The 72,089-nt window shown below is 34.7% G+C and overlaps 2 protein-coding genes, 1 long non-coding RNA gene and 2 pseudogenes across 3 annotated transcripts; 1 reads left to right on the forward strand and 4 right to left on the reverse strand.

Moving 5' to 3' along the window:
• The first annotated feature begins 16,493 nt into the window (after positions 1 to 16,493).
• LOC120115896 lies at positions 16,494 to 22,109 on the forward strand (annotated as a pseudogene).
• A 702-nt stretch (positions 22,110 to 22,811) lies between these two features.
• On the reverse strand, positions 22,812 to 23,686 carry LOC120116039 (aspartate carbamoyltransferase, chloroplastic-like). The gene is made up of 2 exons (XM_039136615.1): positions 23,273 to 23,686; positions 22,812 to 23,157 (listed from the first exon to the last, which is right to left on the reverse strand). The coding sequence occupies exons 1-2, from the start codon at positions 23,420 to 23,422 to the stop codon at positions 22,813 to 22,815; spliced, it is 495 nt and encodes a 164-aa protein (XP_038992546.1). The 5' UTR covers positions 23,423 to 23,686; the 3' UTR covers position 22,812.
• A 1,866-nt stretch (positions 23,687 to 25,552) lies between these two features.
• Positions 25,553 to 28,062, reverse strand: LOC120116029 (annotated as a pseudogene).
• Positions 28,063 to 29,257: 1,195 nt separating this feature from the next.
• LOC120116048 lies at positions 29,258 to 30,136 on the reverse strand. The gene is made up of 2 exons (XR_005515524.1): positions 29,988 to 30,136; positions 29,258 to 29,706 (listed from the first exon to the last, which is right to left on the reverse strand). It is a non-coding gene; the product is annotated as an uncharacterized LOC120116048 (long non-coding RNA).
• Positions 30,137 to 34,277: 4,141 nt separating this feature from the next.
• On the reverse strand, positions 34,278 to 37,084 carry LOC120116020 (GDP-L-galactose phosphorylase 2-like). The gene is made up of 7 exons (XM_039136600.1): positions 36,828 to 37,084; positions 36,616 to 36,737; positions 36,445 to 36,504; positions 36,042 to 36,284; positions 35,414 to 35,599; positions 35,079 to 35,327; positions 34,278 to 35,000 (listed from the first exon to the last, which is right to left on the reverse strand). The coding sequence occupies exons 1-7, from the start codon at positions 36,949 to 36,951 to the stop codon at positions 34,647 to 34,649; spliced, it is 1,338 nt and encodes a 445-aa protein (XP_038992531.1). The 5' UTR covers positions 36,952 to 37,084; the 3' UTR covers positions 34,278 to 34,646.
• Between the last annotated feature and the right edge of the window lie 35,005 nt (positions 37,085 to 72,089).

Here is a 72,089-nt window from a genome sequence, read left to right on the forward strand (position 1 = left end):
GAAATCAAACTCGACAGGTATTCGTTGACAGATAGCTTTTCTCGACTTAAGTTGTGCTATCGGAAAACCTTGATTGCAACCGGACAATAGTGATTGATGTGTCATCGAGTTGGATGAAATCGACCTTGATAATTTTGGCAGATAGCTCTTCTTGCCTTGAGCTATGCTACAAATGATGTGTCTTTAAGCTAAGCGTAACTGAACTTGAAGATTAGTGTTTCAAGAGAAACATTTTCAAAGTTTTTTTTGTGTGTTTAAAGAGAAACAATTTCAAAGGTTTTTTTGAGTTTCAAGAGAAACTGTCCCAAGATTTTTTTTTTGTTTCAAGAGAAACAATTTTAAATATTGGTGCTTCAAGAGAAACTATCTCGAGAGAGACTAAATTTGTTTAAAGGAAGACAGATTCAAAGATTTGTTTCAAGAAAAATTGTCTCAAGAGAGACAAAATTTGTTTTAAAAGAAACTGTCTCAAGGGAGACGAAATTTGTTTTAAGGAAAACAGATTCAAAGATTTTGTTTCAAATGAAACTGTCTCAAGAGAGACAAAATTTATTTTAAGAGAAAATGTATCAAGAGAGACAAAATTTGTTTTAAGAGAAACTGTCTCAAGGGAGACGAAATTTGTTTTAAGGAAAACAGATTCAAAGATTTTGTTTCAAGGGAAACTGTCTTAAGAGAGACAAAATTTATTTTAAGAGAAAATGTCTCAAGAGAGACAAAATTTGTTTTAAGAGAAACTGTCTCAAGAGAGATAAAACTTTGCTTCAAGGAAAACAAATTCAAAGTTTATGTTTCAAGGGAAACTGTCTCAAGAGGGACAAAAATGTTAAGAGAAAATGTCTCAAGAGAGAAAAAATTTGTTTTAAGAGAAACTGTCTCAAGAGAGACAAAACTTTGTTTCAAGGAAAACAAATTCAAAGATTTTGTTTCATGGGAAACTATCTCAAGAGAGACAAAACTTTGTTTCAAGGAAAACAATTTCAAAGTTTTTGTTTCAAGGGAAACTGCCTCAAGAGAGACAAAAATTTTAAGAGAAAATGTATTAAGAGAGAAAAAATTTGTTTTAAAAGAAACTGTCTCAAGGGAGACAAAATTTGTTTCAAGGAAAACAGATTCAAATATTTTGTTTAAAGGGGAACTATCTCAAGAGAGATAAAATTTGTTTTAAGAGAAACTGTCTTAAGAGAGACAAAACTTTGTTTTGAGTAAATTAGTCTTGTGCGAGACGACCCCTTGTTTCGAGAGAAACAATCTCAAAGGTGATCAATAATCTGCTTGTTCATGCATGTTAAAGAAATCCTTTTAGAGGCTTTAATTGTTGACTTAAGGAAGTCAAATCTGTGTATGGCATGTTTGTTGTGACACTAAATTACTTCATCGGGCACGATATCCTTTTTCTTGAAGTTGAAATCGTGGATGACTCATTCGCTGTGAAATTGAGCTTTTAATTGGATGTCCTTCGTTGTGAAGTTAAAATCCACACTTGTAAATTGCATCTCTTTCGAGTTCAATATATTTCGCTGGGAAGTTGAAATTGACTCTAGCATGAATCTGCAAAATTATGCACATATTCGATGCTATGGATGCAATGCTCTTATGTATGCCTAAAATGTATATGCGAAACATGTTTAGGGTTTAGAGAGAAATCTCAATCTCTGGTTGTCAGTCTCGATGACTCTTGACCCTGGAATCTTGAATTTCTGATTCTTGATCTTGGATTCTTAAATATGCTTAAAGCATAATGTTGATATTGAAGAGAATAATTGCGTGAGCAGTCTTCATTCTCTCAGTTTGTCTTCATTTCCACCACGGTGTATTCTTGTAAACCTCAACCTAAGACAATTTATTTTCCTTGCTCCACCAAATTTTGCCCAAAATTTTGGCTTCTCCTGCCCCAGTTTCAATCTTGAGCTTCGGAGAGATATTCGTTGATTTCTAAGACATGCTTCCAGAGAACTCATCTTGTTTGAAAATGCTTTTTTTCTTTGAATTTTCAAAATTTTGAAAAATATCAAAAGGAGTTTTGAAAAATATTGTCTCCTTCTAGGTTTCACAATTGAAGCAAATCATAAAATCGGAGTTCATTGGATATCAAAAGAATCAAATGCTCTTTTAATCTTTGATAGCTGTAAACCTTTGACAAATATCAAGATCGAAAAGTTTGATTAGAGATGGGTTATTAAGGTTTGTTTCATCGATTAGGTCATCGTGAAGATCATGGCATACCCCTCTTCTTGATTTGTCATTTTGATCGGAGGCGAACAAAATGACACAACTAGCATAATCAATGGCTAGACCTTTCAGAATATTTCTGTTTCAGTTCTCTGAAATCTTCCATTTGTTCAAGTTTTGTAAGCTCCTCTAAAGGTAGTGCAGAAATATCGGTCTAAAAATGAGATTCTTGAGTGCTCGTGTGTATTTGACTATAATAGGTGTTCCTTAACTCCTTTAGTCTATTTTTACCGAAACTCCTTATTTAAATTTGCCATTAAATGGCTAGCTGGATCCATAAAGCCGGGGTGTTTTACCAATTGCTCTAAAGGGACAGCTCAATATGTAAATACCTTTATCATGTTAGTTGAATCTTATCCATAAAGCGGGGTTTAACCAATTGCCTTAGAGGGATAGCTCAAGTTTTATTGTATAGTATATCACCTTTATCAGGCTAGCTTAATATTATTCATAAGCCGAGGCGTTTAACCAATTGCTCTAGAGGGACAACTCAAGTTTTATTGTATATAATAATATTATAATGTGGGTATACGGGTCCAATTTCTTAAGTTTGTTAAGAAGAACCTTTTATAGTCTAGGTGTTCCTGAAGATCAGAAAATCTCATCGTTAGAGTTCAATTCCTAAGCAACTGACCTAAACTAGATTCACCTACTTGACCATTCCATCTGAGAAGATCATGATCATCACTGAACATCGTAAACAAAAGTATAAACTAATTACTTTTGCAACATCATGTGCTAGTTGCCCCATTCTGTTCGCTCCTAACACATATCTGAATACCAACCATTGATGGAATTTTCATGAGAAGAGAAAACTAGCTCGGTCCCTATAAGAAAAGAGCATGTAGTCTGATGTATCTTTTAAATTAGGACCAAGGGGTCTTTTGTTTTGCAGGGTTCCATCTTGTCATTTGTCAAAGATTTATAACTTTAATTATTAAAAAAAATTTAATTAAGGTGATATTCAAGGAATTCAAGATTAAAATTTGCTCATTTCCTCAGAAGGAAGCATTTTATTTAAAAATATTTAATGTCAAGTGGCTTTTGAACATAAGAAGTAAAAAGAAAAACAATTTCAATCAAGATGAGAACACAACAAAACTCTTGATGGGTGCCCCAATCAACTCTATCAGAATGCCCTATTATACATTGAAAGTCAATGTCCCTGAATCGATCAGATCTTGGACCTTACGTTTCATTGCCCCACAATTCTCAGTGGTGTGTCCTGAGCTCCCAATATGATAGCTACATATGGCGTTAATGTCATGGCCTTCAGGATATGGGGCCTCTCTTGGTTTGGATTGAACTGGAGTCACAAGATTCTTCTCAACTAGCGTTGGGAGAAACTCCTCATATGTCATTAGGATTGGACTGATGCGAGTCTGTTTATGGAAAACATTATGAGGTCTAATCCCCATATTAGTCAGGTAAGATTCGCTTTCATTCATTGGTTCTCTATGTGTTTGTTTAGAAGTACCGGATGGTACAGCTGCAGTGGCTGAGATCGTAACACTTTTGTTAGCGTTGTAGGTGTTAACATTGTTGATCTCTCGCTCTTTGTTCTTAATGGGAGGCTTCTCGCTGGAGTCTCTTCCCTCAATTTTTCCTTGTTTCATAGCTAGCTCGATCATCTCACCAGCCATAACTAGGTCTGATAAACTCCCCGATGTGATTGCCATCAGGTGCCCAAAATAAGGTGTCTTTAGAGTTTGTACAAACAGCTTCATGGTTTCTTTTTCATCCAAAGGTGGATGAACTTGCACAGCCAAATCCCTCCATCGTGGTGCGTATTGTCAGAAACTTTCATTGTGTTTTTTCTCCAGGCTTTGTAGCATAACTCGGTCTGGTCTCATATTGTTAATATGTTTGTATTGCTCCAAGAAAGACTTGGCTAAGTCTTTCTATGTCTTAATATGAGTTCGAATGAGCTGGTTGTACCACCGGATAGCTGAACTAGACATGCTCTCCTGGAAGCAGTGGATCAGGAGTTGGTCATTTTCCCAATATCCTGTCATCTTTCGACAAAACATAGTGATGTGGGCTGAGGGGCAGCTGTTCCCATCAAACTTTTCGAACTCAATGATCTTAAACTTTAGTGGAAGCACCAAATCTGGAACCAGGCTCTGCTCCATTGCGTCCACTCCATAATAATTATGGTCCCCTTGGACCATCTTCATCTGATCTTCTAACATCTGATTTTCTCTTCCATCTTCTTTGTCTTATATTCCTCGTCAAAATCTGGGATATGATAGTTTTTCGGATAATTGTCAATGTTGGTCACGGAAGCTTGTATATCTGTACCAGATATGGCTTTCCCCTTGATAGCAGATAAGTCCCCTTGTAATCCGGGTAAGATCCTAGGTGAGACAACCACTTGTGGGGTTGGTGGTATAGTGACTCTTTCAGATGAACCTACCCCCGGTATACTAGCTTGTTGGAGACCCTATAACTTGGCCATAATTTGATCGACCAAGGACTCCTGATTCTTCTTGATGGACTCTAGGGTACTCTGGCTATTCTGATTTATCTTGTCTTCCAACTCCCTCTAGAGCTTCAATATGTTCTCCTCGATCTGAGCAATTCTGGCTTCCATCTTCTTTTCGGTTTGAATGAGGATGACACGTGTCCAAAGCTTGTGGAGGTATGTCCAGTGTTTGTACCCTTCCATTATGAAAATCTCTTATTAGTTCATGTGAATGCAATGAAAAAAAAAGAAAATTATGTGAAATATGCAATAATGCATGATGCATGAAATGTTCGAGGCATTGATCCAAAAAATGTGTCTGTTATTAAAAATAATCCTTATTGGAGACAAAAGTGCTTCATCTTTTAAGAGATAAAAATATCCTGACAGCTTCAGACATGTTGACTAGTCTTCTGCCTTCGTCTGCCACCGGTTAAATAACCTGTTGAACCGCTCTGGATTCTTTGGATGAACCGTGCAAATGTTGAGTTGCTTTTTGTACTGGCCCAAGAAGTCTCGAATGACTGCATTTATGGCATTTATCTTCCGTTGAACCTTTCCCGACGAATACGTCATTGAATCCCTCAATTGATAGAAACTATGTGAAGTTTGTTCGTCTGTTTCTTGAATTCGTCAGCAATGATCTCCAATTTTAGCTATCATTTTGCCATTGTTGTCTTTGAAGGGACTCCCAAGATCATAACCTTCATCTTGCCCCAATCTCTGTCAGTCAGTTCTTCAAATATATACCTTCATTGTGCTTGATGTAGACCCGGTTCATTCTGAGTCCTTTATAATGCAACAAAGTGATATTGTGGGTACCATGTCTTCTAGATTGAATATGACACATAGTCGCCTTGTAGATTATCCTCTGTATTTTTATCTCTTGTATTACAACCCCTTTGTCAATTAATGCAGATTATTCATGTTTAACAAACACGTTTTTTATGGATCAACACCTCTTTTAAATGATGCAAGTGATGAAAATAAAATAAAAGAGAACAAAAATGAAAAAGGTTAGTGAGGTGAAAATAATCAAAAACAATCATGAAAATAAAAGTCCTACCCCACATGATATCTACTCAAACATGCTTAGTATTCCTATCCGTACATGATTTCTATCCCGTATGCTAAAAAAATCCTAACCGCATATTTTTCTAGTTCGCATGCTTTGAACGAAAAATAAAGCAGGAAACAAAGTAGCCTAAGGTTTGGAATGAGGTTTTGGGGTGGGCTCTAATTCCCTGTACTCTCCCAATTTAGGTTCTAAATAGGGTACTTGAGTTCTCCTTGTCGGTACCCCTTGGGCTTGTCAGACCCTTAGTCCTAAGCCCATTACAAGCTTATGTGGACTAAGTTAAACTGGAGAGGACATATTCCCTTATGTTTGTGCAGTGAATAAATTCACACGAAGACATAAGATATATGAATCCCGAAGGCTACTTGCTAGGCCTGTGCGGTGAATAAATTCACACGAAGGCGTCACTTTCACCCCCACTTAAATAGGGTTTGAAGCTCGGGTATAGAGCTAGAGATGACAATTTTGAAAAATCTGAAATCATTAAAAAAACGTCAATACAACTATTTACTTGAAAAATAATCAAAGGTGAATAATTAGAATCGAATAAATAAATTAAAATTAAAATTTATAACTTTCGCTAAAAAAGACAACCGAAAATTAATTTCGGTCTGACTCACTTACCTGTCCCCAGCGGAGTCACCAAGATGTCGGAACCGTCTTTCGGTTGGGCCCGGAATTGGGCTTCGACTTGAATTAATTGGGTTGGAGTAGCCACCGATCATTTTAAAGAGATATTTAGGTAGATCGGACACCATCTTACCTGATCTGCGTTTAACCAAAAACGTGTCGGGTTCGGGAGTCGGTTACGGTCAAGGAAGGATTAGCACCCTTGAACCGCCCTTTCGGTACCAATTAATTTGTCGGTTGTCTTAGTTACGAAAATTAAAAAATTTGAATTAAAATTTAAAACCCCGATTCAAATTACTTACCTTTGATCAGTTGGAGTTACTACTGGAAAATCAAAAAATAAATAAATAAAATATCGAGTAAAATTAATTAAGTAAAAAATTGAAAAGGATATTAAATTTTAAAGGGAAAATTGTTGAAAAACAGACAAAATAAAAGGAGAAAATACCAAAATAAAAAATAAAAAAATAATAAATTTATAAAATAATGGAAATGACAATACCAATAAAAAAATATAAAAAAATGTTAAGTTGTGAAGGAAAAAAATGTTAGGAAAATAAAATAAGAAAAAAAAGTAAATAAATAAATAGATAAAGGGACCAAAATAAATTGAATTGGACTTTGTGGACCGAAATTGATAATAAAGACCAAACTGCAAAAAATAATTTGAGGGTTAATTTGAAAAGCATAAATAGTGACTAAATTGAATGAATTGAGAATCCAAGGTGAAATCACAACGATGACCAGATTGTAATGCGACTCAAAACACCAGGGATTACGGAGAGAATTTAAGAATCCCCTATTTACAAACCGGTCCTTGGTATATAAATACCCAAACATTCCCAATTCTCTTCATTCTCAAATTCCATCAAAAAAGCCTTCCTCATAACGAGAGAACTCTATCTAGTCCTCTCCCCTCACCGAAGCTGTCCGCCCGGTGGCTTCCCGTCGTGTTACCGCCGGGAAAACCTATCCCTAGCAAAATACTCCCCTCAACCCCAAAACAAGGAACCGAGGCCCGTTTCCCTAAAAGTGCCCCAATCGGCGTGGATCTGAGAGTAAAGGTTCGACCTTTACCGTTGTTTTCGACGGTGACCCTTTGTTTCCCGACGAGCTTCGACTTGGTTTTGGTTTGTATCTTGATCGATTACTGTTTGTTTGGTTTTGTGTTGCTCTTTGTTGTTGACGTGGTTTCGATGATGGTCTCTGTTCACTCTGTTGGTTCTGTTGATGGTTGTTATGGCACTGTGATGATGGTTTGGTTTACTGTTCTCGTGTGTACTGTGTTGATGATGTATTTTGGGCTTTCGGTTTACTGTTCTCATGGGTTATTTTCGTTGATGGTTCTCCCTCGATGGTTTCTCCGTTGATCCCTGTCTTCCGGTTTGGTGGGGGTATTTATACTCACCGCCGTTGGTCTATTTCCATTATTTTCAGTCTGTTATTCATTCAATCGGCTAAAACGGGATGGGTCAGTCCTGATTTAGCCGGCACTCGATGCTCGTGACCGGTACTCGGCCGGATTCTTCGCAAGGTTGCTCGATGACTGCTGACTGTTTCTGTGGTCGTTGGATCGGGTGGCCAGATCCAATCATCCCCATGCATGCGGCTGCTTTGACTGAAATGTGTAAACCCTAATATTTTAGACTTCAATTATGGGTTAGGTCAGGCTCGATATGAACCCCAAATAGACCTAAAATAAATAAATAAATAATAAATGAAATAAAATAAATAAATAAATAAATGAAAAACATTTTTAAAACTATACAATATATGCTTTAAAAAATAATTTTCAAAACCATATAATATATATTTTAAAAAAATAATTTTCAAAACTATATAATATATATATTTTTAAAAACTAATTTTCAAAATTAAATAATATATATATTTTAAAAACTAATTTTCAAAACTATATGTTTTTAAAAACTAATTTTCAAAACTATATAATATATATGTTTTTCAAAAATTTTTTAAAAACTATATATATATATTTTCAAAATATTTTCAAAACAATAATATATATTTTCAAAAACTATATATTATATATTTTCAAAATATTTAAAAAACCCATATATTATATAATTTTCAAAATGATTCCAAACTATATATATATATATATAACTAATCGAAAATTGGTATCTACACCCAACGAACCCCATTTTTATATCCTACCCAACAAACCCATTTTTCTTTTCCCCTAAAAAAAGTCTCGAGCAACTACGTAATCGAATCGACTTCTTTGAAAGAAGATATTAAGTTGGTCTTCGAGGGTTTAGTATGCCTCCACGACATAGTATTATAGTTCACGACTGTGTCTCCACGACATGAGAGTTTCGTCTCTGAACTTAAGTACGTATAAGATAGAGAGAGGAGATGTCTCTAAGAAAATGAAACATATCCATTACACATCACTCTTTGAGATTCATGATAAAAGAGAATGTTGAAAATCATGTCAATGACCTGTAAAAACAAGTGAAATTCATTGCATGTGGGGATCAGAAGGTGCCATTAACTAAACAGGATATTTGAAATGGACTGTCGAACAGAATCTTCATGGAGAAATAGTAGGTTGTGCAGTGGAACATCTTGTGACTGCAATAGGAAGGTTGCTCTCCGACTACAACTCGTCGAATGCAAAGGTCTGGTTAGTGGCCACTGCAAGTTATACATAAGTAGGTGTCAAACTAACAATAATTCGAGTTGGAGGTTAATAAGTTGATTGAATATAATAATCTTTGAGATTCTATGTTCATATTTTATCATACGTTGACCAGATATATAGGTTAACATATAGTTCAGACTATGGTCAATTCTTTAGCAGAAAAAGATGAATTTCGAACTTATAAATAGTCAATGATTATTTTATAACTTTAAATAGTTGGAGTCTCAAAAAACAATATCCTATTGTCAGAACCATTTTATAACTTTTAATAATTAAGAGATTAAACAAAACAATGCTTTATAACCCTATTCTCAGTTGTATAAGATTATCGTTAAAAAACTCATATAACATTATTTATTATAACTAAAATTATTATTAATTATATAACTTTTTAAATAAAATAAAATATCATTTTAAATTAAAACCATCGCAATTAGAACTTAAGATTCCCCGCCGCCGGAGAGCTACCGAAAGATGGGACAGCTCACGGTGATCCATGGGATTTGTTGATTCACTTCCCCGTACAATGACCGGACTTTGATTTGCTAAATTCATATTAAAAGTAAGGTAAATTATACTAATGGTCATTAAAGTTTGAGTTTTTTATTTTAGCCACTAAACTTTTAAAAATTATAAATTAATCACTTATATTATCAATTTGTAATAAAGAAGATCCGCTGCAGTTTCATAAAAATAATTCAAAAAAATCATTTTCATAAATTCTAATTCACGAACCCCAACTAACAAAACCTATCATTTTTTTCTTATTAAATTATCAAACCTCTTTAACTTCCATCCTATAATTTTGATTGTAATGACTTAGAATTGTTTAACTGTTTCATACAGCATTCTTATCTTTATGGATGTCAAAATCATAATGTTTGGAAGCGCTTAACTGTTTCATCGTATCCTTTATGAGTCTCACTTCGTCTTCTCCAATCTCATCAGAAAGCTATTTTTCTGTCTTTTTCAAACAACTAAAGAAAATTTTTGCAAAGACAAAATGATGGAGCAGACACTACCTTTTAAATTGTATAAAGCACACCTGCAGTTGCAATCCACCTCCATTTCATTTCCGATCTCTCTCTCTCTCTTCTCAACCTCATCTTCAAGAGTAGTTGTATATGTACGAATAAAGAAGGAAGAAGCCGACTCTGGTTGTTTGGTGTGGTCCTTCAAATGGTGAGAAAAAAAAGATAGCTTATTGGGAAATGAATGGCTTGACTTCTGTAGTGGATTTGGAAACAATCACTGTGGAGGGGGAGAAGAAGATGGTTAACTATCATACCTGACAAAAACAGTACTAGATCAGTTAACGTGCCACATCATTTCTACGTCACCTCATTAATGATTGTTAATTTTGAATGATTATTTCGTTATAAATCAATGATGATAGTGATCAATTTGTAAATTTTAAAAAATTACCAAAACTTTAGTTACAAGTGTAATTACCCTTAAAAAGGTATTTGTAACACTTATAGCTTGTATATGTGAACCAATACGAGTTACAGATATCACATCAGAAATTCAAAAAATTTCTTTAGGTGAACTGAGTAAACTTTTGTTTTATTCAAACATCTCAAGTTTCATAACTTGAACAATTATTATAAAATAATTATTCAGAGAAAAATCGTAATATAATATTGTTGGTTACCAATTCAAAACCAGTTTCAAGCAGTGATAGACAGTTATGTTATGTTTCATAAAATAAATACGATTGTCAACCACGCTTGATTTAAAACCCAAATTAATTTTATTTAAACAAAGTTTAATATCGTAATATTTATTATACTATTAATTATATTTAATGCTAACTATATTAAGAAATTGTAAACATTTCATTCTCGTATACATGCCAACTATAACTTTTACATGCCAACTATAACTTTTAGAACACAGTAGTAAGTCATCATTGTTACCTATAAGTATTTCTTTGGTGATTGATGCCAAGCTTAGCTCCTTACTCATTTTCTTCCTTTTTCCTACGTGTGAAAATCATCACACACTAAGTATACACTTAGTGAGGCAAACATATAAATATTCAAAGACTATTCAATGGAATGTGATCACTTTACTTGTATTCCCACTATGTTACCATAAATTAACATGATATAACCGGATATAAAGTTTTTTACCAATATATTTGTCATTTATCTCATAAGCTCGTAATCTTATTTATCTGTTTATCATTTATTAACCAATAAACCATAGCCCAAACGTAAATCTATGAAGACCATGGGTATTCTAGTCAAATATGCACCGAAGTGCTAATACATATAAGGCCATACCACCATAATACACATAAGGTCGTACCCACCATATGCACTTAGTGCCCTTACACACTATAGTGCTACACTAAATGTCCTTACACATTAGTGCTAATCCGATTATGTAGCTACAGACTCTATGGCATGCCAATTACACCCTGTCCTTCAATGACTTATTTGGGCATGCAATCTATTTATTTGATCCATCCATGGAAAAGTATATTATCATAATTTAACGTTGGACAGTTCATACCCGAAATATCATTCATGTTAAATATAAATATGTTCATGCTAAACATCATATATAATGATAAGTGATCAATGTATTTTATATTCAACTTTTGACATATTTAGAATATGTCAAATATATGATATATGACATAAATATCATGTCAATATAAATAAAGTAGACTTATCGCAAATCCTACCCATGATGTATAAACATCCATGTATAATGTTATGTATGCATTGCACTCACTTTGACATTATATACAAGACAAAATATAAGCCTCACTAAGCTTTAACTTTATCCTTTGCTTCTAATTCGGTTAAATCCAAAAATTTGTCATAATTTCATATTCTGGCAGTTTGCACTACCTTTAAAGAAATATTTTGTATTAATATACACCTTTAAAAATTATTATGTTTATACAAATGGAAACTAGACTCAAATACAAGTTTATCCATATAAGGAACTCCTCCTATTTCAATTTGTACAATTTATGGTAAATTTTCAAAGTTGACCGACAAAATCTGTTTTGAGTAGAATCTGCTGCCCCATTTTCTGACCTATCATCGGTTAAAAATTCATATATTTTTTTATATACATCGAAATCAGTTTCCATTTGTTCTAAACAAGACTAGACTGGTATAATAATCCAACGATATAAAAATCATCCTCTAATAATTGTTTTAGAATTTATGACAATTTTCAAACTTATTGTCAAGAACATAAATTCTAAGCAGATTTCACCAATTTGTATTTTCAACTTGTTCACTAATTCTATTAGCTCACCAAATGCACATATATGCATGCATCACAAATCACATAACATTTTAGGAGTCACTCCTTACCATAATAACTCCGTCACTGGCTCATCATAAGCCAATGCTTTTTTGATAACATAAGTACAAATTAAATTTGCACTCACCTGATTTCCTTAGCTTGCAACATTCCTTGGAATTTCCTATTTCATCCTTAAGCTTCTCCTTAGCTTTAATAATATTTAATCTTGATTTCAAGCACTCAATCTCTAGATGAACATCATTACCAAACATATACAAATTCAAACCAAATGTTAAATTTTACTAACATAGACATACTTTGGAAAATAAATTCCTAACAAATTTTCCGATGCTTATTCGATACAATTTCTATGTCACAACATAAGTGTTGATCTTAATACTTCTAATTGAATACTCAAATTCCTTTTTATCCCAACTTCACATAACATTTTTACTTAAGCTCTCAACCTTTCCATATTTGTGATTTAAACCTCAACTTTTACAAGCTTTCCAAATTAATCCCAATTTCACATCCTAACTTCAATTTCAACACTCAAACGTTAATTCCCAGCATAGTGCATCAACTATTTAACAATTACACAATAATCCATAACTTTTCTAAAATTATCAATTAGGCCCCCAACTTTCATAAAATTATAGAATAGTCCCTGAATTTTTCTATGGCTTGTAGAATACTTCCTACATCATTTCCAACCCTACATATTTTTTTCATAATTTTTCATCCTCTATAGTCAAGGTCGAATGCTTTGTATGTTCAAGATTAGGGTTTTCATGATTTTACTCGATTTTGATTAGATTCAAGCATGAAATCAACTTCGATTCAACCTTATAAAATCTCTGCAATTAAAACCCTAACTTAATTTCATCAAAACATATCTTTCTCCCAAGATCAGGGTTAGGCTGAAACTTCATATGTTCATATGATCATGTACAAGTGATTTTAATCATCAATCATGCTTGGAAATTATTCTACAACCTCAATAACATCAAAATCCTTCATCAATTTCATAAACCCTAATGTAAACATAAACCCTAGAATTTGGGATATTTGAACTCAAACCAAATTAGCAAACAATAATGGTACCAAATGATAGCGTTTTTAGAATAAAACAAATTTCTATTCCACGACATGATCCAAAATCCAAAGAAAATTGCTTAAAAATGAAAAATAAAAATTCTCTTACCTTGTTCATGGGGAGCACGGAATGTTGGCTGAAAATGACTAAGTTTTTATGAAATTCTAATGAATTTCATATTAATTTAACATTTATTTAAGCTTAAATGAATAAATTATTCATTTAATGAGAAATGTTTATTTTCCCATTCATGAAACTTGATATTTATAATAATACCAAGCCACATAACCTTATCATCTTTCCAAAGTCAAAGATGAACAAAATATTTTACCCTTTTCCAATTTTACCAAGCAAATTTCCAAAAATTGCAATCTTGCCACTTTGATCCAACGGTCCAAATTAAACATGGAAATAAATCTTCAAATCTAATGATCCATATTATTTTCCATCATTTTAAAATGTGGAAATAATATTTCTAAGCTTAATTTATCATCCTGCAAATTTTCGCAAATTTTCTATTCGATTCGATATATCGAATTTTTACCGGACTTTAACAATTTCTAGTTTTTAACACAATTTACAGTTCAAGAATCTGATTTCAATAAAACCCCACTCTCAAGATTAACCTTTTGAAATAAAAATTCTTTTTGAGAAAATTACCAATTAGATCCATGAACTTCCCAATTTTCTACTTTGGGCACCAAACTTTTAAAATTTACATTTTAGTCACTAACCTAAATTTTGGGTATTACAATATTACCTAGTCTTCAATTTTATTTGATTAGAAAATTTTAATAGAATAATTTTAATATTAAATAGACAAAACTATCCTTGGTCTGTCAATGGTAATAAGGGTTACCGGAATGTAATATTACCTAACACATTACTGAAAATGTTGCATTGTTGTGTTTGGTTCGTTTAGCAGGAATGTAAGATTAGATTGTTTGATTAAAGGAATAAAAGATTATTGGAATGTATATTTTACCAAATTGTCCTTATTATATATTTATTTTTAACAAGTTGAATTCTACTATAATTTTACTATAATTAATTTATATTTTCTTTATAAATTTTAAATTCATAAAATTTATATAATTTTTTTACAAAATTGAAAAGATAAAAATGTTTAATGAAAGGGTAAAATTTTATTTTAACCCCTGAACTTCATATAAAATTCTAATTATGAATTTTTTTGTAAATCTAAAATAGTTTAAGGATAAATTTACAATTTAACTTCGTAGAATTTTTTTATTTAACAAAGAAGAAGAATATTTTAAAAAAATTAAAGACATTTTAGTCTAAAACGCTAAAAATTTAATAATACCAAGAAGATCACATTCCCGATAATAAACCTAAAAAATATCACTCTTGAAAATAATTTATTACCGGGTTGAGGATCTTTACAATCGTAGGAATCATATTCCATTCCCTGTAATCTCACATAGGCCTGTAAACGAACCGAACACACACGAACGAAGGTATGTTCATGTTCGTTCATTAATAAATAAACGAACATAAACGAACACGAACATAAACGAACAAATTTTTTTTATTCATGTTCGTTTATTAAGGAATATAACTTGTTCATGTTCGTTCATTTAATAAATAAACGAACATAAACGAACACGAACTTAAACGAACGAACATAAATGAACACGAACATAAATCAACATAAACATTGGAGACCCTACATTCTATTATTCTTTCATGAAAAATAGTCGACAATGCAAATCAACCAAATCTACAATGATAAATAGCGTAAGAGCTGATTAGCAGTAATGAAATGTTTGAAAATATCAAATATTTCGATCGATCTTTTAAAGATATTAAATGATTCACACGACTTTAATTTAACGATATAACATTTATCTTAGTGGTTCATGATTACATATGAACAATCATTTTCCACTACGTTATTCTAATAAATTCGTCGGCTAAAAGTTTGTGACATCAATGTCAGACTTTAGTGAGGTTTATTAATAATGATCCTTTCCGTTGACAGAGTAGAAAATTTAACAGCATGAAGATTTCGAACGGTACAAATTGGACTACAAGGCAATAACATAGATCCAAAATCCCTTCGATGCTACATATCATAACTGATATTATTGCTAAACCACCATTCAAAATTTTAATATATCTAAAGTCTATTCCACAACTAAAGGTCACACAAGAACTATGAAAACAAAAGTTCATTGTCAAAGTGTATTTTCTACTTATTAATGGGTTCTTCCTGGAAAACCCATTACTTCCACTATTACACTCTTTTGCAGAAATTGTATAGAAACCTTTTTTTTATTTATGGCAAATTTTATTTATTTTTCTCTTTACTGATGCTCATTTACTTCCGATTGTTACCTTTATCTTCTCATCTATTTTAGAAAGAATTATGATGTTTTTTGAGTTTAGATGTGAAGATACACACAATAACTTTACATATCAACTATTAAGCCAAATAAAACAGAAAAAGAGATGAAAACATACCTATAAAACTTCAGACTGCACTATAATAACTTGTTTTGAAGCTTTCAGCGATCGTCTCCACCTCTAGTGAACACTATGATTTGGGGAAAAAATGGGAAAATGAATATAGGTGCGAGGTGTCTCACAGGTTAACATATTGAATTTAATCTCCAAAAAAATTAGATTAATTATGGAATTGATCATCAGAATATTAGATTAATTAATATTTTTAAGATACTTACAAATTGGTCACCAAAATTGATTTAAGAAGATTGAGTTAAACATAAATGAATGAACATAAACGAACATAATCGAACGAACATAAACGAACATAACCGAACATAACCGAGCGTTCACGAACGAGACCTATGTTCATGTTCGTTCATTTAATTAAACGAACATAAAAATCTTGTTCATGTTCGTTCATTTAATAAATAAACATAAATAAACGAACTTCCCACCGCACAATTCATGAACGGTTCGTTGAACGTGAACCGTACAGGCCTAATCTCACCTAACCTATCCAAACGCCCGCCTAAAGACCGAGAGTGTACGCTGCCAAAACCCTCAGCAGTCTTCTGTGCAGGGTTTTCGTTGTTGCTTCTTTTTCTCTCTCCGTCACCGGCGTGCTAAAATATGAAGTCCAACGGCGGCGATGCGTCACGAATCCGTCGCGAAATTGAAGCTCTGAAGGACCAAAAAGCTCGGATAGAGCAAAGATTTTAAACCTCGAAACTCAGCTTCAGAAGCTTCATTACCACCTCAGCAGCAGCCAAACGAAAGCGTCTGCGATGGGTGTTGTTCTTCACTGTCCGCCGCTGATGCCATTCTGGCTCACGGATTGACGGCGGATTGTATTTACCGTTACAGCCGCCATCTTTTGCTCCCTTCTTTTGGAGTCCAAGGTAAAACCGAAAAAAGGAAATGTTTTCGTTTCTTGGATTTTACGTGATTAAATTGAATTAAAAGCTTTTATTCTCCCTTTAAATGCCAATAAATTTAAGAATTCAAATGATAAATTTCTTGAAATGAATTTTTAATGCTAGCTTTAGTGGAAATGCTTATTTGAAAGAATTATCTTCTTTTGTGACGTGCAATTGGAATAATTTTTTTAAATCTTTTAGTAATTTAGTTACTTGGTATGGTTTATAGCGCAATCGAATCTCTTGAAGTCTTCATATTGGTTGTTGGAGCTGGAGGCTTGGGTCATCGGCTCTTATATCTTGCAGCTTGTGGTGTTGGTAAGCATAATATGCAGCATTTTCAAGCCATTCCAATTTCATTTAGTTCTTCTGACATCGTGATTGAAAGGGTTTGTAATCTTTTAGTTGTGTTCGATTTGTAGGTCGATGGGAATCGTTGATCATGATGTTGTGGAGCTTAATAATATGCATAGACAGGTATAACTATAAGTTATAGATTCATGATATTGTTTATGTTCAACGGTATGTTGTTCCTATTCAAATTATATATGCTTGTTCTAATCATGTTTACTCAAGATCAGATACATGCTGCAGGTTTTTGTCATTTGATTTCCTATATCCTTAACTTTTATATTTCTCTTCTTTCATCGTATCAGTCCTCACAGATTCTCTCTATGATCTTGAATTTTTACTAATTTTCTTTTACATAATTATCGATCTGCTGTTGTGCTGCAGGTTATTCACACTGAAGCATATATCAATCAGCCTAAAGTGAAGTCTGCTGCTGCTGCTTGTCGTTCGTATGTATCATTTATGGGATCCATCTCTGTTACAATAGCCTCAATATTACATTTTAGTATTGGATAAAACTTGCTGATTGTAATCTGTGTCATGATTTCTTTTGTGGTTTGCTTTGCTTTTTACTCAACAGCTAATATACATGTGAAAAGAGGAAGAAAATCTTGAAAAATATTAAACACACTCATACTAGATACATATCTGTACCCGACCCTCATCCTCGAATTCATGTAACATAGAATTCCAATTTATGCTAAGAAACCAAACTCTGATATACCGTATAGATAATGAACTTAGAAGCCAAAAAAGAAGAAAAGAGTGAAGACAAACCATATCTTAGATCACAATTACAGAATAAGAATTGTTGGTTATTCTTCATCAAAGATGTTCCATTTTACGATCCTTTCGAGAAAGAATTATCAATTGAGTTTGTGACTACCTGAGGATTCAAAGGAAATGAGCAATGAAGTTACCTGGGTTGGATGTTGACCCGGACCATCACCGGCATTGATGGACAGGAATGCTTGCGTAGCTGCTGCTTGTTTAGCGCACCACTTTTAAAGTGCCACATTACGATTATATTGGAGTACCCTTCAACAGTCCTTATAGTATCTGCAAAACAAGTACATGGTTACAAGAAGCACCATAATCAAACAACTTCAAAGAACATCAACCAAAAGGTAAAGAGAGTTTGCCTTCTAGAGTCTCCCCTTGGCTGCTGAAGAAAATTCTCTAGCATTCTCAGTTGTTAGAACTTCACCACCAAGTCGCTTCAGGGAGACTCGAATGAAAGCCTGTTCTAGTTGAGGGCTCATAAAAATGGGTGGCCATTAGGTAGCCCTTGAATTTGACTCCCAGGTGAGTTCTTTCAATATTCTCCATCTCTATGCAACTTAAAATATAGCATTTAGAGTTTCTCTATCAAATTGTTGAGCTTCAATGCATCATTGAGTTGAACTTCTTTCCGGTCGTATATGCAGGCCCTTCTCGAATTCCACAACACAACATCGCATCCGAACATTTCTTTTCAGTTCCTGGAATTATTGGCTGTCTTCAAGCTCTAGAAGCCATTAAAATAGCAAGTGATGTTGGTGAACCACTTTCTGGGCGGATGCTTCTTTTTGATGCATTGTCAGCTCGAATTCGTATTGTACGGTCCCTTATCCACCCATTATTTACTCTTTGGTGCAAATTTGCACTTTAAAATAAAATACTATTGAATTTCAAACGTAGTGAGAGAAACCCCTGCTTCTCTCTTGGTTCAAGGTGATTTTGTTTTCATCCATCATTTCATCTTTACCATCGCCGTCCGCCGACGTTAATCATCGCTGTTCGTCGACAGTTGCCTGCCGTCCGCCGCCACACTCCGTCATCTGTTCGCCGCCGTTTTTCCTCAGGAAGATCGTCTCCTCACTCTGATTCCATTTTCGAGATTAGATTTACGAGAAAGTCATTCAATCGGCGCAGATTTAAACGCCGTTTTTCATCGACTTACGCCGCCGTCCGTTGCCAGTACACCTATACCACTGGGCTCGCTATACACTCGCGAACAAATCCCATCTTCCTAGCGTCCAAACTCGTTGCAATTCTCTGTGAATTAGTCTTTGACCGGTTAGACAAAAACAGAACAAGTCATGATTCTGCCAAGTTGTTCTCCCGATCTAAACCATATCTGAGGTTTTGGTTGAAGGACAACTACGTTGTTTCATCTTTCCTCAGGCTCAAGATCTACCTGTTGGACTCTTTTCATCACCTCCACCTTTCTCTTCTTCGCCGACAGTCACAACATTCACCACTGTCGGGCGCTCGTCCAGGAAAGTTCGTCAAGTCACTGTGATTTTAACTTCAACAGTCATTCATCACATGTCGGGTGCTGGAATCCACCATTTTCTCCAGCATAGACCTCCGGTCCAAGCTCCTCCGTCCTCTGCAGCCGCGCCTTCTCCGCCATCTCACCCTTCTCATCATGACGAGGTTCGTATTATCTTCATTACGGGTCTGCCTGAAGATGTCAAAGAGAGAGTTCCAGAATTTACTGAGATGGCTTCCAGGTTTTGAAGCTTCGCAAGTGAGCTACAAGGGAGAAAAACCTAAGAGTTTTGCTCTTCTCAAATGCAAAATTTGCAGTTGCTGCCAAGGATGCCCTTCAGGAAATGGTTTTTGATGCTAAGTTGAAGTCCATTTTGCACATTGAGATGGCAAGAAAGAATCTTGTTGTTAAAAGAGGAATAGTTACAGATTCTGATGCATTTGACAAGTATGGATGTTATCCTGTTCCTCCAGTATTGCCAATGCCAAATCCAGCTTCTGTAGCATCTCCTAGTATTCATGTGCATGTTAAAACTGGGTGTTGCGATGAAAAGTCTGCAGTAGATGGTGTCCACGATGGAACCAAGGAGTCCACCACAAAGGGGTGCAGTAATGACAAGTATGGATGCTACACGTTATTTATTGAAAATTTACCAGAGAAGATCCATTGGAAGAGGTTTGGATCTTTATTTTGCACCCAAGGTCGGGTACTTGATGCTTTTATTTCAAATAAAAGAAATTCAAAAGGAGTTCGCTTTGGTTTCATTCGCTTCGCAACAATCGAAGAAGCAAGGAGAGCGATCTCAAAAATGAATGGTACTCATATTGACGACAACAAAATTGGTGTTTCTTTCGCTAAATTCAAACCTCGATATTCCTATTGGAGAAAGTCCTCGACAGTTGTTCACCGCAAGTTCGGGATGAAAGGTGATTCGAGGAAGAATCATTGTGAAGTTGAAGGCGTTATGGATGAAGAAAAACTTCACGTGTTGAGCAATTGTCTAGTGGGGTGGTGCAAGGACTTTATCAAAATCGGTCATCTCGCTAGACAAATGCATGCGAAGGGCCTCACTGGCTTTTCCTTAATGAGAGCTGCTAGAAATGTGGTATTAATGATTTTCGAAGACTTTGCTTCATTGAGAAGTGTGAAGAACGATAAATCAGAGACTCGCAAAGTGGTTCTCCAGAGTCGAAGCTTGGTCAGAGAGTTTGGTAATGGATTGTCGTCGAGTATGGTTAGTTTGCGAGGGTGTTCCTTTTCACGCATGGAATTAGGATACTTTCAAGAACATTGCCGATAAGTGGGGACATTTACTAGCAATCGACGAAAACTGTCAGTCACCATCATCCTTTGATCGAGCAAAAATTCAAGTCTTCACAAAGGCTGATGCGAGAATTGATGTGACGTTGAAATTGAAGGTTGGTGACAACTCCTTCAAGATCATGGTGCATGAGATAGAGCCTTCATTCAAACCAAACTCTTGGGCTCCTGAAGAAGACGAATCTAATTAGATCTCGTCTCTCCAATTGTGGCTTTGATTTAGTTTAAATGGTTGCAGGTGTTGCTTTGCTTTTGTATTATGTTCTTTTGCGTTGTTTTTAATCCTATTGCTGGAGGTGTAATTAGAAACAAGGTGATTCAACTATGGCTTTGGATGAGGATATATGAGTTTAAGGTGTTTGTTGTAATGGTGTATATCACCATAGGGGATATTCCGTGTTGTTTTTTGTATTGGGTATTATTATTAATAAACTATGAGGTATTATTTTCTTCCTTCCAATGTTCGTTAACATACTTAGTATGTGAACGAATACGAAGAGAGTTTTTAATGAGACCTCCAACTTCTATCAAAAAATAAAATTAAATACTATTACCGGATATATGCTACTTTCTAATAGTAAGTTTCTTATCTCTTAGGTCAAAATAAGATGCAGGTCGTCGCAATGCAAGTTTGTGGAGAAAATACGACATTTAACCAACAGCGTTTCAAAGATTTTGATTATGAGAAGTTCACTCAATCGCCATTGTCAACGGTAAGTTTCCTTATCTGCCGGCCATATTCTTAATCACATATTTTGTCGGTGTTCAGAAAACGTAAATCACTATGTAGGTTGCATTTTACTTGTAATTTATTTTCGGATGTAGCTTGATCATAATCGATTCAATTGGAAAATGAACTTTTGAGTGAGATGAATACACCATGCCCCAACAAATTAATGTTATCCAAATTAACCATGGACTTGAATATGTTTGCCACTTGCTGCATGCAGTCTCCACAAAAGCTGAAACTACTCGCCCCGGATTCTAGAATAACCAGTAAGGAGTACAAAGAGAGGGTCGTAAGTGGGGAACTGCACGTTTTAGTGGACGTGCGACCGGAACACCACTATAAGATAGTTTCTCTTCCCAATTCATTGAACATTCCATTGACGAGCTTAGAGGCTCGGTTACCTGAGATTTCTTCTGCACTTAAAGAGCAAGAGGAGGGCAGTGGATCGGGAGCCAACCTGTATGTAATATGCAGAAGAGGTAATGATTCTCAAAGGGCTGTCGAATGCCTCCGAAACATGGGATTCGATTTAGCAAAGGATATTGTCGGGGGACTCGAGTCATGGGCCACTGATGTTGATCCCAATTTTCCTATGTATTAAGTGGGAAAGGTGTTTGTGTTAACACGATTGCTTCTTTGTTACTGTTTTAATAATTTCAATCCTTTACTGGTTTTGGAAGCTCGGCTGCAATGTCATAATATCATATTTATTATATCTTGACTGAACCTTTTTACCTGCAAATAAATATTGTTTCGGGTACGAGCACGACGTATGCCTGAGTGTTTGAACGTTCATTGTCAAATAATTGAATTTTTTAAATAAATATTATCTTCTATTCATCTCAGACTAATAAAAAATAGAATTGTTTCACTTTATTCTCATAGCAAAATTTTTAAATGAACTTACTGTTTATATTAGTAAATATGGAGTAATATATAATATATAATAAATTTCAAATATCCCACTAAAAATAACATAAAATATCAAAAGCTACATAGAGCAAACTAGTAACAGCTACATATTTATAGCATGTAAAATACATATATAAAAAGAAATTTTAACATGTGCAAAAAGAATTGCATATTAATATTGTAATAAGAAAAAATAATACAAACATGATACAAAAAAAATAATATAAACACAATACTACTACTGTGGGCTTTACTAACAAGTCCTTATTAAATATCATATTATGAAAAGATTATATAGACTGGACTTACAAGCCAAGTAGGTGAATCCAAACAAACGGGAGAACACATGGAAATAAACAATGGTTTTTGTGCTTTTCTGTTTCATTTCTCAAATGTTGTCAAGATAAAAGCTCTACCCCTACCATCCAACAAGCAACAATTTTAAAAGAGCCATCCTAATATAAAGACCATTATTTGCTTGTCTAAAATAGGCAGCCCTCGGATCGGCATCAACCTCAACGGTGATCTCATCAAGCCTTGGAAGAGAATGCATAACCACACCTTGCTTCTGCATCACCTTCAACACATCCTTGTCAACTATATACTTGCCACGAGCTTCTTCATAAAGATCGATTCTTTCTCCAAACCGTTCTCGCTGGATACGTGTTTGATACACCATGTCGCACTTAGAGGCCACTTCCATTAAATCAGTACTTTCTTCCCACTCGACACCCCTTGATGTCAAATAATCTTTAATGTCATCCTGCAAAAGTCGAAACAAGATGCAGGAACAAACTAATATGGGTTAAAAATCTGTATATATGTTTAGTGTAAACACGCCATGAAGATCTTGCAAGTGCAATTTGTTATATACGAACCTTTGTTTTAACAATGTCGGGGGAGAAGAAGTAAATTATAACATCTTGGTACTTTGAGAGCACGTAGCAAGAGAACGAACTGTTCTCCCGTTGGCGAGATATCCGACAAGCCCGACTCTGATACCATCCAGTTTTCCTATCTCTAGACATCTAACCTAAACAACATCAAAAGAGAAACAAACTTTTTTACTCAACAGCTCTAATATACATATGAAAAGAGGAAGAAAATCTTGAAAAATATTAAACACACTCATACTAGATACATATCTGTACCCGACCCTCATCCTCGAATTCATGTAACATAGAATTCCAATTGTTTATGCTAAGAAACCAAACTCTGATATACCGTATAGATAATGAACTTAGAAGCCAAAAAAGAAGAAAAGAGTGAAGACAAACCATATCTTAGATCACAATTACAGAATAAGAATTGTTGGTTATTCTTCATCAAAGATGTTTCCATTTTACGATCCTTTCGAGAAAGATATTATCAATTGAGTTTGTGACTGGAGTACCCTTCAACAGTCCTTATAGTATCTGCAAAACAAGCTACATTGGTTACAAGAAGCACCATAATCAAACAACTTCAAAGAACATCAACCAAACCTTCAGAGTCGAGACTCTAGGAGACTCGAATGAAAGCCTGTTCTAGTTGAGGGCTCATAAAAATGGGTGGCCATTAGGTAGCCCTTGAGAATTTGACTCCAGGTGAGTTCTTTTCAATATTCTCCATCTCTTATGCAACTTAAAATATAGCATTTAGAGTTTCTCTATCAAATTGTTGAGCTTCAATTGCATCATCGAGTTGAAACTTCTTTCCGGTCGTTTATGCAGGCACCTTCTCGAATTCCACAACACAACATCGCATCCGATTCTTTGAAAGCCTTTCACTTCGTCCCCATTTCAACGAGTTCTCATCAGTTAATAAAGCCAGACGATGACATGGCTTTAACAGGTAGTCTATTAAGGAGATTCGAAGTAATATATTTGAACTCTTTATTCAAATTTATCGCCTTTATATCAAAAGACTCCATTTTCAACGAGGACATGGAAAATAATGTTGAAGAGGCCATTGTAATTGAAGAAAAAAAGAAACTTCAAAGTCTCTGAAACAATATACAAACCAATGGTTAAACTTGTCATATAGCTTCACATGAATTCTTATGGGAAAAAGAGAGACTTTATAAATTAAAGATTCAAAATGATGAGTTATGCCAGTGAAGGTTCACTGTTATGCACTAAAAGAACCCACAATTTTCATTATGCTGAATCAAGCCAAATACCTATATATAAATATTACCATTAAACTCCACTACTTTTTAAGCCTAGTAACATAAACCATGAATTTCAAATTGTAAGCTTATTAGAATCACAACTTTTTCTCAAGCAATCATCTATCACCGCATCAAAACAAATATCCCAGTCTTTCAAATTCAACAAACAACCCAACAAGCACGAACCAAGTGACCTCCATGGTTAAGTGACTTGTTATCATTCCTTGAGGTTTCAGGTTCGAAGGTATGTCAGGGGTATGGGCATTCATTGTCAAATGGTTGTTACTATTTGAACATATACCTCCTTGTATTCACTCGTGATTTATATAAAAAAAAAAAACAAACAAACAACCCAACAAAACATAACAAAAGAACTAAAATAATGTACTACTGACTGTCAGTATAATGTTCAATTCAATACTTCCATCATTTTTATACCTTCAACCAAACAAGTAGAAAGTGGCCAATAACATGAAACGAGTATAAAACTGATAAAGAGGCTAACAAAAGACGCCTGGGAATATTTTCCAGAGAAGAGAAAGAAAACAATGTTGGATGCTGGGGAAAAAAGTAAATATAATTAGTGAAGGGAAGATAAAGATAGGGGTTCACTTATTCTTTGCATTTTGAAGATATCATAAGTAGGGAATGTAGTAGCAGAAGGAAAAGTATGGATTCTTTTGGAAAGCGTGAAAATCAAGGGAATTTTGGCGGAAAATATGTATTCTTTGCAAAACATAAGGTCAGACGATCCAGCGGTTGGATTTAAATCCATCATCACATTATTTTTTTGTTCATCACAATATCCTAATTGTTTTTTAAGAAAAAGAAATTATCAGCAAGTTTGAGAGAGAAAATATCAAAATCCTTGTAGGTCTATTTTGATAGTGAAATTTATACATAATTGATTGATCATATTGTTTTTTTTTTATAAAAGTTGGAGGTCTCATTAAAAACTCCCTTCGTATTCTTCCACATACTAAGAAGTATGTTGACGAACATTGGAAGGAAGAAAAGAGTTCCTCATAATATATTAAATAGGACACCCAGTACATGTGAAAACACCGAATACCCTCATACGGGGATATACACCATTATAAAAAAACCAAATCACCTAAAAATCTCTCATCCTCAACCACAAAGCCCCAAAAACAATAACCCTATTTCTATAATACACCTCCAGCAAAAGGAAAAAAAAACGCAAAAGAACATAACAAAACATAAAACCAACACTTACAACCATTAAAACTAAATGAACTGCCTCTGGATAAAACTCCACTAAAAGAACAGTTACGATCCAAATGAAGAAACAAGTTCTAATGAATTATCGACATCTTCAGGGACCCAAAAATTTGGCTTGAAGGAAGGCTCGATTTCATGCACCATGATTTTGAAGAAATTAGCACCGACCTTCAACTCCAACGACTCATCAATTCTCACTAGAGCCTTTGTGACGATTTGAATTTTTGCCCGATCAAAAGACGATGGAAATTGACAACTGTCGTCGATTGCTAATAATTTGCCCCACTTAGCTGCAATGTTTTTGAAAGTATCCCAATTCTAAGCGTGAAAAAGGACCCCCTCGCCAAGCTTCAACTCTGGAAAACCACTTTGCAAGAGTCTCTGATTTATCATTCTTCGCACTTCTCAACGAAGCAGAATCTTCAAAAATCATTAGAACTACATTTCCAGCAGCTCTCATTAATGTGAAACCAGCGAGTCCTTTGGCTAGCAAGATTACTGATTTTGATAAAGTTCTTGCACCACCCCACTAGACAGTTACTCAACGCTTGAACTTTATCTTCGTCCACAACACCTTCAACTTCACAGTGATTATTCATCGAAACAACTTCCATCCCAGACTTATGGTGAACAACTGTCGAGGACTTTCTCCAATAAGACTGTCGAGGGTTATATTTAGCCAAAGAGAGACTAATTTTGCTGTCGTTAATAAGAGAACCATTCATCTTTGATATCGCTTTCCTTGCTTCTTCAATTGTTGCAAAGTTAATGAACCCAAAACGAACCCCTTTCGAATTTCTTTTGTTAGGAATGAAGACATCAATTACATGACCGTGAGTGCAAAATAAAGATCCAAACCTCTTCCAATGGATCTTCTCTAGTAAGTTTTCAATGAATAACGTGTAGCATCCACTTCTGTACCCATTACTGCTTTTGTATGGCCTTCCTTCCAACAATTATTAAAATCGATTCTCCCAATTCTTGCTACTTCACCAGACTTGTTATCACAACACCCCTTTGCGGTGAACTCCTTGGTTCCAGCGTGGACAACATCTGAGGCAGGTTGAGCTGCTGATGCCTCTACTAAAGATAACTTCCCAATCCCATAATTCCCTCCTTGTGAAGGAGGCAAACCATCATGCCTAGATTCATTATCCGCCATTTTGCTCGCAAAAAAAGTCTCCTTATTCACCGAAAAAACCTCCAATCGAGATCTCATATACTTGTCCTCACTCGACCTCCCATTCTACCACCGTGATATTTTCCCGATCTAAAAGCACTTGTCAATTGCTTCTGATTACCGCTAGAACCACCATTAACAGTTCCCTTCACAACAGGTGGATCCTTCCATACACGACCCTCGACGAGAGCTTGCATACGATCACGAAAAATACTCACAGCAATAGTGTTATTCTTAGTAACGATATCGGTTTCTTTAGGAACACCATATTGTGCCAAAAAAGCGTTGAGCTTCTCGTTGCTACCTGATTCCATTTTCTTGACTTGAATGTCTAACCACGAATCCATGGTAACAGATTGAACGAACGAGATATGTACACCTAAGCCTTGGTGTTTGCAGTAACACTCTGAGCACATGAAAACACCGTAGGTTACTGAAGCCCACTGTGGATTTTTTTTACAATCTACACAAATTTTGTTACCCGGTTGTGATTGTAGAAACCGTATTCGACTCTTAGCTGCCATCCTTGAATCAGAGTTCTCAGACGAAGTCATTAACCGAAGTCTTGCCTCTTCTTTTGCTAATCCCAAAGGTGAATATGCATAGTATATCCCCGGGAACCTACCTCGGATCCGAGACGATCCAACAGCTACCGAAGGAGATCGGAACATTCTAAGCCGAAATGATCTCAGTGGTTTTTGTGCAGCTGGATGCCTTTTTTCACGAATCCAAGTTCAGATTTGTATCACCAATGTCAGTGCGAGTCCACCAAGTGTGTTTGTGGCTCAACTACCACCGGTGACGACGGATGATTCGGTGGGTGTCGACGTAGATCTACTGTGATGTAGGCTATCCCTCATGAAACGAAGCCTAAAACCTTGTTGCTAGCGTCGAGGCGAGCACACCTTGAAGTTTCGGTGGTCAACGGCCAACGGAGGTGGCGGCCAACGTCTGACGGCGTTGATGACAGTGGTGCGGCCACCGAAACTTCCAGCTCAGAGAGAAGGGAGAGGGAATCGAGGTAGAAAAAGAGAATACACCTCACTAGCTTTTCTGACTTTTCTCACTCTTCCAAAGTTCTTTTGCAATTGATCATATTTTTGAAAGTGATGATACATGATATCAAACAATTTTAATAGTAGTCATATTGAAAGAAGTGGCTGAGGGAGTCTAGTCGTTTTAGGGGGGCAAGACGGCGACGACAATGGGGCAGTGGACAAGGGTCATAGTTGCAAATGGTTAGGTTGGGGCATTTTGAAACGTGCTATAGAAGTATAGGCTATCCGAAGATCTAATCCCACTTAAATATATGTTTTTCGAATTCGAATGTGATATTAGTGTGTCAGATACCAATGAAGTGTTGTAGCAACATAAACATCGATGGTTAATGCGGAGACAACATAAACATGTAGGCTTGCTCCTACAGCCTTGCATTCAATTTTGCATATCCAAAGCCTAAACACTATATCTGTGGCTTGTTAAGGGTTCATTACTATCATCAGCCAGACAGGAAAATAATGAGGATGAGCCCGTGGTTGCCATTTATGGTTGCCACCTTTGGATCAGCTTTTTTCCATCGATATTACCAAACCAGCTTTCAACATATATAGATCAAACCATTTGGTAAACAGCTCATTTCAAGATGCACAAAATCGATAAGAACATAGACATATATGAGAAAAAAAGGCAATTCACTGTCACTTTCAGTTGGGGGTCTTACAGTAACTATCAAAAACTCATTGAAAGGAAGGTCTTACCTTTATTTGGTTTTAGATAATGGTTTTACCGAAACGGAAAGGATGCAGTAACTCCGCTGCTTCAATGAACCTGAAAAAACCTACAAGATATACAAACTAGAAAAGTTGGCTAGTTTCAACTTACAACAAAAAACCAGATCACATTCTTCGACAAAGTTCAACTCAAGACATTAACGAATTTATAAGCCATCCAAAAATATAATTCGGCACACATAAGAAAGTACACATCAACAGATAACCACAAAATCAAGATCAAAGGAACAACTACCAGCTTCAAGTTAATCATTCAAAGTTCAAAGTACACTACACAATACAAAAGATCCAACAACACGACGTCCAAATTTAAGTACTGTCTCATCAAAAGCATGTAATAAGGTGAAGAATAAGCTAATCAATCATGGGTCTCGATTGCACCATATTAGTAGTTATCCTCAACCAGACATGATCGTCGAAAAACCAATTCCCATGAACATACAAGTGGATAATATTCAACCTTCAATTTCCAATCAATGTATCAAATGCTAAGTATGTATCATAGGAAAGAAGGAACGAAAACCCGAGAAATGAAGCTATATTAAAGCAGCAACGCATCAAACAAATGATGGTCAAACCACAATCGAAACACTATTGTATCAAAAAGGGGAAGTTCTAAAGATTAAACGAGCTTCAATTATCGAACAAAGCTCAAGTTATTCGATAGCAAAGGTGCCTAATTCGATGACAAATACCCAACATTGCGTTACCAACAAGCATAATTCATTTATCATTTTTCTCCGAGTGCTCCGTGTCATCCTGCTTCTCCAGCCCATAGCGGCGGTTGAACTTAGCAATCTGTCCTTCAGTTGCAGCTAATTGACGTTTCGCCCTCAGATGATAAACTTTACCGACACTATGTATTTTTGTCATCATGAAGTTAATAAATCGACCACTTGGGGTCACATAAGATATCCACTGCATCTGAGGGTGCAATCCCTTCTTCATCTTTAATAAAACAACAAGCCATAAACAAGGTTATTACAGGGTAACTATGAAATCCAACAAAGTAATGCAAACACATAATATAAATGTCCAAATAAAAAAAATAGACTCAAGAACTCAAAATCAAAACAAAACTCATTTTTTTAACCCAAATTGGGGGATCTGGGTAAATAAAAATAAATGGAATAGACGAGAATTTTAAACGAGTTTCAAGAAGAACAGAAGCAAAAGAATACATATTAGAATTAAAAGAAATTTAACATAAAAAAGAGAAAGAACCGTACCTGGCGGTGGAATCACCTGCGAAAGAGTGAAATCTGCAGTGGCAGGGACTGAAAAGCAGAAAGACTGCGGCAGAGCAAAGAGGGAGTGACGGCGATCGACAAAGGAGAGAGCAAAGGGAGTTTTTGGTGGTGAAATGAGAATTTGCCCAAAGAAGAAAATATTTTTTGGGCTGGCTCAAATAAATTTCGATTTTATTTTATCATATAAGCCCATGGAGAATTCATTTTAAAAATCATGTTTGTATTAAAAGTTCATGGCTAAACCATTTGAGTGCACTGTGAAATCATCTCTCTTTTATCGAGTGGATTCATACCAATGCTATGGCCTCTGATACTTCTGATTATCAAAGATTGCTACTTTATGTATCTTTTTATAGAACATTTGTCTCCAAAGAAATTCAACTGTCTTCAACCAGACAACTGAGGGCCGAAGCTCTTCATATGGCCACATACTTCTTTGCCACTTTGAAAATAAGGCCACTCCAACTTGTAGTTCAATAGCTTCCAACACAAGGAAAAGACCACGGCGGGTCTTATGGCGGATTTCTCCAATATGTATGAGAAGCCATCAGCCTCAAACAAAGTTCACTTGATGAGGCGATTATTCAATTTGCGGATGGCGGAAGGGGTATCAGTAGCTCAACACCTGAATGAACTCAACACAATCACAACCCAGTTGAGTTCCGTGGAAATTGAATTTGATGATGAAGTTCGAGCTTTAATTCTCTTATCATCTCTACCAGACAGTTGGAATGCTACTGTTACAGCAGTTAGCAGCTCGTCGGGAAACAACAAATTAAAATTCGACGATGTTCGGGATCTGGTATTGAGCGAAGAAATTCGACGGAGAGAATCGGGTGAAGCATCAACCTCATTAGCCTTGCACACGGAGTCTAGAGGGAGAACTTCAAAAAGAAATTCAAATCGTGGCAGATCGAAATCCAGAACGGGAAAATCAAGAACGGGAAATAAAGATTTTACCTGTTATAATTGTGGCAAGAAGGGTCACTTTAAAAGAGATTGTCGAGCACTAAAGAAGAACCATGCACACTAGAACTAAGACGCTCCTCCAGAATTCCTAAACCAGCCCAACGTTATTCGCCTTCTTTGCACTACTTGTTGCTGACTGACAATGGTGAACCGGAGTGCTATGATGAAGCAATGCATGTGGAGGATTCAGTCAAGTGAGAGTCTTCCATGAAAGATAAGATGGACTCGCTTATGTCAAATCAGACGTGAGAATTAGCTGAATTAACACCAGGCAAGAAAGCGCTCCATAACAAGTGGATTTACAGGATCAAAGAAGAGTACGATGGGAGCAAACACTACAAAGCAAGATTGGTTGTCAAAGGTTTTCAGCAAAAAGAAGGTATTGACTAAAATGAAATTTTCTCTCCAGTCGTGAAGCTATCTACAATTAGACTGGTGTTGAAAATTGTAGCTGCAGAGAATCTACATCTTGAGCAGTTAGATGTGAAAACAGCTTTCCTTCATGGTGATTTGGAGGAAGAAATCTATATGAGGTAGCCAGAAGACTTTATAGAGGCATGTAAGAAAAACCTGGTATACAGGTTGAAGAAGAGCTTGTATGGTTTAAAACAAGCTCCTAGACAGTGGTACAAGAAGTTCGATAGTTTCATGAGTAGCAGTGGTTTTACCAGATGCCAAGAACATCATTGTTGCTACATCAAGAAGTTCGACAACAGCTTCATTATTTTATTGTTGTACGTTGATGACATGCTCGTTGCAGGTTCAGACATACAAAAGATTATAAACTTGAAGTAAAAATTGTCGAAGCAATTTGCAATGAAAGATATGGGCGCTGCAAAGCAGATTCTTGGGAGGAGGATCAAGAGAGACACAAAGTCAGGGACTTTGATGTTATCACAGGCTGAGTACATCAACAAAGTACTCTCCATGTTCAACATGCAAGATGCTAAACCAGTAAGTACACCTTTAGGTGTTCATTTTAGACTCTCCAAAGAACAGTCACCAAAGACGGAGGAAGAACGTGCACACATGGTGAAGGTGTTGTATGCCTCAACAATTGGAAGTCTAATGTATGTCATGGTTTGTACTAGACCAGATATTGCTCATGTAGTGAGAGCTGTTAGCAGGTACATGAATAATCCAGGCAAGGTACACTGAGAAGCTGTTAAATGGATCACTAGATATCTACGGGGTACTACAAACAAATCACTTTGTTTCAAAGGTGGAGATACGATACTGACAGGCTATGTAGATGCTGACTTAGCGGGAAATATCGACATCAGAAGAAGAACTACATGGTATGTCTATACTCTAGGAGGAACTGCAGTGAGTTGGGTTTCTCAACTACAGAATATAGTTTCTCTCTCCACAACTGAAGCAGAATATGTCGATGTTACGGAAGCCAGCAAGGAGATGGTTTGGCTTTAAAGTTTCTTAGAATAGTTAGGCAAGAAACAAGAAAACAATGTCTTGTATTGCGACAGTCAAAGTGCTATCCATCTAGCAAAGAACCCGTCTTTTCATTCTAGGATGAAGCACATACAATTTCGATATCATTTTATCCGGTCTCTTCTGGAATATGGGATTTTGAAACTGGAAAAGATTAGTGGAGCTCAAAATCCGGTAGACATGTTGACAAAGACGGTGACCACGGACAAACTGAAGTTGTGTTCAGCTTCAGTTGGCATGCTAGAATAACAAGACTAGAAAGGTTGTTGCATCGATCGAACCTTCAAGTGGGAGATTGTTGAAAGTATTGTTAAAATGGTTTTCAAGTTTGGCAACCAACTTTGAAAAAATGGTTTTCAAAGTTTGGTAAATGATTCTTTGAAAAATAGTTTTTCAAAGTTTGGTAGATGTTTGTTAAAAAATGATAATGGGATAATCACAATTAATCCCTAGGCTTTAAGGTATTTACAAGATTAAGTCCTTAAGCTTCAACTTTAAATACCCTAGCTCATTTAGCTTCAAAACTATCCCAAATCATTTCTTTTTCTCAATACTAGAGAGTTTTCTTGTGAGTAGTGAATGTTTTGTAAACACCTATAAATTTTCTCTCTTAGTGAAAGATCTGCAGTAGTCGAGACGTAAGCATAATTGGCTGAACTCCGTTATCAATTTTAGGTATTATTTTTCTGCTTTTATTTCTCATTCTCACTAATATGGTTATAGGGAAATTACTCGTTTTCAATTTATTTCCCAAAAATATGGTCCCTCAACATTTAGTTCGTTTGCAATATGGTCCCTGACGTAACTGTTGGGGGACCATATTGCAAACAAACTAAATTTTGGGAGACTGTATTATAAGTTTTAAAAGTTGGGGGACTTAAATGAAATCTTTTAAAAAGTTTAGTGACTATTACTATACTTTACCATTTTAATAATTAATAATTTATTATTTTATAGTTTGTGATATTTTAATTTTTTATTCATTTTCTAAAATTTTTAATAGCATTTTGTTTTAATAAATTTTAATTTTTAATACTTAAATAATTTCTTTTGTTCTTAAATAAAAATAAATCACAAATTTTATAAAATATCAATTAAATATTTAAATATTCTTAAAAAATAATTAAATTCCTCTATCAAATCAGCTATGACAACACCGTAATAAATAAACTCATTATTTTATCTGAAAGGTTGATTGCAAGAACGGAGCCACTGAGGGCTTGAGAGGGGCTATCCTCCCCTCCCCCAAACAACCTCCAAAACAATCCAACCAAAAATTTGTTTTTTCCCTTTAATTTATATAAAATTTAAATATACCCTTTCTAACGGAAAGACCTGCTCTCCCCTTAGTCTAAATAGCTAAAGAATTTCCCAGGTAAGCTAGTTCTTTAGCAAAATCACTAGTCTTTCAAGCAAGCTATGGATAAGAGGGATAAGTCAAAAGCCTAAGCTATTTGCTTTGAGATTTTAAGCCAGTTCAATTCCTTTTCCCATTTATCCTCTTGCAGAAAAAAGCTAAACTCCTCTAGTAGTAAGCGCATCGAGTGAGTGACAAGCCCAATTGGAGTTCTAAGCTAAGCACCCTATTTCAATGTCATGCCAGCCGAGCCAGTAGACGTCTTAATTAAGGTAAGCTCTTCCTCTTTCAAATGGGATACTATGAAATTGCCCCTCTAATTTTAGAAAATTTATACTTTGTCCCCCTCGAGTTGAAATCCTGGCTCCATCACTGGTTGATTGGGTACCCAAGAATCAGCAGCAAAATAAACAAGAATTTAAACACAATCACATACATGTATTTAGAGCTCATAACAAGCCATTCCATTTTACATGATCTAATAGACTTTATCATGGTAATGGAGCAAATAAGCATAAAGTTTACAAAAGAGGAATACCCTTACAGCACAGCACTGCAAAATTCAATTTTGCTTAGGCTGCCAAGTTTTAAATTATGTTACTCGGACTCTATTTTTCTTGAAAAACTTGTCCAAGCCAATACTCGTCTTTGACACACGGAGTTGAAGACAAGGATTTGAACTCCAAGAATCCTCCAAACACGAAAAAATTCTAAACCATACCTGTGTCAGATACAACTCGGAATCGAACACCCCCATTTGAATCCAAGTAACAAAGGTTCTAAACACAATCGTAGTCCTGGACAGAAGACACCAAAATTCTGAACCCCAGAAAGGGCCAGTGCTATATTACAAGTTCTGCTTGTTACTCCAAAACAAGGCACTCTCGAGTGCCAGACACCATACCCCGGTGGGAGCTTTCAGCAATGGCATCGTCTTCTTTGAGTGAAGGAGCCTCAATTGAAGTCTCAGTGCCATTTCCAATAACATCTTCACTGCCCGCAATGGCTTCAAAAATAAGTGCATTGACTTCGCAAAACCTCTCTTGAGAGAGAGAAACCTCGGCAAGTAGCCTCCAAGCATTTTCTTCAGATGCTTCATCATAGTCCTTCCTCCTTTTTAACACCATATGACCACTAATTTCCCACACGGCTGGGTTCACCTGGGTGTCCAAAATCTCCGGACTCACTTCCCCGAGGGCTTGTTTCTCAGCATAACACTGTTGCAAAGTTGATTGTAAGAACCAGCAATTTCTCGTGGATGGTAAAATTGCATTGATACAGTTCTAGTTTGTTACCTGTGGGAGGAGAAAGATCCGCTTTCCACAATCAGAGATGAGGACATTGTACGGTATGTTGTTTTCTTGGAGGCAAATGCAAGCATCAGATGCAGTCTTAGACAAGTCCCGTAGAGTATTACCACCCTCGAACACAAGACCTCTCACTGGATACTTTAAGAGCTCTGAGACAACCACTCCACCGGTCAAAGTTGTTAACTTCTTGGTTGGAGCTTTCTCGATGGGAAAGGTCATAGCCAAATAGTAAGCCTGGACCGATTCACATAGTTAAAACCTTTTCCTTTCTAACTGGTATAAAACTATATCTTAAAGTACCAGATAAGGAAATCATATACCTGGAAATGAAGATGATTGATTGTAGCAAATGCGCCCAAGCTGTTGTAACCCAATCTGAAGTATGGATTCCCGGCTTCCGCTGCCATATAAAGTGCAAGCAAGAAGCTCTCCCGATCAATCCTCTGAGGAAAGCATTCAAAAATCCGAGGGATCAACAGCACATGTCCATATTCAATGGGACTAACCTGTTGAAACGTATACAAAAAATAATCTGTAATACTTATACTGTTCCATGAAAATATATAAAATTTAAAATATTTTTTATCTAAAAAATTGGTATGATTAGATTTAAAAATTTTAAATCAATAAATAATTTATTAATCATATAATCATGTATTGATAAAAAAATATAAAATTATAAATTGTGAAATAAATATGCTAAAGGATAGCAAAGGAAATTTAAAACTGTAATTTGACTCCGTAAGTACTTTTCCAAGTATAAAAGCTAAAATTTTCAGCTTTTACATTTGGATAGAAAACCACTTTTCAAATGCATTTTTCTCCAAAATGATCTGTTTAACATTGCTTATGTTTCCAAAAGTGTTTTTGGCCCCAAAAGTACTTCTAATAAGCAATGGTGAACGGGAGTGAATTGTTCTCTACACTGAACAAGTAAAACTAACTTACATTAATGGCAACCACACTTGGAGAATTTTCGACGTCAATGGGAGCATTTGAAAAGAACTGAACTTCACCATCTTCACTTGCTCCAAACTGGAAGAGTACCTCTTCTTGTCCAACTTTGGTGAAGTTGAATTTGTTGCCATCAAATGGCTGAAGTACTGTATCAACACGGAACTCAGTTGGCCTCTTCTTAAGATGACGGCCCTCATTCAGCTGGGCAATAAAGCCATATTCACCAGTAATCACCTAAACAATGATACAATGGAAATCGATCAAAAAAATGATAACAATGGAAAATTTTCATGGTACCACAACCAACAACTCAATTAACCAGAAATTTCTAGTTTAAACATTGGCAGGTAAACAAATGAAGCAAAGAAATAAAAAATGGAGTCCAAAATGAGACCTTGGTTTCACAGGCAGTGACATCATAGCGAAAGAGTCCTCTTTGCATCCGATCCTCCCACTAACATAAAACCAAAATTATATTTTAACCTCACAATTTGTAATATAAAAATTACTAACCATAACAACCATCTTTGATTCCATTCACCAAGAGCTTAATATAAAAATTTACCTCTCCAAGAACGAGTGAGTCAAGAAAAGCAACTGGGGGCTCTTTGTTCTCAATTTTAAGAACGTCTTCTTCAAGCTCCATATTGTTCACCTTCTTGAAAGCATATAAAGGAAGCTTTGCTCCTATATTCCAAAACCCAGATACAGTTAAACCTCATTTCAATTAAAACGTACCAAACCAAGCAAGGTTTTCAAAGGAAAATTAACAAATACCTGGAATGCAACAGCTTCTAAGGCAATTCTTTCCACATCCGCCGCTACGACGACCAGCATTCTCCGCCTCATCCTTTTGGTAATTCGAAACAACAGTGGGAACCCTCTTAATCCTGAGCATCATCTTTGCTACTACTTATCTTCTTTCTTTATCCAATAAATATCAAATAAAGGAAAACAACAGCCTCTTCTTCTTATTACGAGCGATCTCAACAAGCTTCAATGGATTTTCTTTTATATAGACTAAAAGTTATCTATATATTACCGAAAATCTAAAACCAATACCACCACCAGCAAGGAAGAGTAGATCAGAAGGACTACCGCCTTCGGAAGGTAAAGCTCCACGCCCACCGTGCGGCGAAGGGTTGCTCTCGATCACACAACCCTTACGTCGAACAGTAAGGACATGACTAACAGGCCAAGAAACTCCGTGTATAGCCGTGATGCACACAATTTGTCTAACCCTGGGTATTACCCCTTCAAAACCAAATTAACCAAACACCCAATCCCCTCAGCTTAAAAAAATTCCAATATGGGACTTTTATCGAACACCTGGAGTGCATTAAAAAAAGTAAGGAAATTAAGCAATTTCGAATTCAACTTTTTCTGGTAGGGTGGGGTGATTGGAAAATTGAAGAAGAAGGGATATATAGACGAGAGAGGAGTGAAGGCAAAGGGAAAAGGTGTGGGTTTGTATTTGGGAGGGGATTGTGGCTATTATAGCTGTGACAAGGCGAGAAAACAAAGCTAGTGGCCCTGGTGAATCGTTCAACGAGACAAGGACAATTAACTCGAAAAAGAGATGAAAAATCTATATACGGTGTAAAATCTAATTACTTGTTCGGAAAGTAAAAGAGCCCCATTTCTTTGGGAAAACGATACTCCTCCTAACTCTTAACCACAAATCTCAAGCGCATGCCCTTGCCGAAGAGACGGTGATGGTGTCCTCTTGCTTAACCACACACTTTTTTTAGGTTGAGGTATTCTTTTCTATTAGGGGCGTTTGGACGGGGAATATGAGATTTTTATGATAATGAAATTCACATTCTTCGTTTGGTTAATCCGAGAATCTTATTCCCGGTAATACAAGATTATCAATAGTAGATTTTTTGGATATATTACCGGGAATGTCATTACCTCTTTTCCTTAGGTATTGTTGGATTCCGACATTTTGACTAAAATGCCCTTAATTTTTTTAAATATTTTTTCTGTCATTAATAATAAAAATTCTACGAATGTTAAATTACAAATTTATCCTTAAACTATTTTAGATTTACAAAAAAAATCTATAATTAAAATTTTATATGAAGTTCAAGGGTTAAAATAAAATTTTACCCTTTCATTAAACCTTTTTATATTTTCAATTTTGTAAAAAAAATTATATAAATTTTATGAATTTAAATTTTTTAAAGAAAATATATAAATATTTTTCAACTTGTTAAAAAATATAATAAGGATAATTTGGTTAAATATACATTCCAATAAGTTTTTATTCTTTTGACCAAACACGGTAATCTTACATTCCTGCTAAGCCAACCAAACACAAAATACAACATTCCCAATAATCCTATTTCATGATAATCTTACATTCCCACTGATAATCTTCTATTCCGTGAACCAAATGCACCCTTATTGTCATCTTAAAATTTTATAAAAGAAATGGATTAAAGTATACTAATAATGTGTTAAAAAATAGTCACATATGGTGTAAAGATTTTGCATTTTCAATTAGGATGTTTGTTATAATATCTGTTTAAAAATTATTTAAATTCTCACTCGATAATTTTTAGAGCGTCACTAACCATCTCTACTATTATCTATGTATGAGGCACAAAAAACGTCCTACAATCAAAACGACTTGTAAAAATGATTATATATTTCAGACGACTTCCAATGAATATCGTAACAAGCACATTAATTAAAATATAATTTTTCATACACTTTATATGATTTTTTTCAATATATTATTCAAAAAATTTGCCTAAAAATAATTTTGAAGGTGATAAATTCTAACATTTTAATCAAACAATTAATAATATTAAAACCCTAAATTATAAACCTTATATTTAATTTTTTTTATAGAAAGCCGCTAGTTTTATTAAAAATAGAAAATACCCAAAATTACAATGAATATTTAAAACCATAACCGTAAACCTAAAATATATTTGTGACATTTTCCTATTATCATTGAGACAAAAATTAGCCATCTAGATCGCATAAGGACCAAAGAAGGAAAATGTTAAAAAAACTAACCAAAAAACTCGAATAAAATAAAGATACGAACAAATATGACTGCATTTGTAAACGAAACACAAAAAATGATGAAGCTACTGAAAGACCACCGACAAATTAAAAATAAGAGTCAAGCGACGTGAGAAAACTATCCACAAACACAAAACGCGTATCTAAATCAATATGAGGGTCCAAAGCAGAGAAGATCATCATGATAACAAATAACCGCAATCTTGATCAATCGTGACGATGTCAAATCCAACCTTGAGAAAAAAGATAAAAAAGGGTAAAAAACTGTAAATTACCAAAAGAAAGAGAAAAACATGTCACAAAGGCAAAGAGAAACATGTCATAAAGGTAGATAACATGTCACAAAGACATAATTATTCTTATTAAAAAAAGATAATCAGTGGGCAGCAAACAACATTAAAATCGATATCGCTATCAGTTAAAAAAATTAAAGAAAAAAGTTGGATTGATCAATAAGGAATGAAAAACAATGAATGTATTTAGACGAGCTTTAGAGGATTGCGCACTTGAGGATGTAGGTTTCTAGGGAAGTTGGCTCACATGAGAATGAGGAAGGCTAGCAGAGAATAATATTAGAGAGAGGCTGGATAGAGGAGTAGCAAATAGTGGATGGCTCATAAACTTTCCATTATATAGGCTGTCACATTTAACATAATATCATATCATTGCCCATTGCTAATAGACACCCGAGGCAAAAAAGAGAGGATAAACATTGGCAATTCAGGTTTGAAGCTTCGTGGATCTTGGAAGAAAATTACGAGGCGGAGGTAAATTGGCTATGGAACTCTAACCCGGGGTCGATGCTGAAAACACTTCATAGAGTGAAAGAGGGACTAGAAAGGTGTTTTGGTGGAATCTAAAAAACAAGAAGATCAACATAAAGAGAATGAAGCAAAGACTACATGAATTGATGGACAAGAACCAATGGATGAAGCACTTGGAGAAATGACTGACACAAAGTACTATTGAACATGTTAGAGTATGCCCAAAGACCAATCATATGATGATTGAAATAATACATTTATTTACCGATTTTATTGAATAAAGGCATTGCCAATATTATTTTCAGTTATATGTTTGTGTTTAACATAAACTGAAAGATAATGAAGTCCATATAATAACATTATTAAAAGATCCATAGTCAAGTATTATTATGAGCATGGACAATAATAATACGATTAAGACTAACATGTTATTGATTGATGACAAGGAGTTGTCATTGACATAAAGATGTCAGAATTGATACATTATTATATTGTTAGAGAACAATGTATTGGATTGACCCATCATGAGCATATGTCTTGGATTATTATGTAACGGTCATAACATTGCTCATGGTGATGACTATATGTATGATCCTCAGACTTGAGATCAATATCATCCCAACATATATTGTTGTATGTTTTGATACAGTTAAACATGCTCTGTAACTGGTTGCACTATAAAGACAGTTATTGAATATATCTCGATATATTAGTGGGGTGTATATGGTTAAGATAAGATTTGTCCTTCCTACATAATAGGAAATATATCACAGGCCACTTGATTGAGTGAGACTAGAAATGCATGGTCATGCTCAAATAAGTTGATATGTGATACACAACTTATTTATTAATTATAGTCTACTCTAGATAGCAAGAATATACAATTGTGACTATTCTAAGACTTGTGTCTATTATAGATATAAAGGAAAAAATGATGTAATACATAAAAGAGTTACTCACGGAGATGATATGTCGAATCATAATTTCTTGTAACTTAGGTAACAATGATATATTGCTAGATGTCACTCATTGTATATAATATTAAAATTGTTCTAATAATTACTACTAAAGTTACAAGAACCTACAGGGTCACAAACTAGGATTGAAATGAGCAAAGATGTACAATTTGTTATATGTTACTAAAATATATCTATAGTTAAAATATATATATTTTATATACATATGATTTTAATTATCCCGAATATAGTAAGTAAGCATTAAAAGAATGTAATTTAGATTACAACTCTTTTAATTGATATATATAATTTTGAATAATTAATTAAGTTTTTAAATAAACATTAAAGATTGTAATTTAGATTATAAGTCTTTAATGTATATTTAATTTGAATTAATTAAATAATATTTTATTTATTAATTCGAAATAACTTTAAAAACCCTAAGATGTTAGGGTAATTTATATATTTAAAAGGAGGCAAGGTCTAGCAGCCATTTTTCACTTCAGCCGTTTTCTCAAAACAGATTTTGGGAAAAAGAAAACTTTGCTCTCAATCGGCTGAACTAAGTAGATGTTAAGACGTGTTTTTGTGGAGGCTTTTGATTCAACAGTTCGTGATCATCACTTCTCGTTGTTGTCCTTGTTGTTTTTCAAGGAACCCGCTGTAAGTATTCACATCTCTTCCTCCCAATTTTGGTTTTACGTACTTGGATCGCTGGTGAGATAGTCGAATTTTGTTTCTGCTATGCCGTGGGGTGCGCTGACGGTCCCAATGGTGGTATCAGAGCCAATTGTACGATCCGAATTGGGTTAAATTCTTGGTTGATACGATATGTATGAGATACATGTTCTAGTTTTATCGTTTTAAAAAAATATGCATGATATCATTGTTCGAATCGATAACCGCAATGATTAATATGTTAATTTGTTAATCTATTTTTCAATCGATTTGTTGCTGCAAGGATTTTACGAAATCCATATGTCAATCGTTGACATGATGATCCGTGGGAGTACGATAGCAGATCATGTTTGACAGTGAAACAATGGTTGTTCCGATGCAGAAAATCTTCGGGTTTGAAAATCCCAAAAGCACGATTATGTTGATAAGTGTTATCAAATCGTGAAGTTTTCCCATAGAAACAGAAGTATTATTTTTCAAAAAATCCCACCGACCGTCCCGCAAGGGGCTTCGCTGCTTGACCCATCATCAGCAGTACAAATTGAAGGCCCATATTAATATTTTTTTAACAAAGGCGTAAGAACATGTATATATCTATGATATGTTTGTTTTGCATGGTGTTTGATATGCATGGTTATAACCCTTGTTCAATTTACAATTGTTTAATTTGAAATACGGTCTGCGAGCCGTGCCTTTCTATATCTCTGTTGTATTTCTCTTCTCATCTTACTCCCTTGTATGTAAAACGAGTTTCTTTTAAAATTGTAAACCTATGAAGATTCAAAAGGAGCAGAAGAATGGTGAGAAGATACCTAGAGAGTAGTCTTAGGCTTTAGGGTTTTTGGTTCTCCCATTAGCTTGGGATGGGCCACCTTAGTAATTGTTTTGGGCTATAACCATTGCATCTTATTTATTGCTATATTTGTTATGTATGCAATGTATCAAATGATAAAATAAGAACGAATATTGATGAGATCAATAAGGGCCTAATATTAAAACGAACAATGATGAGATAATTACGCAAATCCCTCTTTATAATCTAAGTTAACTTAACCGTCCAATATTTACCCTCGTTAAGGCTTCGATCAATATTGTGTGGGCTTTGACAAAGCATTGATACATAAATCTATCTTGGTTAAACGTGAAGAATAAGCAAGTGAGATTCACTGGTTGAGATATTGGTAATAACTTAGCTAGGTTATTCTAATAGGATTAGAAACCTAGAGGTTAAATATTTGGATAAGTCATGAGATGACTTGAACAAAAGTTGTCACCAAAATGAGGAGTTACATGAGATGTAACTAGTAAAGTGTTACTTACCTAAATAATCACTATCCTAAAAGAAAAGCCAAAGCTGATTTAGGAAATTGATGTATTATGAATCCTCACCCACTAGAAAAATTTTCGTTGAATTTTTCTGAAATTAAAACAGAGAGGTTTTTTAATTTTGAATAAAATAGTGGGAGTAATTTGTAAATAAAGTCCTATTTTTAAATTTTAATTCGGTAAATTTACTTACTTTAATATTTCCATTGTTGTAGATTTAATAGCAAACAACACTTTATCACTACGATCACTCCTTTAGAAGGATAAACTTAATGGTATAAACTTCCTTGACTGGTTTTGTAATTTGAGAATTGTTCTTAAATAGGAAAGGAAGAAATATGTCATTGAGGAACCTGTTCCTGATGAACCGACATCTAATGCTTCAAGAGCTGACAAAGACAAATTCAAGAAACATATGGATGATATGTTAGATGTTGGATGTTTAATGCTTGCCACCATGACTCCTGAACTTCAGAAGCAACATGAGGACATGGTTGCAAATGAGATGATTCAAAATCTCAAAGAAATACATGAAGGGCAAGCATGTCAAGAGAGATACGAGACCTCTAAAGCTCTATTTCAATACAAAATGGCAGAGGGAATTCCTGTATGAGCTCATGTTATCAAGATGATGGGCTACATCCAAATATTGGAAAAGCTAGGATTTCCTCTCAAAGATAAATTGGCTACCGATGTTATCCTGTAATCGTTTCCAGATATCTTTAGCCAATTTGTCCTTAATTTCAACATGAATGAAATTAACAAGACTTTGCCACAATTACTTGGCATGTTACGAACTGTTGAAAGTAACTTGAAAAAGGTTGGACCTAAGCCCATTCTGATGGTCCACAAGGACAAAGAAAATGGAAAGAAAAGGTAGAGGCAAAGTCTAAGGGCAATGGTAAGGCCAAACCAAAAGGTGAAAATGCATTGGAACCCAAAGGGGGAGTTAGAAATGAAGAAAATGTTTCCATTGTGATAGGACCGGACACTAAAAGAGAAGGTGCCCTGTTTAACTTGAAGAGGTCAAGAAGGCAAAAGCAAACGGAACGTTTGTTTTAGGTATTTATGTTATTGATGTTAATTTGTCAACATCTACTTCTTTGGTATTAAATACCAGTTGTGGTTCTCATATTTGTACTTCTGTACAGGGATTACAAAAGAGAAGGAATCTAGCTAATGTAAACGTAGACCTACGAGTGGGAAATAGAACAAGAGTTACTGCATTAGCTATAGGGACATATGTTTTATCTTTGTCTAGTGGACTTGATTTAAATTTAAAGGATTGTTATTTTGTGCCTAGTTTGACTAAGAATATTATTTCTATTTCTTGTTTGGACAAGATTGGTTTTAAGATTATTATTAAGAATAATTGTTGTTCTCTTTATCTCGATAGTGTTTTTTATGGTTCGACACAATTGATTAATGGTCTCTATATTTTGGATCAAGAAAATACCATTTATAACATAAATACTAAGAGATCAAAAACAAATGACTCGAATCAAACTTATCTTTGGCATTGTCATTTAGGCCATATAAGTGAGAAACACATATCAAAACTCCATAAAGAGGGATTATTAGATTCATTTGTTTTCAAACAATATGATGTATGAGAATCTTGCTTGCTGGGAAAAATGACTAAAGCTCATTTTAATAGTAAAGTTGAGTGAGCAAGTGATTTATTGGGGTTAATACATAGTGATGTATGTGGACCAATGAATACACAAGCCAGAGGTGGATTCCATTACTTCATTACTTTCACCAATGACTTCAGTCGGTATGGGTATATTTATCTTATGCGCCATAAATCTGAAGCCCTTGAAAAGTTTAAGGAATTTAAAAATGAAGTACAAAATCAACTAGGCAAGAGTATTAAGGCACTTCGATCAGATCGAGGTGGAGAATACTTAAGCATAGAGTTTGATGAACTCCAGAAAGAATGTGGAATTATCTCACTACTTACACCACCTGGTACACCACAGTGGAATAAAGTTTCTAAAAGAAGGAATCGATCACTGTTAGACATGGTTCGATCGATGATAAGTCATAGTGATCTTTCGACTTCTTTTTGGGGACATGCACTTGAAACAACCACTTTCACACTAAATCGTGTTCCATCTAAATCGGTTCAAAAGACACCATACGAGATATGGACTGGGAAGCGTCCTAGTATGTTTTTGATGAAGATTTAGGGTTGTAAAGCTTATGTAAAACATCAGATGTCTACAAAGCTCAACCTAAATCTTATAAGTATATATTTGTTGGATATCCTAAAGAAACTAAGGGATATTATTTTTTCAACCCTAATGAGAACAAAGTGTTTATTGCTCGAACATGAGTTTTTCTCGAAAGAGAATTTCTCTCAAAGAAAGGGAAGGGTAGAAATATTGAACTTGGAGAAGTTCAAGAACAACAAATCAATGAACCTGAAGTTGAGCATGTTTCACAAGTTGTTGAGGAACAATTAACAAATTTAGAAATACAACCACTGCGCAGATCCACAAGAGAACGACGTGCACCTGAGAGATTTGGATTTCTCATTACTAAACATGGAGATGTTCTTCTTATGGATCAAGATGAGCCTAGGACTTATCAAGAGGCAGTGTCTAGCCCAGACTATGAGAAATGACTTGAAGCCATGAGATCTGAGATGGATTAAATGTCAGTAAACCAAGTGTGGACTTTGGTTGAACCACTTAAAAGGGTCAAACCTATAGGGTGTAAATGGGTTTTCAAGAAGAAAACTGACATAGATTGTAATGTACAAACATACAAGGGGTGATTAGTTGCTAAAGGTTTTCGACAAGTTCATGGTATAGGCTATGACGAAACATTCTCCCCTGTAGCTATGTTTAAGTCCATCCGGATCTTTCTTGCAATAGCTACATTCCATAATTATGAAATTTGGCAAATGGACGTCAAACCGCTTTCCTTAATGGAAAAATTGAAGAGGATGTGTATATGACACAACCAAAAGGTTTTTTCATTCCAGAAAATATTGGAAATGTTTGTAAGCTATAGAGGTCTATTTATGGACTAAATCAAGTTTCTCGAAGTTAGAATCTTCGTTTCAATGATGCAATCAAAGAGTTTGGTTTTATCATAAATGAAGATAAACCTTGTGTTTATAAGAAGACCAGTGGGAGCATTGTTTCTTTCCTAATCTTGTATGTAGATGACATACTTATCATAGGAAATGATATAACTACTTTACAGTCTATTAAGACTTGGTTAGGTAGTTGTTTTTCTATGAAAGATTTTGGTGATGCAGCATATATCTTAGGAGTCAAGATCTATAGAGATAGATCAAGACAAATTCTAGGTCTGAGTCAAAGTACATATATAGACAAAATGCTGAAAAAGTTCAATATGAAAGAATCCAATAAAGGATTTTTGCCTATGAGACATGGCATTTCTCTTTCGAAGGAAATGTGTCCTTCAACTCCACAAGAAAGAGAACGGATGAATAAGATTCCATATGCTTCAGCTATTGGTTTTATCATGTATGCCATGATATGTACTTGACCAGATGTATCGTATGCTTTAAGCATGACGAGTCGGTATCAAGCAAACTCTGGTGAAAATCACTGGGTTAAGGTTAAAATATTCTTACGTACTTAAGAAGAACTAAGGATAAGTTTCTTGTCTATGGAGGGGAAGAAGAGCTTATTGTAAAAGGTTATACTGATGCCAGCTTCCAAACTGACAAGGATGACTCATGATCGCAATCGAGTTTTGTTTTGTCTTAATGAAGGTGCTGTGAGCTGGAAAAGTTCGAAGCAAGACACAATAGCTAATTCTACAATAGAGGCTGAACACATTGCATCCAGTGAAGCAACAAAAGAGGTTGTTTGGATCAAAAAGTTTATATTGGAATTAGGGGTTGTTCCCAGCATATCAGATGCTGTAGAACTCCGTTGTGACAATAATGGAGCCATTGCACAAGCAAAGGAACCCAGATCTCATCAAATATCCAAACATATTCTTAGGCGCTTTCATCTTATTCGAGAGATCATAGATCGAATAAATGTGGAAATATGCAGAGTACACACAGATAACAACATTGATGATCCCTTGACGAAGCCTCTTACACAGCAGAGCCATGATCGTCACACTGAGTCACTCGGTATTAGATATGTGAGTGATTGGTCTTAGTGCTAGTGGGAGATTATTAGAGTATGCCCAAAGACCAATCATATGATGATTGAAATAATACATTTATTTATCGATTTTATTGAATAATGGCATTGCCAATATTATTTTCAGTTATATGTCTGTGTTTAACATAAACGGAAAGATAATAAAGTCCATATAATAACATTACTAAAAGATCCATAGTCAAGTATTATTATGGGCATGGACAATAATAATACGATTAAGGCTAACATGTTATTGATTGATGACAAGGAGTTGTCATTGACATAAAGATGTCAGAATTGATACATGATTATATTGTTAGAGAACAATGTATTGGATTGACCCATCATGAGCATATGTCTTGGATTATTATGTAACGGTCATAACATTGCTCATGGTGATGACTATATGTATGATCCTCAGACTTGAGATCAATATCATTCCAACATATATTGTTGTATGTTTTGATACAGTTAAACATGCTCTGTAACTGGTTGCACTATAAAGACTGTTATTGAATATATCTCGATATATGTAGTGGGGTGTATATGGTTAAGATAGGATTTGTCATTCCAACATAATAGGAAATATATCGCAGGCCACTTGATTGAGTGAGACTATAAATGCGTGGCCATGCTCGAATAAGTTGATATGTGATATCACAAATTATTCGTTAATTATAGTCTACTCTAGATATCAAGAAACAATAGATGGACTATACAAGTGTGACTATTCTAAGACTTGTGCCTATTCTAGATATAAAGGATAAAAGGATGTAATACATAAAAGAGTTAATCATGAAGATGATATGCCGAATCATAATTTCTTGTAACTTAGGTAACAATGATATATTGCTAGATATCACTCATTGTATGTAATATTAGAATTGTTCTAATAATTACTACTAACATTACAAGAACATACAGGTCACAACCTAGGATTGAAATGAGTAAAGATGTACAATTTGTTGTATATTACTAAAATATAACTATAGTTAAGATATGTGTATTTGATATACATATGATTTTAATTATCCCGAATATAGTAAGTAAGCATTAAATAATGTAATTTAGATTACAAATCTTTTAATTGATATATATATAATTCGGAATAATTAAATAAGTTTTTAAATAAACATTAAAGATTGTAATTTAGATTATAAGTCTTTAATGTATATTTAATTTGAATTAACTAAATAATATTTTATTTATTAATTCAAAATAACTTAAAAAACCCTAAGATGTTAGGGTAATTTATATATTTAAAAGGAGGCAAGGTCTAGCAGCCTTTTTTCACTTCATCCGTTTTTTCAAAACAGATTTTGGGATAAAGAAAACTTTGCTCTCAATCGGGTGAACTAAGTAGAGGCCGAGACATATTTTCATGGAGGCTTTCGATTCGAATAGTTAGTGATAATAACTTCTTGTTTCTATCCTTGCCGTTTTTCAAGGAACCCGCTGTAAGTATTCGCATCCCTTCCTCCCGATTTTGGTTTTACGTACTTAGATTGCTGGTGAGACCGTTGAGTTTTGTTTCTGCTGCGCGTGTGCGTGGGGTGCGCCGACGATCCCAATAGAACATAGAGGCATAAAAAGAGGAAATCTATTGGGAATAATGAGCGAGAGCAAATTGTCTAAAAAATGGAGACCATAGCACCTTTTTTCCACAGATTTGCTTCATAGCGAAAGCATCGAACAAATTCATTATTTAGAAAACGAAGAGAGGATTAGGGAATACGATGAGAACTTCATGAAGAGTAATGCGAAATCTTATTTTGAAAAGTTGTTCATAAGAGAAGTAGTGTGCAACAACCCTAACCCATACCCAATCCGAATACGAATATGAGGTGTCACATTGACTTTTCAAAACATATGTAATTAACAAATAAGTACAATTTAAAATTTTTGATCAAAATAAAAGGTATAAAACTTTACTTAAATAATATAATCATTTCACGTTCATATTTACACCAAAAGCTTGATAATTTTCATAAATACAAAATACATGATTTTACAAAATCGATCAGAGCATTTCAAATTAAACATATAATACATCACAACAGTTTATAAAATTAACACAAAAACCTACATTTAATTTGTCTTGACCTGATCTTCACAATATGCTATCCTCGACAATTCAATATTCTGCTTTCTTCAAACCTAAGTGTGAGAAAATCACATGCTAAGTCTATGATTTAGTGAGGCATATACTAAGAGTGCCAACTTAATAAACGAAATATTTATTGGTTTTTATCAAAACATTTTATAGAGTATTTCAACTTATTTTCCATATAAAAAAAGTATACTTATAAATATTATTCACTTTGTATATATTTGTTCCAAATGCCCAATATATACTACTGAGAATGCTAGGTATTTGAGTACAGTGAGGTTGTTCACTAATGCTGTCACCACAGCTCGTAATTTGCACCAAAGTGCCACATAATTATCCCGAAGGACCACATAGGTTTGCACCTAAGTACCACATAGTTTTGCACCGAAGTACCACATAGTTTTGCACCGAAGTACCACATATTTGTCCCAAAGGACCACATAATTATCCCGAAGGACCACATATAACCCTCGACTCTTGGCATGCCAACTATACCTCTAATCCTCATACATATACTTTGGGCTATTAATCACATAATTATGTTCAATCATTATTCGAAGTGTCTCTTATTCACATAATTACTTTCTCATAGAGTCTTTTCACATACACTTGTTCGAAGTTCATATTTCCATAATCATATAATCATAAAACATAGCTTATATAATATAAATTGAATAAAACATTGCAATATAACATAAAAGAAATTATAAAGTTTTCGATAAAAAAAACTGAGGTTGGGTTATCGCAAGCCTTCCTTAATTCTTTTACAAAACTAAGAAGTTGCACTCACCTTTGCCTCACTGAAGTTCTAAGCAAAATCCTTAACCCTTTCGAATCGGTACTTAATATGTCGAGCTGACGAAAAGTTGATTACGTTCAATCACTACACAAAACAATCGAGAATCAATATCGTTCTTCGAATCACTTATATCCAATTAGAATAACTTATGATGAAAGAAACCCTAACTTTTCATTCATGCCTAAAAGTATCGGTACTATCTCAACAGTACCGATACTACCCTTCAAGGGTATTGATACCTCTTCAAGGTACCGATATCATTATGGCATTCTGGAATTGCATATAAAAAATAGTATCAATACCATCCCCTGGTATCGATACTACCAACCCAATATCGATACGCTCTTCAACTGGTATCGATACTACCCATAAGAAATACACAGATTTATCCCTTGAAGTATCGGTATTGTTCTAATGGTACCGATACTTGAATCCCAGAATGGCTATTTTCAGTTCGAAAATCACCCAAAATCTTCATAAATCTCTTATTTTTATCTCACATTAAGCCTTTAAACTCACCCTTATACATCTACACTAACTTGACTTCCTTTGTTACTCCTAATTATCCAAAATCCCGGTTGAAAACTTGAATCTCAAAATCATACCAAAATTTCAAACATGTTCTTAATCATTTCTAATAGTCCTAACTCTTAAGTTAGATCATTGACAAGTCAAATATCTCATTAACATTTCAAAAGCTACTCCATATCAAAATTTCATTTCCAAACCCATTTTACAATTTTATCTCTAATTTACTTCTCTTGTTGTTTTACTACTATACAAGCTTTCCTTAAGCTTATATAGCACTTAAGCTACAAAACTAACCCCAAAATTTAAGGAAAACAACCATTTTCAGAATCTTACCTTTGGGAGTGGAGAGGTGCACGACAAGAAGAAGAAGAAAGAAAGAAAGACTTCCAGATAACTCCAATCCACGTGTTTATCCCCCAAATAAAGGAGATAATTATCTTTTAACAAGAAAAGACCACATTGCACTCTCCACTAAACCAAAATTTCCATCAAGCCCTACATATAAATTCCACCATAAATCCTTGAATTTATCAAATTATTCTAATTCAACCACTGAGTTTAAAATTCTTACATTTTAGCCACTGACCCGATTGGGATGTTACACAGTGGAGACGGATGACACAATTGAAATGGTTATCAAATCGAGCATCACTTCAAGCATGAATACATTTTTGGGTAGACGATTTAACCATGAAGAGGCCACAAAAGCAATAAATTCAATGAGACCTATAAAAGCATCTAGAGAAGATGGATTATGAACAATTTTCTATCAACATTTTTGGCATATAGAGGGGAAATAAGTAGCTGAGTATTGTATTGGATTACTCGAAGATGAATACGACTTTAAGCAAAATTAACTGAACATATATAGTACTCATCCCTAAAGTGAGGAATCCATTCAATCTGACACAGTTTCGACCAATAATTCTGTGCAACGTGTTATACAAGATCGTATCCAAGATGATAGTGAATTGAATGAAAGAATTCCTCTATTTTTGCGTGGACGAGACCCAAAGTGCTTTTGTACTAGGAAGATTAATTTCGGACAACATTATTACAGTGTATGAACTGTTACACTATTTCATAAAGCAAAGAGATGGAATGAAGGAATATTTAACACTAAAAATGGATATGAGTAAAGCCTATGAAAGGTTGAGTGAGGTTTCGTTTGGAAAATGATGGAACAAATGGGTTTTTTCGAGGAATTGGATAAGCAAGATTGAGCGATATGTTACAACGGTTTCTTATGTTGTGGTAATAAATAGATCAATATGTGAGGTGTTAAAAACGTAAAGAGGTTTAAGACAGGGTGATCCTCTAAGCCCATACCTATTTCTATTATGTAGTTAAGGTCTATCAACATTGTTTCGAAAAGCTGAACCAGAAGGAAATCTGAAAGGGGTTAAAATAAATATGTATGCCCAATAACGACACATCTCTTATTTGTGGATGATTGCTCAACTTTTGGAGAAGCAACAACAAAAGTAGCGGTTGAATTAAAAGAGTTACTAAGAAAATATGGAATGGCTTCGAGATAGTCTATAAATTTTGATAAGTCAGGGTAGTTTTTCAGTACCGACATTATTGACTCCAATTGAGATGATGTTAGACGTATTTTGGAGGTAACAAACATGACAAATTTGGAGAAGTACCTCAGGCTTCCAACTAAAGTCAGACAAAACAAGAAACAACATTTTGTGTCCTTAAAAGAGAAGTTTCAAGAAAGGGTAAGCACATGGAGTACTCGAGCTCTTTCACAATGAGGGAACGTGGAGTACACGAGCTCTTTCACAGGGAGAGAATGAAGTTTACATTAAATCCGTGCTGCAATCTATTCATCTTTAAACAATTAATTGTTTCATTTTGCCAAAGATGTTGTGCGAGGAGCTAGAACAAATAGTGGCCAGATTTCGGTGGCAAAAGTCTGAGAAAAAAGAGGCATTCATTGGTGTACATGGAAAAAAACTCAGCATAACTAAAGATAAATGAGGCATAGGATTTCAGGATCTGGTAAAATTTAACATCGTATTAATGGCAAAATAGGGATGAAGGCTTTTGAATCAACCGACCATGCTAGTAAGTCGAGTGCTCAGGGAAAAATACTTCCACAATACCAAATTCATGAAAGCAACACTAGGATCGCAACCTTCTTATATTTGGAGAAGCATTTGGAGTGCTAGGGGCTTGTTAGAAAAGGGGGTTCAATGGAAAGTTGGCAAAGAAAAACAAATTTTGATATGGTGAGATTATTGGCTACCAGAGATGAATCCAAGAAGAATGCAATCAGAAAGAAGGGAAATAACGTAGTGGGTTTCGAATTTAATTTATCTCAACGCAAAAGTATGGAAAAAAGATATTATAGAGAGGATATTTACAAGAAATGATGATGAAAAAATAAAAAATATTCCACTGTCGGGGTTCAAACAAGAAGACATACAAGTGTGGAGTAGTGAACATACAAGATGTTATACATTGAGAAGTGGATACGAGTATTGTTAGACTTGGGTAATTCTATGGAGAATGAAGGCAACACACTAAGAAAGTATGTAAAAACAACTGTCAAAGGAAAATTAAAATTCAAACATGGAAACACTACTAGGATTACATCCCAACAAAATAAGTCCTATACAAAAGATATATAAAACATGATCCATTTTGCATATTATATCCAAACCAAGTAGAAACTAACAAGCATATCAACATAGAATGTAACTTGGCACAACAAGTATGGAGATGTTTGAATTACCTTTGGCCTGGTCAGTACCTGTAGTGGTCCTTTAAGGAATGGCTCAACTAGATGATGGAAAATAACTTTCATGAAAGGCACAGTGAAATTTTAGTAGGTATTTGGGTGTTGTGGTACACAATAGATAGATGAATAAATAACGGGGACATTATGAGAAGTGAAGAAGTAATTACCCTTTTTCGAAGTCAATGCAAAGACTATACATTGGAAAACAACATAAGTCTCAGCTCAAAAATAAACACAGTGGTTGTAACACCTTAAACCAGCATGACACACAGTCGACCGATCAGAATGACACACGGAACCACCGGTGTGGCTAACCAATTTTTTTCTTTTAAAATGACTATTTGTAACCAGTCATGCTAAAATAATCAACTACAATTTAAATAAAATAATTTACATTAGAAGCTCCCAAAATAATGTTTAAATCATACATACCATAGTTTAAAATGAGAGATATGGCTCATACAAAATATACAAATTGAGGTTTGCAATATACATGGCCTCTAAAGATGAACTTGATACGTACTCTGCACTAGCTAGGTATGGATCACTACTGTCAAAAAGTTCTCGGACTGCTCCTCGACTAACCTGTATAAGGAAACAAATTCCAAACGCTGAGCTAACTAGAACAGTGCCACACTAATAACTGATCCATACTAAAAGTGTTCATAAAATGCTCATGCTATCAAGTCTACTGCTATTTGTTCTACTATATGTTATGTTCTACTAGCCCACTCCTTGAATGTTAGACCTTGCGCCAAAGCTAGTCTACTTTAAAACTGCTTTAGTGAGTATTATCGAATACTCACTCTCTACACTATGGTAGACATCATGTTGTGGCTGAGGGTTCTATATCTCAGAGCTCACATACCCTTCTAGTCTACCATGGATATCACCCTCAGAATTCTCTGCATCAGAAACCATAGCCCTGACTAACCCACCCTTTCTTCTAAAGAGTGTTAAGGCCTCGGCAAACATAGTTAGTCAGAAGGGCCTTGGCCATACCTAAGGATATATCTGGACTGATTATACACTTTCGATAATGCTAGCATTTTCTAAAGGAACTCGGGTGTCTTGGTCGTTTCCCGAGCATCATCAAAGGCTATTTTTATGTCATTCTAATAAATCTTGTTTCTAAGTGTAATTAATATCATTAATATTCTCACTTATAGTCTTATTTGATGATTAAAAGAAGTGTTGGGGTACCTCAAGTCTAATTCCCTTAAAAACTAACATTTTTGCCCAAAACAGACTGAAAGTATCAATACTAAACCAAGAGTATCGATACTACTGAAAATGTTTCGATACTTTGTATAAATGTCAATACTTTTAAAAATTTCGTTCTGCCTAGTTTCAAAACATTATGGGAGTTTCAAAACCATGACCCAAATTTTTATACTCTTGAAAGAGTATCGATACTTTTGCCTAGAAACTCACAAATTTCCCCAAAATGAAGAACTAGTATAGTATCAATACTTTAATTACAGAAATCATATAACACATAAAAAATGCTATAATTTAATCCCAAAGACCTTAGTGAGGTCCTCAAACATGCTTAAAGATTTATTTAACCAATAAGGGTCGAAATAGAGGTTTTAAACACATTTATAACTCTAAAACAAGAATTTCACCATGAAAATGCTTATCATGCTCAACTAAACCATTTAAACTATTTTAACTTCTAATGACTCACTAAGAGTATGGAAGAGTTGTAAAGGTGTTACACTGCTTCTTGGATGGCTAAAAACTTTCACAACTCACTCATGATTCAACTTTTTTTTTCTTTTAGCTCTTGAGCTTTCTCCTATCTCCTTCACTAAACAAAATGAGAAAATGGATTACCAATACATCTAGGGGTTGAATAAAATCTAAACAAACTCTCTATAACTCAAAACTTAGCTAGAATCCATAGATTCCCACAAATCTTTTAAGATCCATTTTTGGTTATATGGATAAAAACTAGTGAAAGGGAGCTCAAAATGAAGCTAGAAGGATGAGATATAATAATCTTACCTTGGATGGATCCAATTAGGCTTGAATTTCTTTGAGATTCTTACTTAATGAAAGATAAAAAAGAGAGAGAAAGATGAGCAGATAGAAAGAGTGTTTGGTGAGTTGTGTAAGAGGGTTGTTCAGGGTGAAAACATAATATACTGAGGGATTTTCAGCTTCCAAAATAGCTATGGGTAAACTACACTTTTAGTCCCTTTAATTTTATTATCATGAATTACTCATCTCCCTTCATCAACTCTCTTGGGCCCTAACTCAAGCCCACTAACAACAACTTGGTCCAACTAATATAATAAGGTCCAATGGCTCAACTATGGGCTTCAGGTTGACCCGAACTACTAACTTAAGATTCAGGGTGTTACAACTCTCCCCTCCTAAAAAGAAATTTCATCCTTGAAATTACTTGGATATAAAAGTTGCAGATATTGAAGCTTCATATCTTCTTCGGTTTCCCAAGTAGCTTCTTCGACCCCATGATTTCCAAAGTACTTTTGCCAAATGAATCTTCTTGTTTCTCAGCTCTTTCACTTCCTTGGCTATAATTATAATCGGTTTCTCCTCTTAAGACATGCCAGGACTCAATACCCTAATTTTGTCCTAAAATTAAAAAAAGAACAAAATATAGGGATCAAATGTGTATTTTTACCTTTTTTTATTTTAGGGGGCTTTAAAAATAAAAAATGTAGTGAGCTGGGGGAATTTTCTTTTTATTTCTCGAAAACGAAATGTGTAAAAGGGCTCCCCCCATTGGCTGCTTCTTCCCCATTTAAAAAAACAACTCATGTAAGCCTTTTCCTATTCGAAACAGTGATAATATACAAATCTCTCAAAGTTTTCTTCTATCTCGTTTTCCATGTTCTTTAGTTCTTGTTTCGAAATATTGCAAATATGAATGATAGAAACCCTTTACCTTCGGAGTGCACCCTCACCGATGAGGGTAGTCACGTCTGAGGGCTGGAGGTCTGAAGCTTTTTCGACCATTCAGGTGAGGTGGTCGGGTCGTTAAAGGGCATTTTGGTCATTCGGTGTTGGGTCTTCTTAGCCCCTTTTAGGTCTCGATTTAAGCTTTTCAAGAGGGAAGGGTGTTCGATTTGGCCTTAGGTCGAGTTGTGTTTACCGGCCACCTTTGGTGGTGGCTATTGGGAGTGTTCAACGTGAAAGAAGAATATGGGAATCTATTAACTTCACGGGTTTCTGTTTAATTTAGGGGAAGGGTTGCTTATTTTAAAATTTTGGGAAAATATCATTTTAGTCCTCCCTGTTTAATGTACTATTACTTTTGGTCATCATTTTAAGGGAAAATCATGAGTCAAGTCCCTAGTCTTGGCATGTTATCGTCTTGGTCACTATTTTGCTATGTTATTTATTTCAAGTTAACTAATAACTTTATTTTATTGCACATTAACCACTTACCTTTATTTTCTTGCATTCTAACCATTGTTTATTTATTTATTTATTTATTGTTTCACATATTTGATTCGACCTTGTGGTAACCTAATATGAGGTACGATCCATATTATCATGGTCCGGTCTTTACTAACTCCTAACTTTTTTATTAATTTTTATTAATTTGTTCAATTTATTATTCGACCTTGTGGTGACCCGACCAAGGGTACGATCCATATTATTATGGTCTGGACTCTACTAACCACTAACTGCTAACTTTTCTAACTTACTGACATTCTAACTTTTATTTTACTGTTTATACTAACATTCTAACTTTTTATTTTTATTGTTCATACTAACTTTTTATTTTTATTGCTCTTACTAACTTACTAACATTTTATTTTATTGCACAAACTAACCCGCTAATTTTCTAACATTCAAATATTTAATGACCTTGTGGTGACCCGCCCTGGGGTATGACCCACATTATTTATGGTATGGGTTAAAAGATTAAAAACAACCCCCTAACTTTTGAATTTATGGAATTTAATATTTATGTTATGTTATTTATTTATTATTCCAACACTTTAATTTTTTAGTACTCTATTTCCCTACCCCTTTATTTTTTAATCTTTTATTTCGTTCATTTTAATTTTTAGCCCTTAATTTTCTGTATTTTCATTAAAGCATCATAATTTGCATCTCATTTTATTTTATTCATTAATATAATTGGTGGTTTATTTATTTCCAATGCTTATATTCTTCATTGTTTATATTTTAGTATTGTTTATTTATTATCATGTTTATGTGGTATTTTAATCTTGGTTGTTAGTTTATAAAGTTTTCATGTTAGTCTCTTGTTCATGTTAGTCCCTTGTTCATGTTAGTCCCTTGTTCATGTTAGTAGACTACCGATGCTTGACATGTATTTTCGACTCAAAATCGAACTTGATTACCTTTGTTATTGCTACCCCTTTCATGTACATACTTTCATATTATATCTATATTATTATTACTCGAACTTTATTTATTATAAATCATCGTATTTCTTTTTTATACATACAAGAAGGATAAATTTCGTCGTGAGGGAAATCTATGAAGACATATCCTAACTACAAGGGAATGTGTCTTTCGAAGATTTTTTGCACAAAGGGTCATTTTTTGTATTCGATAATTTTTTGTTGCTTTATTTACCTTATTATCTTGTTTCATTTTATTTTATTTTATTTCGTTCTATTTTTTATTTTATTTTGTCTTTGATATAAATATATATATATAAGGCAATATCTTTTTTTGAGGGGAATCCGTGGAAAAGTCTCCTAATTATAAAGGACTTGCATTTCCAAGTATTGTTCGTACAAAAAGAACTCTTTTTATTCGAGCATTTCTAAATTTTTTATAACATTATACTCTTTTAAATTATATTATCCATAAAATTAAAGAAGCATCCTTTGAGGGAGATCCATGAAAAAGTATCCTAACTATAATGGAAGTGCATTTTCAAGGATCGCCCATACAAAACGATGTAATTTCTCTTAAAAATAATTATAATTTTGTGGGTCAAATAAATAGCTTTACTCCATAAAATATATTTGTGCTCTTTAATTTTGTGTCCATTGCGTTATTATTTGTCATCATATTATTATTTGGAAAGGCATTGTTGTTTAGTTTGAGAGAATTGACATCTTTTTAAATGAATTTCGAATGAATAGAAGGATCGTAATTTAAATATATTTTCAAGTTTGTAATTTTCCAACATTTAGACATCATATAATCGTTTAGGCACCAAACTTGGGCGTTGTGGGGTGCTCGCCCTTCCCCACGTAATCGACTCCCAAACTCTTAAAATGAATTTTTGGTTAAACATAGACCAATTTTCGTCTTTTAATGATTTTTCTAAACTCGTTAAAATAACATTTTAGGTATTCAACCTACCTAATTTAAAGATTGATGGTGACTCCAAAATAAAATTGTTTCAAACCTAAATTTCATCGTCTTTCCCCGAATTATTTTTTTAACTCTAACAATCCCCGATGGAGACGTTATGACAGCTTGGCGACTCTGCTGGGGACTTTAGAGAGTTAAGCCATAAACGATTATATATTGTTTTTATTCTTGGGAATTACAAACTTAAATTACATTTAATTTATGATCCTTTTGTTTATTTTGAGTTTCAATATATCATGCATTATTCTATTTTGTAATTAATTGTTTTTTAATTTTATTGGTCTTCAGATTTGAACATATTTTTTGAACTGTAAAAATGTTGTCGTTTTTTCTGTTTTTAAAGGTTTGTGAGTTTCTCTTCACGCACAACACATGCATTTACATACCATAAGCTCACTTACAAGTTTTGTCCCTTTTAAGTTGAGGTGAAAGCTTAGCCTACGTGAGATAACTTGTTTCTCCGCATGAGTTTTAGCAAGTAACCTTTAGGGTTCATACACGTTATGTATGCGTGAGATATATTGTTTCTCCACATGGACACAAGGAAATGTATCCTCTCGAACTGAACTCGATCCACATGAGCTTGTAATGGGCCAGAGTTGAGGGTTTGGTAGCTCAAGGGGAACTGACATCAAGGATAATTCAAGTATCTTTCCCGTTAGAACCTTAACCATGCATGTAGTGAACCGTAGAATGGTCACCCTAGGTAGAGCCATGCAAAACCTCTATACGTTAGTAGGTGCCAAAATAGGCGTACACAAAGGAAGAGCATTTCTGAACCTTTACCTTTTTCTTTAAATTTTGCTCAATAAAATCACGTGAACTAGATATCATGTGGTTTGGATCAATTTCTAGAAAATAACCATTTTGGGTAGAAATCATGTCCGGGTAAGATTGATATTTAATGAAAGTATGCTCGGGTAGATACCATGATAAGGTAGGTATTATATTGATCTTTGAATAACGCTTTTATCTATATTGATTATCTTACCTGTACTAACTCATTTCTTTTTCTTTTTTGTGTCATTTTTCATCGTTTTTGCATTGCATTCCATCAACATGACATAATGCAAAAGTGTTGATCCGCAAGGGGATATTTAAGTGAAAATTTTTACAAGGAAAGATAAAAGTTTTCAATCAAACAGTCGCGTACACAAACATGCACCTATGGCTAAAAGAAGTTTAGAGAGTACAAGAAAGAAACTTGCTTGAAGATCATGCAACATTCGAGACTGGAAAGATGATCCATTGATCAGAAAAGTAATCCAGTAGTAGAGTGACAATTGACTCTAGCACTGCAGGGACATTAAATGAGTTAGGTTTTAGCGTTTGAGGGACATAATTTTTGAGGACGAAGCTTCGAGATGAAATATCGAGCCATTTCAGACTCAGTGTCCAAGCAAAAACATTTCTATTAAATGGACTATCTTGTAATGTGAAGACTTTCATCTCTAATGGAAATTATTCTATGATGTTCATTTTTGGGATCAACATTTTTTACATCTGTATTTACACATTTACATTATGCACTGCATTTATTTAAACATTTTCACATGCATCATTCATGAAAACATGGGGATTAATTCATGGAGAATTCAATAGAAGTGACCTTAATAACGTGATGCAATGAAAGAGAAATTAGAGAATTTACAGAGAATTCAACGAGATTGGGAAGTTGGTTGGGCTCAATCATGAAAAAGGCAAAAATTATGCCTTTTCATCCATGAAAACCTCTGAACGTGTGATGATACATGCTCCATAGCTAACTATTTCACCTGAGAAGCTTCCCAAAGGCCAAAAGAGGCTCCATACACTGAAGGATAGATTTGATGCCATATGTAGATATCACATAGGATGGTCAGGACGTTCCACTAAGAATTATGGGACATTGAAGCTAAAGGTACAAAATTTGATTGAATCGAAGGGCATAGAAATTCAAAGAATGATGAGCATTCCAATGCTAATCAAGAAGAGATCTTTGTGTCTACCAGAAAGCTTTTTGCAATTGCATTAAGAGTATGTGTTTGTTTGAACTCATTTTTTTGTTTTGTCTTTAATATTTGCTAATCTTTTAATGATTGAATCTATGTTATCTTCTAGGGTTGAATAATTGAACGAGTTTTAATCTTGTAGTTCATTGAATATCAAATGAATTACATATTCTTTTAGTTATTCAAGAATTATAGATTTTGACATTTGGCAAGATTAGACCTTTCTTATATCATCCAAAACCAAAGATAAAACCTTCTGATTCTTTATTCGGAATAATTCATGGTCGCTACCAAAAGATTAAAATTTGACATTACCTCTCTTCAAGCCTTTGAAATATTGACTTTATCTTTTTCAAGACATAAAAGGTCATATCATTACCTTTTGTTGAGCTAATAAAGTCACACCGTCGTCTTCGTAGATGCAAAACTGACATTTTTCTACCAATAAAACCTGAAGGCATTCAGTACAAGATGTTTATTTGCACGAAAAATAATTTTGCATGGGAAACAAAATGGATCTTCTTGAATCAACTTCTTGAAGATGAGCAGAAAAATAGGAAATTAATTCAAAATAATTCTATCATGCATTAATTACATTATTTTCTTATAAATAAACTAATCCTGAAAATCTATCTCCATAAGGGATACCTATCCTGCAAGGACTTCTGTGTATGAAATGTCAAACGACTTTCTTTCATTATCCCTTCACAAAAGGAGAAAATATTTATCCTTGTGTCTCCATTTGAGCCTGAATTATATTACGATTCAACCCTAACCAAGGATCACTTTCCATGTTGAGGGGCAAGGTGAAGGAAATCTGCTCACATGAATGAAGACTATCAATCCATATAAGATACCGAAAGGTGAACCAATGCAAAGTGTAAAGATAAAATAAAGCAAAGGAAAAAAAGAAAAAACAAAAGCAAGAAAAAAAGAAGAAAAAAAGAAGAAAAAATAAGAAATAAGGAAATAAGACAAGAAGCACATACAAGAATCTCTTGAGTCAAATGGCGCATCGGCTTCAAACCATAAGATGATCAAGTACAATCATTACATGATCAATTCACCAGAAGATCATAGAACATCAAGAAAATAAAGGACATAAGAGCAAACTCAATCGAGAAAGACAAGACTGAAGGCATCAAAATGAATTGATAATCAGTTTAATTACATTAAACATTTTTTGGGCCAATTATCCCTTTCTTCATAACCGTGAACCATAACCTACATTACGTGCCTTAAAAGTCCATTCTAATCATACATGGATTTCTAAACGGAAGAGACTATCTTCAAATTTCATCCCACCCGCAGGATTAATCTTTTATTCACAAAAGGTTTTCTAAATCTTTAATGTATGATAAAAAATGAAAAAGGGGGTTCAAGATGTAAAATTTTGAATAACGTCTTAAAACTAAGGACGTTTGAGTTGAAAGCCTGAAAAAGGTAACTCAATTATGAAAGATCTTACAGCTGTTGTATAGGAGGTAATCTCACAAATCCCTTTGACAATACATCGTACAACCTGAATGTGCTCATGAGAGATGAGAGCCAGAGAATACTTCTAGAAGATAAGCACAGAAGCTACTCCATCATATCAATGAACATCAAAGAAATAAGAATGACAAACCTTCGACCAAATACAATAACCCGAGACATCTTATCCTTTCCTTACTTAACCTACCTCAAAGTTAGCATTAATCTGACACTTGTCAAATAACTATAATTTTTGAAGGATTAAAAGTGTAATTAATTTATTAATATCTAATGAACTCTTTTTTTATGATTTGTCTCAATTGTGAAACCTATAAAGAGGCAATATTTTTTTTCAAAATTTTTATTTAACATTTCAAAGTTCTTTAATTGATATTTTCAATTTTTGAAAAAAGAAGAAGAAGAAAACATTTTCAAATAAGATAATCTCTCTGTAGTAGATCTTGGTAGTGACACGTGCCTATCAGAGAGAGCTTAAGATTAGAACCAATACTGGAAGAGAATTAAGAATAATATGACATTTTTGAAGGCCATATCTTCCAGGAATACAAGATCATTGAATTGAATAGGTATCTATTTTCAATAAGACAGAAAGACGTCAAGGCCGAAAAGGACGAAGCAAAGACAGTGGAGCTCACTATATATGATTGTTTGTCTGTCATCACAACATACATTTGCATTATTTTGGTGATTTCTCATGCATTAATATGGCAAGCCAAAATGTCCCACTTATTCCCACTAAGCTTTGTTCTTTGACGCACTTGCAACTCTATACAAAAGCTCTGGACATCATACAAAGATATTTTCTGGTTGAAAAATCTAGGCAGAAGCCACAGGAAATGATGAATAATTTGTAGAATATTTATGAACCAATAACTATGGCACTGAATCAATGATTCAATCCTATGGGGTTTCTAAAATTCAAATTTCACTCAAGTAGAAGGTCGTGTTCTTCTTATACCAAGGTTAATAGCAACGAAGTTTTATTGTCGCAAAATGAGCAATGAAATCTTAATAGCAAGAAACTAGTGGAGCCAACTAAGATTGAGCGATGGGTTGTCGTTAATTTCTCAACACGATATGATACAAATAGCCTCATTCGAGATTCAATTCAGATAGATCCTCTATTCAAGGCAAGTCAAGAGCCAAATCAGAGCAAACACTACTATCATGTTGAAAGAATTTGAGGAAATAATCAGGGAAAACCATTCTAAACTTCCTGAAGCTCCACAGTTCCTCCTTTGTGTTTTACCTGCAATTCCAGTTGTTTCTAAGGGTCCAACTATCATCCTTGGCATAGATGTGTCTCATGGTTCTCTGGGGCAATATGATATTCCATCAATTGTTGCGGTAGTCAGCTCTAGGCAGTTGTTTTTTATTTCTCGCTACAGGGTAGTTGTGCGTACACAATCTCCAAAGCTTGAAATGATAGATTCTCTTTTCAAACCATCTGGCATGGATGATGATGGTATCATGAGGGAAACTCTCTTGGATTTCTATACAAGTCCAGACAAAGGAAGCCAATTTTTATCAAGGGTAAAAATTTGTTGGGGCAAGAAGAAATCGACACAAGTCAATAAGTGAAAGAGTGCACGCTGGAGCAAAAAAAAAGTGAAGACAACCAAATCAGGGATAGAATGAAGACTTTCCATGCAACCATTCCCATCACAGATAAAAAAAGCATGCATCAACATAAATATTCACATCACATGATTTGCACATTTGCATCATACATTCATCATCACATGCAATAAAAAATGTTTTCCCTTCTATTAATGATGATTTTATAATATCTTTTGAGAAACTAGTTTTGTCTTTCTCAAGATTGTTCGTCCAAAAACATCAATCTAGTATTTCTTAAGACAATTTTCCCTTAAATCCTTATTTCAAGCTTAAAAGACATTTTTCTCCTCTCATGGGGACATCATCTAATTTTTCTCCCTCAAGGTCATTTTTTCCTCTCATGAGGACGAATTCAAAAGGCCATTTTTATCAGAATAAAAATCAAAGCAAATATATGAAATAAACTTCATCTTGACATTCATAAAAACATTCAAGATAGTCATTCATAAATACATCATTTTTATATTGATCTTTCAGGAAATAAAAGTTTGCTGATGACTAGACGTCCTGAACACGAAGGAGTAATGCCATCCACAGATTTGATATCCTGAAGTGAACGATTAGATCTTCCAAAGGAAACTAGATCTCCTAAACATGCAGGAGCAGATTGTCCGTCACTTTAAAGATTGTTTATCCCAAAACAAAGTTTCGTCTGGTTTGAGACAATTTCACTCGAAACAAAATTTTATCTCATCTGAGATAGTTCCTCTTGAAACAAATTTTCTTCCACTCATTTATTTTCTTTCAAATATTTGACACACGGTAGAAAAGACTTCGTTTCACAATTCCATATCAAAGAAGAAGATTTCGTTTCTAGTTAATCATTGGCAACTATAACTAGCTCTCCTCAACATGAAGGAGTAATGTTGTTTCTAAAGACAAATTGTTCTCCAAATATGGCTAGATGTCCTCATCACGAAGGATCAATGTCGTCCACCGACCATATCTCCTCAACACAAAGGAGCAACATCATCCTCAGACAATCAGACTTCCTCAACGCGAAGGAACTATGTTATCTCCAAATTATTCAGATTGACCAGACTTCCTCGACGAGAAGGAATAGCGTTATATGAAAGTTCCCAGAAATCTTCAACATGGATGAGCAGTGTCATATTTAACACCAAATTATCTCCAGATTGACCCGACTTCCTTAACAAGAAGGAATATCATCATCTTCAGCAAATAATTTACCTGAAAGCAGCTAGAACTCTTCAACATGGATGAGCAGAGTTGTCTTTAACACCAATTTATCTCCAGATTGACCCGACTTTCTTAACAAGAATGAACAACTTCATCTTCAGAAAACAATTTACCTGAAAGCGTCTAGAACTCTTCAATACGGATGAGCAGAGTCGTCTTCAACACTGTATTATCTACAGATTGACCTGATTTCCTCAAAGAGAAGGAACAATGTCATCTTCAACAAACAATTTATCTGAAAACAACTATATATCTTCAACATGGATGAGTAGGGTCATCTTCAACACCGAATTATCTCTAGATTGACTCGATTTCCCCAACAAGAAGGAACATCATCATCTTTAGCAAGCAATTTATCTGAATGTGACCAGATCTCTTCAACATGGATGATAAATGTCGTCTTCAACACCAAATTATATCCATATTGACCCGAAGTCCTCAACATGAAGAAACAATGTCATCTTTTGTCCTAAAATTAAAAGGGAACAAAATATAGGAACCAAACGTGTATTTTTACCCTTTTTAATTTTGGGGGGGGGGATTTAAAAGCTAAAACAAATGAAGAGAGATGGGGATTTTCTTTTTTCTTTCTCAGAAACAAAATGTGTAAAAGGTATCCCCCCATTGGTTGTTTCTTCCCCATTTAAAAAAACAACTAATTTAAGCCTTTTCCCATATTTGGAATAGTGATAATATACAAGTCTCTCAAAGTTTTCTTCCATTTTGTTTTCCATGTTCTTTACTTCTTGTTTCGAAACATTGCAAATAGGAATGAGAGAAATCCTTTATCTTTGGAGTGCACCCTCGTCGGTGACGGTAGACGCATCTGAGGGCCGGGGATCTAAAGCTTTTCTGGCCGTTCAAGTAACGTGATCGGGTCGTTAAAGGCCATTTTGGTAGTTCAACGTTGGGTCTTCTTAGCCCCTTCTAGGTCTCTATGCTTGTTTAAAATTTTGGGTAAATTGCGTTTTAGTCCTCCCTATTTAGTGTACTATTACATTTTGTTCATAATTTTAAGAGAAAATCACACATCAAGTCCTTAGTCTTGGTATGTTATCGTCTTGGTCACTATTCTACTATGTTATTTATTTCAAGTTAATTAGTAACTTTTATTTTATTTCACATTAACCACTTATCGTTATTTTCTTGTATTATAACCATTTTTTATTTATTGATTTGTTTATTTATTTTTTCTCATATTCGACCCGATTCGGGGTACGATCCACATTATCATGGTCCAAACTCTAGTAACTCCTAAATTTTTATTATTATTTTTTATTATTTTTTTGATTTATTATTTGACCTTGTGGTTACCCAATTCGTGGTATGATCCACATTATTATGGTCAGAACTATGCTAACCACTAACCGCTAACTTTTCTAACTTACTGACATTCTAACTTTTATTTTATTGTTTATACTAACATTCTAACTTTTTTTTGTTCATACTAACTTTTTATTTTTATTGTTCTTACTAACTTACTAACATTTTATTTTATTGTACAAACTAACCCACTAATTTTCTAACATTTGAATATTCAACGACCTTGCAGTGACCCGCCTTAGGGTACGACCCGCATTATTTATGGTCCGGGTTAAAAGATTAAAAACAACCTCCTAACTTTTAAATTTATGCAATTTAATATTTATTTATTCATTTATTATTCCATCACTTTAATTTTCAGTACTTTATTTCCATGCCCATTTACTTTTTAATCTTTTATTTCGGTCCTTTTAATTTTTAACCCTTAATTTTCTATATTTTCATTAAAGCATCTTAACTTGCATCTCATTTTATTTTATTCATTTATATCATTGGTGGTTTATTTATTTCCAATGCCTATCTTCATGTTTAAATTTTGCCTTATTTGTTTATTATCATATTATGTGTATTTTAATCTTGGTTGTTAGTTTATAAAGTTTCATGTTAGTCCCTTGTTCATGTTAGTAGACTACCGATGCTTGACTTGTATTTTTGACTCAAATTGAACTTGATTACCTTTGTTATTGCTACCCCTTTCATGTACATACTTTCATATTATATCTATATTATTATTACTTGAACTTTATATATTATATATCACCGTATTTCTTTTTTATACATACACGAATTATAAATTTGGTTGTGAGGGAGATCTATGACGACATTACCCAACTACAAGGGAATGTGTTTTTTTGAAGATTTTTTCGCACAAAGGGTATTTTTTGTATTTCATAGTTTTTTGTTTCTTTATTTACCGTATTATCTTGTTTTGTTTTATTTATTTATCTCATTCTATTTTTTTTATTTTATTTTTGTCTTTGATATAAAAAATATATATAAGGAAATATCTTTATGTAAGGGGAATTCGTGGAAAGTCTCCTAACTATAAAGGAATTTCATTTCCAAGGATTGTTCGTAAAAAATGAATTCTTTTTATTCGAGCATTTCTAATTTTATTTTTATAATATTATACATTTTTAAATTATATTATCCATAAAATTAAAGAATCATCATTTGTGAGAGGGATCCATGAAAAAGTATCCTAACTATAATGGAAGTGCATTTTCAAGGATCGTACATACAAAACGATGTAATTTCTCTTAAAAATAATTATAATTTTTCGAGTCAAATAAATAGCTTTACACCATAAAAGTATATTAGTGCCTTTAATTTTTGTGTCCATTCCTGTTTATTATTTTTCGTCATATTATTATTTAGAAAAAGCAATGTTGTTTAGTTTGAGAGAATTGACATCTTTTTAAAAGAATTTCAAATAAATAAAGGATCATAATTTAAATATATTTCGAGTTTGTAATTTTCCAACATTTAGACATCATATAATCGTTTAGGTACCAACTTGGGTGTTGTGGGGTGCTCACCTTTCCCCACACGTAATTGACTCCCGAACTCTTAAAATGAATTTTTGGTAAAATGCAAATAAGTTTGTCTTTTAATGATTTTCTGAACTTGTTAAAAATGATATTTTAAGTATTCAATCTATCGAATTTAAAGGTTGATGGTGAATCCAAAATCAAATTGTTTCAGACATAAATTTCATTGTCTTTCCCTGAATTAATTTTTTAAGTCTAACAAATCCCCGAGGGAGACATTACGACAACTTGTTCTAAAGATAGGACATGCGATGGGTTAGAAGAAATCTTCGGAGCATGGATACATGGAACACATTATGAATGCACTCCAACTCTGGTGGTAAGGCTAAACGATAAGTTATCGGTCCTATTCTCTAAAACACGTCATAGGGACCGATGAAACACGGAGTCAACTTTTCTTTTCGTCTAAACAGAGTACCTTCTTCCATAGGGACACATTAAGGAACACCTTATCTACCACTTCGAATTCAATATCCTTGTGTTTCAAATCCACATACGACTTTTGTCTATTTGAAGCCTCTTTAAGTCTGTTTTGAATCACCTTGACCTATTCTTCAGTTTCTTAGATCAAGTATGGCCCTATTATCTTCCCTTTACTAAGTTTGGTTCAACAAAGAGGAGTTCTACACTTGTGCCCATACAGGGCTTCATATGAAGGCATCTGGATACTTGATTTGTAACTGTTATTATACGTGAACTCCACCAATGGTAGGTAATCTTCCCAACTACCCTCGAGATCCATAACAATGCACCTAAGAATGTACTCAAGAATCTCGATTACACACTCTAACTGACCATCTATCTGAGGGTGAAACGAGGTGCTGAAATGAAGCTTGGTACCTAGAGAATTGTGAAGAGCCTCCCAAAATCGAGAAGTGAATCTAGGGTATCTATATGAGATGATCGAAGTCGGGACTCCGTGCAACCTCACTATCTCATGAATGTAGAGCAGTGAAAGTCTCTCTAAAGTATAGTCCATTCGAACCGGTAAAAAGTGAGCGGACTTGGTCAATCGATCTATTACCACCCACACAGCATTATGCTTATGCCTTGTCATTGGTAACCCAATCATGAAATCCATCTTTACTTTATCCCATTTCCACTTTGGTATTTGAATCGAATGGAGTAATCCCAAGGGAACCTGATGTTATGCTTTAACCTTCTGGCACACTAGACACTTTGCTACAAACTCAGAAACCTCTCTCTTCATGCCCGACCAGAAATACAAAGGTCGAAGCTCTTGATACATCTTATTGCTATCAGGATGGACAGAAAGTGGAATACAATAGGCTTTATGAAGGATCTTTCTATGCAAGTACTTAACATCAGGCATGCATAAACGACCCCTAAAGTACAATACATCATCATCTTACAATTCAAACCCTAAGGCCTAACCTTGGCGAACTTGTTACATCCGAGCTCTTAGGTGACTATCTAAACTTTTAAGTCTCTTGACTTCACTCATTAACTGGGGTTCTACTTGAAGCTCGACCAAAAACCCTCCATCTCTAGATATACTCAGGCGCACTAACAAAGCTTTCAGTTCTGACATTGACTTTTAACTCAACACATCTGCTACAACGTTCGCTTTCCCAGGGTGATGGTCAATAACACAATCATAATCCTTAAGTAACTCCACCCATCTACGTTACCTCAAGTTAAGCTCCTTCTGGGTAAGTTAAATACCTTACACTTTTGTGATCTGTGAAGATGTTACATTTCTCCTCAAACAAGTAATGTCTCCAAATCTTGAGTGTAAAAATAACCGTAACCATCTCTAAATTGTGAGTAGGGTAATTATACTTATGACGCGACGCTTGAGCTGATAAGATGCATACACTACTACCTTCTCATATTGCATCAACATGCATCATAGGTCGTTTAACGAAGTGTCGCTATATACGATAAACTCCTTTCCCTACTCATGTTGGATTAAAACTGGGGATTGGGTCAAAAGGGTCTTTAATTGTTTGAAACTACTATGTTGCTTTTCACTCCACACAAATGATACACTTTTCTAAAGTAACTTTGTCATCATGGCAGCTATCATCGAAAAACCCTTTACGAAGTGATGATAATAACCCAAGATAAATAAGAATTTGTATACTTCAGTTACGCTCTTGGGTGGCTCTCACTCAAGAACTGCTTGAAATTTCTAAGGGTCAACACGGATACCATCCACTACTACTACATGACCCAAAAATGAAACCCCAGACAACCAAAACTCGCACTTTCCAAACTTAACGAACAACTGACGATATTGAAGGGTCTGGAGAACTATACGAAGGTGTAGAATCGTGCTCATCCTCTTATTGCATATACAGTAGAATATCATCTATTAAAACCACCATGAGCTGTTCCAAATACAAGTGGAAAATTCGATTAATGAGATCTATGAATGCCACTGGGGCGTTGGTGAGTCCAAACTACATTACCAGGAACTTATAGTCACTGTATCTTATCTTGAATGTCATATTTGCTATATCTGCTTCCTTGATGTTTAACTGATGATATTTGGATCTCAAGTCGATCTTAGAGAAGATACATGCGCCCTTGAGCTGATCAAAGAGGTCATCAATTCTGGGTAAGAAATGATGGTTTTTATGGTTAACTTGTTCAACTATCGGTAATCAATGCACAAGTGCATTGACCCATCTTTCTTCTTAACAAAGAGAACTCATGCTCCCCACGGTGAGATACTTGACCGGATGAAACCTTTCTCCAGTAACTCTTAGATTTGAACCTTAAGCTCTTTTAGTTCTGTCGGTGCCATGTGATAGGGAGCAATGGACACCGGAGCAGATCCTGACATTACCTCAATGTGAAACTCTAATTCTCGATTCGGTGATAACCCTGATAACTCTTCCAGAAACACGTTCAAAAAGTCTCTAACTGTTCATATATCCTCAATCTGCGGGATTGCTACTCTAGTATCGATTATATGAGCTAAGAAGGCTTCACAACCCCGATTCAACATCATTTGATCTTTAAGAGTCGACCCAATCCTTATGTACTTGGGTTTTTTACCTAACATCACAATCTGCATCTCGTCCTCTTTCTTGAGTTTAAGTCGTCAAAGCTTGCACCTCAAGCTCACATCATGCTCTGACAAACAGTTCAGGCCTAAAATAAGAACAAACTCTCTGAAAGGTAGTTCCATGAGGTTGGCGGGGAATGTTTCACCTTGAATTTCAACAGGGCATCTACGGTGGACTTTGTCCACTAGGACATCTAATCCTAAAGGGCTAGATACTCTTAACCCTAACTTAAGTTTCTCGATTAGAATACTACACTCTTGAACTAGATCATAACAGATATAGGAATAGTTGGATCCCGAATCGATTAACGCAGTAACTGTAAGAGAAAACATTGTAAAAGTACCTGAAATAACATCAATTACGTCACAATTATCTTGGGCTCGGATTGCATATTGACGAGAAACAACTATTGGCTCTGTACTAGACCCTGATCGACCCACACCTTTACTATTTTGACCAGGTGATGAGCAACCACCCTATGAGATCCTCTACCCCTCTAAACTATAGGGTTTGACCTCTGCGTCGAAGCTGGTACCGCATCTTGAGCCCCTGGGCACTCTCTGATAAAATGGTCCAAAGAACCACATCTATAACAACCTATAGACCCCTGACGGCACATCCATGCATGCTTCCGGCCGTAAACTGAATAGACAGGCTGAGACCATGCCCTTGACGAACCTACAGAGCTCGCTACTGAGGTAGTGGCCAACTGTCTCTTGCGCTTATCAGACTTACCACCTTATCTACTTGCCTGATGAGTGGGTCTACTAGACCGGCCCTGTGAAGCTCTCTAATAACCCTAAAAGTATCATACTTTTTTCGATGGATACAATGGCCCAGATGATTCTACAGTTCCCCTGACCTAACCGGGTGTGGCACTCACAACTATAGCTCCTCTCCATAGCACCCTCTCTGAGGCCATGTTTGGTGGACCAACTCAAAAAAAACCTCTAGGGAAATTGAAAGATAGATGGATAAGGATAGCATAGTGAAGGCCTTTCCTGAACCTCCTACAATAAAAATGCTCCTATGATACTAACTCACAAATTTCCCCAAAACGAAGAAGTGATACATATACTATCCCAATAATATCAATACTTTACCTGCAAAAATCATATAACACATACTAAAATGCTATAATTCAAACCCAAAGACCTTAGTGAGGTCCCCAAACATGCTTAAAGTTTTGTTTGATCAAAAAGGGTCATAATAAAGGCTTTAAACACATTTATAACTTTAAAACAAGAATTTCACCATGAAAATGCTTATCATGCTCAACTCAACCATTTAAACTATTTTGAACTTCTAATGACTCACTAAGAGTATACAAGAGTTGTAAAGGTGTTACCTTGCTTCTTGGATGGCTATAAACTTTCTTAACTCACTCAT

This window comes from Hibiscus syriacus, unplaced genomic scaffold, assembly GCF_006381635.1.
Source record: "Hibiscus syriacus cultivar Baekdansim isolate YM2019G1 unplaced genomic scaffold, ASM638163v2 tig00000910_pilon, whole genome shotgun sequence".
Lineage (NCBI taxonomy): Eukaryota > Viridiplantae > Streptophyta > Magnoliopsida > Malvales > Malvaceae > Hibiscus > Hibiscus syriacus.

Bases quoted from the DNA above. Each gene is read 5' to 3' on its own strand.
- LOC120116020 (XM_039136600.1), bottom strand. From the start codon at position 36,951: ATGATGCTCAGGATTAAGAGGGTTCCCACTGTTGTTTCGAATTACCAA. The intron at 36,738-36,827 runs GTATTTGTTAAT...TTTGGAATATAG, and splicing joins TAGAAGCTGTTGCATTCCAG to GAGCAAAGCTTCCTTTATAT. The intron at 35,328-35,413 runs GTATATGATTTC...GAATCGGTCCAG, and splicing joins TCAATCATCTTCATTTCCAG to GCTTACTATTTGGCTATGAC.
- LOC120116039 (XM_039136615.1), bottom strand. From the start codon at position 23,422: ATGTCTAGAGATAGGAAAACTGGATGGTATCAGAGTCGGGCTTGTCGG. The intron at 23,158-23,272 runs GTTCGTATATAA...CGACTTTTGCAG, and splicing joins CCGACATTGTTAAAACAAAG to GATGACATTAAAGATTATTT.